Source organism: Lolium rigidum, chromosome 5, assembly GCF_022539505.1.
Source record: "Lolium rigidum isolate FL_2022 chromosome 5, APGP_CSIRO_Lrig_0.1, whole genome shotgun sequence".
In the NCBI taxonomy this organism is placed as follows: domain Eukaryota; kingdom Viridiplantae; phylum Streptophyta; class Magnoliopsida; order Poales; family Poaceae; genus Lolium; species Lolium rigidum.
The window spans coordinates 92,886,024-92,958,112 of NC_061512.1; the positions used below are offsets into that span (position 1 = coordinate 92,886,024).

The 72,089-nt window shown below is 47.0% G+C and overlaps 1 protein-coding gene across 1 annotated transcript; it reads left to right on the forward strand.

The window, feature by feature from the left end:
* Positions 1 to 8,864: 8,864 nt before the first annotated feature.
* On the forward strand, positions 8,865 to 21,509 carry LOC124655479 (the record flags this gene model as incomplete). The annotated part of the gene is given in 2 exon segments (XM_047194366.1): positions 8,865 to 9,178; positions 20,628 to 21,509. Coding segments are annotated over 2 exon segments (927 nt in total), but the record flags the coding sequence as incomplete, so codon positions are not given.
* Between the last annotated feature and the right edge of the window lie 50,580 nt (positions 21,510 to 72,089).

Consider the following 72,089-nt stretch of genomic DNA (forward strand, 5'->3'; position numbering starts at 1 on the left):
ATCTGATGTTATAGTGGTTGATCTACATCCCCTCCAATTTTCGTGGTCAAATTCCTTGTATATCTCCGTAATTCGACGGATTTGATCCAATTTCCGCTCAGTTCGTCCCTGTTCATCCTGTTCGTGCTCACCGGCACTGCCAGCCTGTTCACAGCGGCACTGCCGCTGCTGGCCTCCACCTTGCTCCACTAGGCCAAGCTCCCGACGCCACCACCACGCTGCAGGCCACCACCTCGCTCTCGTCCGTGCGCCCCTGGCCTCCACCACACGCAGCGGCCGCTCCTCCCCTGGCCCAAACAGTCCCACCGGCCCACGCCACTCCCGACCCAGCTCACCCAACCCGCCACGCGCTGCACCTCCCCCGCTCGCTGCTTAGCCGCGCCTCCGCTGCATCCCCTGCTCATCCCGCCCACAGCTGCCGCTAGCCGCCACGCCCTGGCCGCATGCACCCGCGCGATTCCACCCAGCAGCTCAGCCACCAGGCCACGCCCACGCCCCGCACGCTCGCGCTCAAGCCGCCCGCCACCAACAACTCCTTCCGCGCAGGTCTACCAACCGGCAATGCCGCATAGCACAGCCCGACAGTGCCGCCGAGCCCGGCAATGCCGACCGAAGCACTTCGGCAGTGCTGCCCGACGCAGTCCGGCAGTGCCGCCCGAAGCACCCCGGCAGTGTCGGCCAAGATTTCCGTTTTCGCCCAGTTTTGACACATCTTTTTGCCCTACATTTTGACAACTTTCCGGAGCCCGTTTAACTCCAAATTTTGACAGCAATCCCATACAATTTTGACTCTAATTTTGACACCTTTTCCGAAATTTTCCGACTCCAAAATTTTGAAAACCTCGATCGCTCGTCGTGACCCAAATTTTCGGGCATTGACTTATTTTGCCCGGTTTCCGATTTGGAGTGCATTGGTTGTCTCTTACGCTTCCGCGCCTACATAAACACCGCGGCGACACCTTTGGCACCCCGGTTTCCGGCACAACTTCGACACCATCGTCATCAATATCATCGCAAGTTCGTGTGCTTGCCACCGCCTAACGTCAATAGGTACAACTTGCCTCCTCAACCCTTGTAGCCCCGTTTCTTCCTTTGTGTACCTATCCTATTGAGAGTGGCTTTCCGAGTGTTGCGAAGCATTGCACAAGTGTCACGACCGTGAGAGGGTTGTTGTGTGTTGTGTTGAGCGAAGCTCCGAAGCAAGCTCGGTGAGAAAGATACACAAAAGAAGAAAAGTGTGACACATAGAGAAAAATAAAGCTTCTAAGCATAGAAAAAAAAGAGAAAAAGAAAAAGGAACAGAAAAAGAGTGTGTGTCAACCGATACAAAGGAGTGCAGAACTTGTAAGCACTAAGAGAGAAAAGAGAAGAGTGACATCTTGTGCAAATCTAGTTGCTTCTCTCATATGCAACCAAGCTACGGTCTCTCTTGTGTTGGCATGACAGCGAGCTAATAGTCTTTGTTAGGTCCATCTTGTTACTTGCTCACTTCCTTGGTCGCGCTAACCCCATTGTTCTTTCTTGTGTGTGTTTCCGTGTTTCCTTGACATAGATCACCACTTTTGACATTTGACTTTGGATCTTACCCACATTTGACAATAGACATTTTCTTTGGTTCTTTTCGTTTGCTATCCACTTCCGCACCTACCACCATATAGAGTTCTTAGCCTTTTGTGTGTGTTTTGAGTGTGTGTGTGCGTACCCGGTACAATTTTGACTTTGCTCTTGACTTGAACCATTGTCTCAATATTATCTTGAAAGGTGAGATACTTGTGTAGTTTTCCTTCCACCATATACATACACCTTGCCTTGTGACTAACATGTATAGTGAAGAGGAGCCTACGGAGGACTACATGGACTACTATGAGGATGATAACTCCGCAAGCACCGCAGATATGGAGACCCATGTGGAGCTCGACACCGACTATGGCTCCGCAAGTGTCGCCGACATGACCGACATCGAGGAGCTCTACACCGACAATGGCTCGCCAAGCATGGACGACATGGTGGAGCAACACCACGAGTACGACATCGACACCATGGAGGAACCTCACCTCGAATCCACCATGAACAACACCGGCGCTTCCAAGTACCCCATCTTGGCCAATGGAGCTACATATGAAGATCGAGGTCCATCAAGACGGCGCCACCACGAGAGTGCTTATGCACATGATCGTCTACATCGATCTCATCATATGGATCATCAAGAGCGCCCCCAACATGAGCGTCATCGACACTCTTCTCCAAGCTCAACAAGGCGCCACAAGCAACGTGCCAAAGCACATGAGCCATCATCTAGGCATGCCGAGGATCGTCATCGACACACACCATCTCATGATCGTCGTCGACCATCACCACCTCATGGACTTCATCGACATACGTCACCACATGATCATCGCCGACACAAGTCACCTCATGATCGCCATAGACCAACATCTCCCAAGGATCTTCGACGACACCTCTCAAGACATGGTGATGATGCAAGAAGACAACATCCACGACATGAAGGCGACAAACACCATCATAGGGTGTCGACCACTCCAAGGATGGCAAGTGCACATCAAGCGGACCTTCCTCATAAGGTGACTTCTACCTCTTGTGCCACCACCACAATTGCCCCTACCTCGCAATATGCCTATGGACTCCGATGCTACAAGTGCAAGCAACAAGGCCACCATCCACGGGAATGTCCCAATCTCCTATGTGATGTGTGCAAGGCCAAGGGCCACATGACGTGGCAATGCACAACTCCAAGCGCCAAGAAGCTCTACTTCGACAAGATGAATGCCAAAGCCGCCATGACGATCGAGTTGGGAGGCGATGGAGTTGAGAAGGTTGAGCATGGGAGTTTCCCTTCAACCAAGGAGGCGCATGGAGATGAGAAAACCGAGCCTACTCCTATATGCTTAAGTTATGAGAGAGTACCAATCCCATGTGAGCATGAGAGCCACTTAGCCCACTTGAGTGAGAGTGATAATGAGTTGAGTGACTCCCACCCCATATGTGAGATTGAGTGCTTCCATTTGGAGGACATGAGTGATACACCGAGTGAGTTGAGAGAGATAGTTGATAGGTCCATGGAGTCCATTTCATCTTCTAACACCTTAACCTCCCCCTCTATTGTGTTTTCTCGTGTTGCACTAGGTTCCATGGATGATGAAGCGCCGATCACGGAGATGAAGATCTACATGGTGGATGAACATAATACCACACCATGCTCACATGAAGATGAAGAAGTCGGCCACATGGAGCCTACCGCTTCCACAACACCAACCTCATATGAGCGGGACTACAAAGGTACGTATATGGGTGTTGATGATGCCATGATACCACTAATGGACATGATGAATTGTGAGTGCATGCATGATATTGATGAGCCCATTGCTATGTCATATGCTTCTTTCACTCTCCCTTGTGATACTTGTGATACCACCATTGTTGATCATGTGGAAGTAGTTGCTTGTGACAATTTTATCACGCCATGCTATGATAAAAACTGATGAGGTCTAAGACCTAGTTTGTGGCCCGATCTCGCGATTGACCCAAATCCAAAAGGGGAAAAGAGGGAGAGGAAGAAGAACGCGAGGAACACGAAGAACGAACACACACACGCCAACCCGATACAATCGAATTCTTACTCTCGTGGCTCGATGGACCACGCCAATAGAATCAACCGGAAGAGACACGAGGTAGAATTCCGGATGAGAGATCGGGGTTGGAGACGAAGACCGGTAAGAGAGAGAGTGGAGCACACTAGAATCTCACTCACAAGTATCCAAATCCTCAACAAGAGTAGCCTTGATTACAAAGGGGATCAAACCCTAGGGAGACAAAGCTCAAAAGTAGTTTTAAGCTCAGATTATGTCTAAAGAGTGAACGGGGGCGTCCTGGGTACTTATATAGGCCTACAGGGCAACACATGGCGCAAAGGTACAAAGTGAACGGATAAGGCAGTTTTGGTCAAGGCAATTCGACGAATCCGGTCAGGAGCCCGGTCAGACCGGCCCTGGGACCGGCGCGTCCGGTCCAAACCGGGTCCTGGACCGAAGGGCGACCGGGGAGGGTTCCGGCGTCTCAGTAGTGCGCCCGGTTGCAGTCAGCGGGGAAGCCGGTTTGGACCGGGCAGCCCGGTCAGGGGTCCGGTCGGACCGGGTCCTGGGCCGGCTGGCTCCCTGCCTTCCCTCGCGCGCTTCGGATGACGTCGGGTCCGGCTCCACGTCCATCTTCACGTCCAGCTGCTCCTCTCCTCCTCTTGACCATGGTGCGTCCTCCTCTCCGGGGTCTTGATGCACCTTGTACCTAATAACACAAAGCGTGTCGGCATGAGGTAGCAATCCATCCAATGGGGTACCGAGATCGAGGGTAGTGAGGAGCGAGTTCACCTTATCATGTAGCGCTTTAACTCGAGCCCGTGTCATTGGTCCACTTGGGGGACTTGTTGGTCTTGGTGAGGAGGTGTCCAAAGGCCACCCCGCATCAAAAACTTGAACATATTTTGCTCTATATGCTTGCAATACTCTCCAATTAGTGCAACCAAAATGTTGAATACTTGCTCTTTCCAATGCTTGGTTTGCAATGATGTTAATATGCTTGTGAACGAGATTTCCCCCATAGCTCTCTCAAATTTTGGAGACTTTGCATATATCCATGTTGAGCATGTTCCCATGTTTACTCCGCATATTCACCACATCTACTATGATAAATTGCTTAATGCTAATGGTGATGTGCAAAAGAAATGGACCATCATGATGGATGATGTGTTCATATACCATGCACACACGTTCCTTGCTTTGCCTATTGTGTGTGTAGGTACACGGAAGACAAGGTCAACCTCGATTGAGTTCGAGTTGACCAAACGAGCTCTTGAGAGCATAATACAAGTAAGTACAAGATCGAACCCGGCTCTAATACCTTTCCCATGCTTTGCATTGAACATGCCGAACAATTTCTCTTTCTTATGGTTCTTTTGCAAGCATGATGATGTGATTCTTATCGTTGGTGTTGCCACAAATATGAGGACCAATTTCTCTTTCCTATGGTTTGTGTGCACACATGTTGATGATATTTTGGACACTCTCCCTTATGTGTTTTTGCCAAATTCTCCTCTTATTGCTTAAAGGATGTTGAACAATTTCTCTTTCCGATGCCTTGAGTACAATAATGCACATGAGTTTCTACATGAGATGGACATCATAGTCGTCTCACAATTTGGAGTTTTTGTGTTTCCGCATTTGGAAGATGTTGAAATGAAGTTCTTACACATTAACCTTGCGTATGCATTATTCTTGATATATTTGTGTTGTGTTAACGATGTTGTGAACATGAATGAACATGTCGTTGATGATATGCTCCTCTATCACGCACACCCATACTTTGCTTGGTCTTTGTTGTGTGAACGAACAAACGACTTGTGTATGAGCGTCAATGAATGGGTTCAACCCCACACATCTACTACACAAGATCTTTCGATGAGAGCACACCGGTATCTTGCTAAGGTGACCTCCTTCTACTTGCGCTCTCTTGCTAAACACGTTGAACTTTGGCTACGCTTTGATTGCTCCTTTGCTTTTCTTGTGCTATTGATAGGGCTCTTGACAAGTGAGGGGACATTCAAGCGTTGGTGTCATCTACCTCCTCTACACGTTCACGAAGACTCATCGTCGAGGACGACTCTTTCTCAAGTGGGGGGAGATGATGCAGCCCGACCTTCGGTCTTCACCGCATCATGTGCTTCTTCGCCAAGACGACACACAAAGGTGAATCTTCTCCTTTATGCGTGCCTACAATCGCCTATGTGGAACGATATACTACTTCATACTCCGTCATATTTTGATGATAGGAACTCGATGACAAGTACGGAGGGAAGTGAGGATGCCATGGAGACCCGAGGAAGTAAGGCCGATGTCACGGAGGCATGGAAGAGAAGAAGGAAGAGGAAGGGCTGGGCGCTCCAGGCCGACACTGCCGCTGCACCATGGTCGGCACTGCCGCTCCCTCCGGCACTGCCGCTGACCAAGGCTGGCACTGCCACCCGACGCACCCCGGCACTGCCGGCCTCCCCACACCGGCACTGCCACCGAGGCCGCGGCCACCTACAATAGGAACCCTTAGTTGCCACATGTATGGCTGTGCTTGTATCTTTGTTTTCCCAAACTACCCCTCCTTAGTGGTTCCCTATAAATAGGCCCCCACCCCCACCTTCATTAGGTTAGACATAATTTGATTGAGAACTTGGCTTATGCCTCTACCATCCCTTTGGGATTAGGGAAACCCCCTCCTCTCTTAGACACAAATCTATGAGTTGTATCAAGGTACTCCTTATATGATTAGTCTCTCACACTTGTGATTCTACCACCGGTCTCTCACTCGTGTGATTCTACCGATCGTATACCGATCTTCCTCTCGGGGATTCTACCGCGTGTCTTTCTCTTGAGAGATTCTATCGGGATAGTGGTTCGGGCTATCGGGAGTAAACCGGAATTGTATCGGGTTGTGTTGCGTGCGTTCGCCGTGTTCTTCGTGTTCATCCCTCACCTCCTCTTGTTCTTGGTCAATTCGTGAGATCGGGCAACCCACGTGGCCTTAGGCCCCATCAGTTTGGTTCGGCCACCATACGTATGGCTGACCGAAACCCCACCTTTTCCTCCTTTAAATACCCCCATAGCCGTCACGTTTAGACTCAGACTTTTATTAGACTAAAAGTTAGCCATTGTTGCAACTCTCATGTATTTCTTTTGAGGCCAACCCCAGAACAAGACCGACTATTCGGAATCCCACCTTATTCAATAAAGCTTTCACCTATATCCGCAATATTCTGATTGCATCATTAGTTCTTACTTGTTCTCGATTTTAGGTAGGAATTAAGACCCTCGCTGGTCAGGCTGATCGTGCATCCACAGGATCAGTAACTCACGGAGATTTTCCTAGAGATTGCATTGGCGCACGAGCTTTGCACGTGTAGTCGGATTGTCAAGCACGAACTCCACCAACAAATCGACGCTATCATACTCTCATCGAAAGATCGGCCTCCTTTGCCCTATCACAAGGTCAAGTGTAGAGAGGATTGAGTTCACTTGTCATGTATAACTTTCACTCGGGCTCGATTCATCGGTCCACTTGGGGGACTAGTTGATCTTGGTGTAGTGTCGTCCTTTGGCGGGGCTACATCATAAGATGTTGGGAAAATATAATTTTTCTCACGCCTCATATGGCTTAGTCTGGTGTTTGTAATTCTCTCATATTATACCATCTTGGTCCCTTTTGTCTTCCTTTCTCCATGATTGTCTGTAACACCTACATACATGTCATAGAAAAGGAAAACATAACAAAACCTTACTGAAAACTACTAAATTTGCAAAGCTCGCTCGTATGAAAGTGAACAAGCACTCATAAGCATGCAAAATAGGTATAGGTGTAGGTAGCTGGAGCATGAAATGAGAAACAATATAAGTAATAGTATACTTAAAACCTCAGTAGAAGAGTGCAAAATTTTGAGCTACGAGTCACACTGCTGGGCGCGAATCAACGGACCGCGAGACGCATCCTACCTGCGAACCGATGCAAACGAACAAAAACAGACTGTTTGGATGGCTGATTTGGGTCGGACCGGTTGCGATGCCCGAAAATCCGGGGGATTATATTATTTGCCCATTTTACTTAGGTACTCTACAATTTGCCCTCTTTTACTTTGATCGTACTGCCACCTTTTACTTTGTCAATTAACTATTTGCTCTTTCAACTTATTTTCTTATCTTTTGAGGATTAAGGGAAAAGCTCCAAAGACATACTTGCCCCTGGCTCTAGCAGCACCTAGAATCAATCAGATCAGTATCCCCATTTCTCCATTGTTTAGCACGAAGAACCATAGCTAGCTGCTCACATAGCTGCCGCCAGCGCCGCCGCTCGCTGCTATACCTTGGCCGACCTGGCTGCCCTTCGCCACTAGCTGCTACCTCTCCACGGTACAGCCACACCGCTTGCTGCTGCCCCTGCGAGATACAAGTATTGGGAAAGCCTCACGATGGACACAGTGAAGGCGAGCTCCCATGGCTAGAATACGGGCGCCTCCCGGTGAGAAGCGGCCGCGAGCGGCACAACGCTCACGCTCACGAACTCCTCCAACAACATGGCGATGCCACCGTCGCAGGCGGCGGCGGCTGTGACCGGGGTCAGCTCCTCCTCCCGGGCGCGGTTGCGCCGCCCTATGCGACACAACGAGCTGATGCCGGACGCCCGCGTGCTCGACGTACAACGGCGGTGGCGGCGGCAGCGGCAGCCCCTCCGTCCGCCACACGACTAGTCTGAATGCGGCAAGACCGGATTAGACAGAGATTTTGCTCGATTTGTTTCGATAGATTCTAGAAAACTGAATGGAGGAGAGAGATGGTGGTCGATTGGGGAGCGAATAGCGTGCCAGTTCAACTGGATCAACCCAGGTCACACAGTTGCAGGGACATTTTGGTCTATAGGTGTAGCTCGGGGCAAATAATTGATTGGCAAAGTAAAGTGCGGCAAAAAAGTGAGGTCAATGTAAAAGAGGGTAAATTGTAGAGTACCCAAATAAAATGGGGCAAATAATAAAATTCCCCCGAAAACCCAGGCTAGCCCAAACGAGTCACTTCAGCACCTCCACGCGTCGAGCTCCCAAGGCGCTCTCGAAGTCCACAACTACCAGAACGCACACCATTTCCCCCAAATCTCACTCCCCGTCCTACTCCCATTCTTCAGCGACCGCCATGGAGGACGCCGCCAATCTCACTCAGACCTCCTCCGCCTCTGCGGCCGCTGCTGCGGCTGCTGCAGCCCAGCACCAACAGCTCCAGCGCCAGCTCTTCCTCATGCAGCAGGCGCATGCACAGACACATGCGCAGGCCCAGTCCCAGTCGCAGCCCCATCCGCAGGCGCAGCAGCTGTCGCAGCAAGCCATGTCCCGCTTCCCCTCCAACATTGACGCCCACCTCCGCCCACTTGGACCGCATCGCTTCCAGCAGCCGCCACCGTCGCTGCTCCAGACCCAGCCCCAGGCGCACTCGCAACCGCAGCCGTCCCCGCAGCAACAGCAGGCGGCGCAGGCTAGGGGCCGGAGCCCCGAGGTGGAAATGGCGCTTCAGGACGCCATGCGGGTCTGCAACCCGAACATCAAGACGCCGTTCCAGTCCCTCGAGGACGCCGTTAGCAGGTGCGCCTTTCCGCCCCATACACACCAAGCTGTCATTTTTTGTTTCCTTGCTTTCGTATGTGGTATCAATTTATTTATTTTCCTTCTACGGAGTTTGCGTCCTTGGAGTGTCGTTATATATTACTTAGAAATGGTTGGTCTTCTGTGTCGATATTGTTGATTGCTAATTATACAAGATATATGAAAGTTAGGGCATGCACAATGGTGTGAGGTCAGTCATCTCTTCACCTAGATTTGTATGACACTGAGGGAAAGAAGGGACAAATAACTGTAAAGGGGAATTGGTTTAATTGAAAACAACCACCGATGGGTTTATTTTTTATTTTTTACATGGAACACTCGTATTCCATTTAAGACATGGCTCGATCGCCGGTCACCAGACAGGTTACAGAATTAGGGTAGCCTGTCGTCCATAACACCCAAAGCTGCTAGTTCATGAGCAGGCTTATTACAACCCCGCGTGCATACAAAACACAAGCATCAATAAAACACTGATGGTTTCGACCTACTGGTGGAGGTCCGTAATCTTTGATAAACCATATTTTTCATTACGTGTGCCGCCTCTGGTCACTTGGGTGGCAAAGGCGTCGACATGGCTGTTGCGTGGCCTTGGGGCTGGCATGGAAGCCAGAGCGATGGCTCCGGAGATCGCTTGCGGTATGGGGTTTTCACTTTGGTCACTTGGGTGACAGGGTTGATGGCTCGGTTGGTACGCGGTCTCGGGCCGGTGAGGTGTGTTGTCGTGGTTTTGTATGTCGGAGCGGCGGCTCTGGAAACGCGGTTGTGTTATGGGGTGTTGCCTCTTGCTGCTAGGGCGGCAGAGTCCGTCGACTCATTGGGTTCGCAGCCCCGGGACTGGAGTGTGTGTGCGTTGCTGCTGTATCTGTTTTCAGCCAGTTTACCAATTTCCCTCTTCTTAATGAAAAGGCAGAGCTCCTGCTGGTTGCTCCATTTCTTTTTGGGGAATTGCTGATAATCTCTTAGGATTCAGGCACATTGTTTGGTCACCAGATGACATTTCTTGTGTGGAGTTAGCTTCCCTAGATGACTTGCAAGCTATCTGAAAGGATTTAGGAGTCTCATTTTTCAAAATCTCAATTAATGCAGATTTGATCTCTCTGAGCTTGACAAGTACTTTTAGTTTGCAGGCGTGTACGTTAGGAAGCATTTGAACGTTTGTAGGTTTTGCAATTGGATACTGATTTGATAAATAGCTTCTCTCCTTAGCCTTGAAGACCCCAACACATTTGGCAACAGTGCTCAATGCTGATACAAGAGCCTTTTCTTGCCATTATATCTCTTCTGTTTGTGAAACACTCCTTACTTTGTATGGCTATATTTTCTATTGGATTCTATCTTCCTGTGTCGTGAGTCGGAAATTTTCTGTAAGGCAAGCCTTGGTTATCCACGTGCTCTAAAGTTCAAACCGATCACCCCCATGTCTTGATCCTCTGTGCTGGCATTTGCTGGGATACTATCATACTATTTTCAGTTTGAGCACATTTTTGTACAAGGTTCTATCAAGTGCTTAGAGAGTGTTTTGCTTCATCCTTTCCCTTTCCGAAGGCTTAAAACGCTAAGCGCAATTAAGCACTAGGTGTTTTGCTTCCTCTGAGCGCTTAGGCGCGATTAAGCATGAACTTAGGAGCGCTTAATTTAAAACTGTTTTTGTAGTTGAGTGATTGCTGCGGCGTTACCCAATAAGTTGTTGAAGACTCATTTATTCCAGTTGCGACTAGTGGCATCACTTCATTTAAGCTACCGTACATGAGAGTCTACTTATTTTACGATGGTCCTTTTTTGCTGGAGAACTTTCTCCCTACAAAGCTATATTTCATACCCTGCTAGAAAAATGAATAATGTATCACAGTTCTTGATGTCTTATGAAAAATCTTTATAGATACCTTCTTAATCCTTGTTTGAGTTTGAAATGCTGAATTTATAATGCAAAATCTGTCCTATGTAAACAATGATATACCACAACGCCTAAAGGCCACATTTTTTTGGCTCCTTGGTTCGACCTGGCAGCTAGCTAGGGTGGGGCCCGTTATTCCAGGGGCCAGTGCAAGGTGGCTAAGAGGGGCCTCTTACACACAAACACACTATGAAAACAATGTTTTTTTCTCAATGCCACAATGTTTCAATGTCCATGCAACAATGATTTTGTGAGTGGTCAAGGGAGGCAGCCAGACCATGCCATAGTGGCCAGGGACGCTTGGAGGCACCCTTGTGTGTTGAGTCTGGTTGGATTTTCTGCTGATTGTGTGCAGTGTGTCAAAAGAACATCTAGGCTGCTACTTTGGTAGTCCATGACCACCAGAATCGATGGAGCGTCACTTATGAGAACTAGTAGCAGTTGGGATTTGCTCTGCAGGAAAGATTCTGGATGGGAACCACTAACTAAACGTGACACAGTCAAAGACGTTCTCTTCTTCGCTCTCACACATGTTGTGTCAAAAGAACATCTAGGCTGCTACTTTGGTAGTCCATGACCACCAGAATCGATGGAGCGTCACTTATGAGAACTAGTAGCAGTTGGGATTTGCTCTGCAGGAAAGATTCTGGATGGGAACCACTAACTAAACGTGACACAGTCAAAGACGTTCTCTTCTTCGCTCTCACACATGTTGCAGTACTGAGCTCCCCCCCCCCCCGAAATTTTTTGGGGCCCTGTGCAATGGCAACAGGCTGCACACATGCCTAGGTCCAGGCCTGCATGTTGCTAATGCACTTTTTAAGATTTGAGTTGTAGTTACTAGGGACGAAGACAAATATTATACATAAATGGGATTCGCTCTTGTGTTACCAGTAGACCGATTTAGGTTTGTGTTTCTACTTAGGCTTCAATTTTTTTACGTCGTTCCAAATTCAAATATTTTCTCAGAAAAATAGATCTTTATATGAAAGTGGTGCGAGAAACCTTGTTTTGCTAATCTTTTCCTCAGAGTGTCATTGCACAGGACATCTAGTGTAGTGTTGTGTAGTGTTATGTAGGCCGGTCTCTGGTTCTCTGCCACAATATGAGCCCTAGCATCAGCATCTTGTAAATACCATGTACTCATGTTTGGCCATAACGAAGTTGTCATGTGATTGACATATGAGGTATAAGGTTGTGAGGTATATGGCAGGAGTCCAAGTGATTAGCTGATGCCTGATGGTTTATCTACCAAGCTCTTTTAAGATGCTCCCAAAATTGTATGGGTCGTTAGTTAGATTTGATCAAGTAACTAATATTACTCTTACCACTTATGTGGTAATATGCTACTGATGATTCTGTAGGGCAAATATCAAGTTTCCATGAACGCCAAACTAGGAAGTAAATCATGTAGTTACCGAGTCACATATGTAAACAAGGAAAGCTCTACAAATCTAAATATTGTTATCCCTACCTTCCAATTTTTTTAGCTATGGACATGTATATACTAGGTGAGTATAGGTTATTACTAATCCCTTTAGACAAAAAGAATCCATTTAGTAGACTCACCCATCTAAGCTATCACGTATGTATGTTCTAATTAAGTAAAACAATAACTGGCTACTATTTACTTAAGAAATTTAGGAAACATTTTATATTTTCACCATTGTAATATATGCACACATAAGATATCACATACACATATGTTAAGTACAAAATTAAAATATATGTGAATGTTTCTTCAATATTTAGCTGGGTCTTTGTGTGATAGTGATATCCATGCACAAAATATCTCTGTACAACCGTGGTCATATTGCAAGAAGAAAAAAAGAGTCAAATTTCAACATGCTGTAAGGTATATATTTTACTTCAAATAGAATATATAGGGCCGACATTGAATCTGTCAAGATCCTTTCTATTTTACCATATTTAGTATTTTGTATAGCCAAGATTACCCTCAGTCAATTAATGGCTAGGATTAAATTGTCTTTGTACCTCTTAGGAGATAAGTGGAGCATCTTAAAACTCCTCACAGCATTGACATTGTAGTTGCACCAACAAGTTTCCAGTACGACACCCTAGTACCAGTCCTTTCTTTGCTGCTCCAAGCTCCACCAGAACTGCGCTATTAGTAAAATATATTGGTTTAATTTTGGAAATAGGTACATAGTTTGTTTTGAAGGAGGAGATTGTTAGAGGTCAAGTCTGTTGCCTGCAAATGACTAGCCTGTGAACTTTCGTGTATCTGTTTTGGCTCACAGGTCCAGATGGTCATATTATCTAGACCATCCATGCTCATCGTGATCCCTGCTCCCTTACGTATTCGCAAGTGTATTTCTGGTTACATATTCCTTATTGAACAGTGCAGGGCCCACGTTTGCAGAGCATTGAATACACACATGACTGTTAAGCAGAAACAGTCCACGACAAAGCCCATTCTGGACCATACTCTAATGAACATGGACATGGCCACGAGCCACCAGTCCTTTCTCCCTTCAAGCCTGTTCGAATTTTAAATTGTTGTCCAGTTTGAATTCAGTCATATTACATTAATCTAGCATTCAAATTCACCTTATCGACACCCTCCAGTGTTTTTTTTTTGTCTGGCCATTTCCTCTGCGACTCCTAGTCCACTAATCATTGATTCTTATTCTACTGTTTGTGTATGAAGCGCAATCTGCCATTGAAATTGTGTACGTACTCAAACACATGCCATAATGTTCTACATTTTCTGCTTTATTTTGGAATAAGAAAATTCCGGTTCGGAATTATTCAGTCTAACTGCTACAACACAGCGCCATAAATTTGATATATTACACATGTAACAAGTCATAAAATTCATAAAGCGGGCCTAAATATTAAAAACCCAAATACACTGAGGCAGCATTCATCAGGAGAATAGAGAGAATCAGGACATATTCCTTGCAGCTTGCCCTTTGCAAGTGTTCTTCCTTTTCATCTGCTGGCCCGTCAAAGGCACTGGCTGGTCGATCTGGAAGCTCAAGATCATCCCTCTTTTCATTATAGAACACCATTATCGCTAGATTTTCTCTAAACGGCTGCATCAGCTTCTTATACGCTTCAGCACTAGGGTGTCAAGTGGGATCCCATCTAAATCCCATTTGTAGTGCATTTTGCTTTTTCTAGTGTAAATTTGACACTAAAGTTTGAACTAGAAAAGACAGAATACACTATAAGTGAAACCGACTCGAGTGATGTACAAGTTAGAATGTCCATATGTAAATGACTTGGCTGAGGCATGGCCATTCTGGTACACTTGAAGAAGCACCGGCAAGATATCTCTAGCGCCACTCACCCATCTCTTTAGAATGTGCCATTTTGGTATCTCACTGATACCGAAGTAGTCCATCACCTGCGACGAAATTACTAATTTGAAGCTACAGTTGCATCCCCCGATTTAATAAAAAAATCCGACATGCTTACCTTAAGCACATGGCAACACACAAGCCCCATGTGCTCAAGCAACCACATTCGCACTCAAAGCAACCACACTCGCATTCAAAGAACTCTCCGCCATCCGACATCTTGATGCAGTAAGTTATTAGCTCACCGTGTTATTCATTAGAGCAACTCTAACAGAGCCCGTAAACCACGCCGGAACCGTATTTTTCCGGCCGATTTACGGGTTCGGGTCGAAAGTGGCGCAGAACAGAGACTGAACTCGCCGTCCGGCCCGAAAAACTTTTTCAGGTGCCCGAAAATTTTTAGACTCGACCCCTACTAATACAGACCAAAGGGTGGTTTACAGGCCCAAAACTGAACGGATTTGTCACCACTCCTCGAGCGCCGCCGTCCGTACAACCGCCTCCAGCCGCCGATTTCTAGCTGCTTTGCTAAAATTATGCATCGCCGATCAAACATTTTGTCAGCCCACTCTAATTCCAACCATGTCTATATCAATTTTCGACGAATCTTGTTAGCTAGGTGGTGTCCTTGAGGAGATCGACGGAGCGATTCGCTGGAACGGTGCGTGGCCACGAATTTCCGACGAATCCCGACGAATCAGTTCGCTGGACAAGGCCGAGCTAGCTCGCTGGAGGAATCTGGCTTTGCTGCTTGCGCGAGGCCGAGCTACGTGGACATGGCCGAGCTTGCTCGCTGGACGAATCTGGCTTTGTTGCTTGCGCGTGCCTGCTAAATGCGTTGCTGCGTAGGCGCTAGATGCTTTGCTGCTTAAGGCGCATGTACTAGCTGCTTGCCGTAGATGCTTTGCTGCTTGGCCGGCGGCGGCGCGGGAAGATCTTGGCAGCGCGCAGATAGTTCTTGTGAAGAAGATGAGTAATTTTCGAATATTCCGTTTTTCAGTTTTAGTTTACAGGGTCTGTTCTGCGCCAGCCATTTTGCGACCTGTAAACTCGTTTTCGGAAGACTGAACTCGAGTTTTTCGGTTTGCATTTTTACGGGCTCTGTTAGAGATGCTCTTATGACCAAGTGATGTTATAGCAAAAATAAGTACATTCATAACTGGAGGGTTGTAGTGCCAAGGCATAATTAATCATGAGCATATGCTGATCCTAAGAACTGAAAAGATATGTTCATTGAATTAGCTCCAGATCGCAGAAACCAAATTTACATGTTCAATAAATGTATGTAGCACTAATTGCTCCAAACCATACACGTGTGCTATGTATAAAGTTTTAAAAAAGAATAAGGTGACATAAATTTAGCGTGCTAATTTGCAGTAGAAAATGTTAACTGGCAGAAAGCACTAAATAAATTGTATGTGCTCTGAGGAGAGTAGCAACGACGACTGGTTCTAGCAAATTGACACTACTCCATGGTTTGTTTCATGTTTGTATAGTAAGACCTCTGGGTAAATTGCAACAACAACAACAAAGCCTTTATTCCTAAACAAGTTGGGGTAGGCTAGAGGTGAAACCCATAAGATCTCGTAACCAACTCATGGTTCTGGCACATGGATAGCAAGCTTCCATGCGGCTCTTTCCATGGCTAGTTCTTTGGTGATACTCCAGTCCTTCAGATCTCTCGTCTACCCCGTCCTCTCTTGACATTATCAGCACGCTTTAGCTGTCCACTATGCACTTCTGGAGGCCTGCGCTGAATATGCCAACTCTATCTGGTATATCATCATTCCAGACTCGGTCCTTCCTCGTGTGGCCACACATCCATCTCAACATGCGCATCTCCGCCACACCTAACGGTTGAACATGCCGCCTTTTAGTCGGCCAACACTCAACGTGATAAAACATTGCGGGTCGAACCGCTGTCCTATAGAACTTGCCTTTTAGCTTTTGTGGCACTCTCTTATCACAAAGAATGCCACAAGCTTGGCGCCACTTCATCCATCCGGCTTTGATCAACAGTTAGGTGTGGGCCACTTCATCCATGCCAGAACCTCAGATGAGCTTAAAACTCCAGACACTAACAATATTGAGCAAAACAGGAAATTATTTAAAAATAATTAAAGGTAACAACACATGTTATCATCCTAATCTTAATGCAGCTGATGCAAGTGAAATCATTAGAAACACAACAAAAATATCGAAAATCAAATGGTAAAAACTAAGTTAAATAGAACTTAGATATTCAAAAGGATTAAGAAAAGAATACCGAATACGTACCTTAGTGACATGGAGGACCGAGACATCATTGATAGACAATGGTTAGAGAACTGCATTTACTACATTAGTGCAACAATAGCCTTAACTGGAAGAAAAATTAAATCTAGCACTATAAGCTTTGATGTTTTAAGACAACACAAGTGGAAATTGCACAGCATGTAAGTCATGTCTCCTTTAAGAACCACACCTGCATTTCCATAGGTTTTGACAGTCGTCGCAGATCCAATCACATTTCTAACTACCAAACTCTGTACTTTTTAAAATGGGATGATCCAGTGAAAATTTTGAACAAAATAAAAATGTTATGGTAGAGAAATCAGACTTCATGTCAGCAAACAGATATCAGAGTAGATGAGCTCAGCAAAAGTTGATACGGAAGAATGCACGGACTAAGATTAATTAACCATACAAAGTTGCTAAATCTAATTTAATTATTGCCTAGTTAAGTGCTTTATAGACAGCAATCCACTGAATAAACATGAAAACTGTCTATTAATTGAGAAGCTTCATCTCAATCTGTCCAGCATGGCATGTGACTGAAATTTGATGGAACTAAAATATCTTGGTTCACTAAGCTGCGATATTTAAGACCCCAAAATATCTATATAACCTGCAAGGGGATTCAAATAGTTTCTCCTAGGTCTTTCTGAACATGCACCTTGTATTTGTTTCGAATCGAAGTGTGCTAAGCTTGATAAATGAACACCTAGAGGAAATGGAAGAAACGTGTAATAAAATGTCAAGGAAATTCTTCCATTAATAAATTGTCAAGGAAATATAATTAACCAAATTCACCAACTACGTAGCATAATTTTCTACGTACCGGTAAACCATTCACAAACATAAGTTTTACCTACTTTTGCAAAAGCACAAAAGTTTGCTGCACAAAAAAGTACTTCTATTGTTGCTAGATACAAAATTCTCTGTCTACCAATTAAATCTTGCACTAGTAACTGTAGAATGGTGACAACATATTAAATCTAGTTGGATGAAGAAGTTTACCCAAGAGTTATTCTGACATACCGCAATAGAAATTCCACCATGAGTCATAACAGATGGTTAAGATGCATCATCTTGTATATATATATTTTTTATTGTAGTTTCTACACTGAACTATATGTGTTACCTGAGATTTGTTACTATATTTCCACCTCCGATAAATCATTTGATAGGGATCATCACAGCATTTAACATGTATTTCTGGAATATTCCTTGAAATATATACTGCCACGAAGGGACCTCCATGAGCATACAACTCAAAGTTAGTTTATGCTTCACTCAACTAATTGGACGGAACCAACCTGAGCTAAATCTGCGTGCTCTAGCATTCCCAATTTGAGTTCCCCGGATAGGAGGGGTACAGGCGTATCAGTGAGAGGGAGGGGGCCAGATTTTGTACCTCGAAAGATGGTGCAGGGACGATGGCTCAAGGGCGAATGAGTGGTCGCTGTAGCTGGTTCGGCGAACACCTTCCTGGTGCTTGCGAAAGCCTCGATTCACTCTCGTACTGGCTTTGCTGGACCACGCGAGCGACTGCACTGGACCTGCTGGTCTTTGGGTGGCATCCCTGCCCTTACTCAGCCTGCTGCGACGCCTTGTACGGCGGGTGTAGCGAGCTAATGACGGGCTGCGGCTGTATCACCTTGGCGGTGGCATGTGTGGGGAGATAAGCTAGATCGGGTCAGAAGGAGGTGGAAGCGGATACCAGAGAAATTGGGGAGTAAGAGAACAGCGGAAATTGATGGTACAGACATGTCGCCTATTACCTGGACTGTCGCTACACGAAATGCGCGAATAGAAGCACCCCCAATACTGCAATTTCTGCGCGAAGGTACCTACGAGGCTACGACCCCAGCCTGACACACACATCCACATGGCTCTGACACCATGTCAAGCTTCATGCACTAGCCAACGCAACCAAAAGTCCGAACTGATGGAAAGGGCTAGGCAATCCACCTATACAGGACAACACGTGGAAAGAAGAATAGCACACGTATGAATGACCGTATATGCGGCTGACATAGGGGTGCGCATAAATTGCGAAAGCCAGGACTCGAACTCAAGACCCTAGGCTCTGATACCATGAAGGAGAATATAGAGAGAGAATGATTGCCCACAATCGTGGCTTTCCTGTTATCTCATATATATAGGCAGATGTACAAGATATACATGAAAATAATCAACGCTAATCCTCTACCATAATGGCCCGATTATAATCAATATCTCGAGCACTAAATATGGAAGAGGATAACAGAATATGCTAACCGAATATATGATTCGATTTGCCTAACACATCATAATATGACCATCTGGTCCTGAGAGCCAAAGCGCCGCCTCCGTGAACTTTTTATTATACAATGAAATAATCAAGTTCTGTAAGCCTTGGAGCCACACTTTCTAACAGGGATTGGCCCATTCTCCGGTTGTTGATGGTGACTGCCATATCCTTGCTCTTTGGACCCTTTGGCAAGTTATATCCCATTGTGCACCTTGTCTAAAGTTCTGTAAGCCTTGGAGCCACACTTCCTAACAGGGATGAGCCCATTCGCCGGATGTTGATGTTGACTTCCATGTTCTCGCTCTTTGGACCCTTTGGCAAGTCACCTCATTGTGCACCTTGTCTATATGGTCTCTCTTACACCAATAACCTGATTTGGGGCTTATTAATCTTTTGACTCAGCATTAACAAGCAAGAAACCAAGCTGCATTGTGCCAGGAGTTAATTTTTAGTGGTATTCTTTACAATGTAGGATGGTAACTTGTGAGTACCGACTTCAGGGAACAGCTGCTCGAGGGGGGTGGCTTGATCTTCACATCGTAGGATCAAAGGACGTAGAAGATAAGTAGCTGCGAACAGCTGGGTCAACCCAGGGGACAATGGCCCGATGATGAGGATGCCGACGTTGCTTGCTTGCAATCCAAGACCACACAACCACACTCAAGTCGTGGAGCAGAGAGGGTGAAATCCGCAAGGGTTTCACAAGATGCTAACTCACAAAACCACACTCAAGTCGTGGAGCATAGATTAGGTGTAAACCCATGAGGAATCACCAGAATAAGGGTAGCAAGAACTCTCCTATCTCAGGATGAGTCTATGTCTTATTCTATTAATCAAAAAAGTTAAAGAGTCCTCTACTAGTAAGAGCACTAACTTATTTATGCTAGGGACAAGCCCCTGTTATGAAAGCAAACAAGACAAATAACCAGCAGAAAACGACCAGGAAAAATTCCAGGTAAGTAGGTGGTTAGCTTAGGGAATTCGCCCGTAAGGTGTAATCAGTTACTCTAGTCACGAAACATTGTTTCGGTGGATTAGGTGCCCAATTTATGCAATTAGTGAGGTAGCAACAAACTTGTTTTATCAACTCTGGAAGTTTGTTGGCTTTCTTGTGCATTGTACCTGATTTTTTTTGCATCCAGATGAAAGCGTAGCGATGTTTTTGAGGTTATATGATAAACTCAAGTTAGCGTTCATCTCATCATGCATTTGTTTGGCACTGCTTATTGTGATTGGTCCATGGGTGATCGCCATTACGTTAATGGCTGTGATGTCCTCATCACTTACTAATCTTAAGATTGACATCAAAGTTAGAATCTTGCAGCAGTTCAGGGGTTACTTTTTTTTCATTTATAGAAGTGGATAAGATGTAAGGGGTTAATTTGCTTGTACAGTCCTTTTGCTTGTCGAAAAACATGATTCAGTGCATTGCATATTCTAATATATTGAAATTGCAACGCGGTGCCTAATTTTATCGGCCGACGCCACCAAAGGACAACACATTCCGCTCAGTCACACCTCCTTAACTTATACACTAACACATTAAAGTTAGGCCAGCAATTTCGATTAGATGCACTGGATTGTTTTGATCTCCGTGAGTTAACTTCGTATCCTGAAGGTACTCATATACTCTTACATTGCTGCCAAAATTAGGTTATTGCCTTACCATGTTGTTGCCGACTATGAGGCTGAAGAAGATGACAGGATCCTTGACAGCGATGCAACTGGCCAGATTCCTTCTCGCCTTCAGCAATGGGATCATAACATTCTGGTAAAGATTGCTGAGTTCACAACAACTTTTGAGAAGCAAGTGTTGGCATACAACATAATGACCAAGAAAAGGGCCATTGGCGAGTTCCGATCGGAGGAGCGTCTCATGCTCGAGCAGGCTTTGTTACAGGAGGAGAAGCAGGCTACCATGGAACTAAGAGCCGAGATAGAATTGAGGGAGAAAGCAGGCCGTGAGGCTGCTGAAGCTAAGATGCATATGGCAATGGCTGAGCATGCTCGAGTGGAGGCCCAAGCACACTCTGATATGATTGGTCAGGGCCCTTTGAGGGCCAATGCTGCTGCATCCCAAGGTGACGATGGCCCTAGTCATGACATGGCACAAGAACAGGGTGAAGATGGATGGGAAAACGCCCAAAGGGATGATGATGATCCCTCTGAGGATTTCCTCAACGATGACAATGATCCAGAGAATGAAAACTCTGATATGCAAGAGGACTGGCGTCAATCGGGGGAATTTGATCTAAATTCTAGGTAATACAGGTGAACTGAACTTGAGATAAGGCTTTGATGATGCAGCAGCTGGTGCCTGACAACTTATCTGTACCTCTCCGATTGTATGATTTGAAGATAGTATATCTCGTCTTCATGACTATTTAGCTACTCAAGTCTTCAGCAATGTCTATAATGTTGAGATGGCATCTGTATGTTGTAAAGCTAACTTGTAGATGTGCTTCCACGCAAATGAGCAAAGGCGGTCTAGATGCCAGAATCTGTTTTCCAATATATGCTGTTATTTTTCTTGAACTGTACCGCTCCCTTTGTTATTGAGTTTTGTTCTTCAATACAAGACCACTGTAATTTCTTTTATCTATACAAGGCCACTCTTTTGGAGAAGAATTGATTAGATTTTTCAATCGCTCAATGGTTCTCATTAATGTGAAGGTAAATAGAGACATCACCAAAGGAGTATTTATTCTTCTATAACACCCATTCTTGCGCGGGGTCTTAGGACGGGTCTTCGTTGAAAAACTAACTCCACCCGGCTTAGAGGGTGGTATATCGACTTAAAAAGTCTAAGAGGATAGGGTAGTATGGGATCCACCATATTAGGTAAGATAATTTGCCCTTTGATTTTGATTCAATATAGTCTTTTTCCGCCTTTACCACGCATTATTGTATGCGCTTCTATAGGAGTATATATACTAGAAGTAAATTCTAGCCGTTTTCTTTTGAATCCTAAAATTCGATTAGAAAGATAGAAAGGCCATGAGGGTGGGAAAATAAAAATCAAATCTTTTTAATTAGTTCTCCTTTTTTGCAATTTTATTATTTTATTCCTTTCGTTTTTTTAGAAAATATTTTTTATAGAATACTAAAGTATTCTATAAAAAATATTTTGTTTGCAAACTAAAAAATACAATAGTCAATATTCCTTATAATAGATATACTTAATTATATCATAAGAATCTTAAGATACTTTTTGAATAGATAGAAATAGTCAATTTGAATTGAGACACATACGGAAATTCAATTCGGCTCCCGGGTGCATATGCTCCCTCCACCCAAAAAATATATTTTTAATTGTCAAAAAATTCTAACAAAAAATTTCGCATGTACATCTCAACAATCTATGTGCGTTCGTACAGTTTCGCGAAAAACGGATATCTTTTGTGTTCGATGTAAAAAAGACAGAACAAGTCTCACAAAATGCCTTATTTTTAGCACTAAATTTTGCCTTTTTTACACAGCCTAAACGACAAGTTCATTTTTTATGCAAAGACTTCGTGCACACTTAGCATTTGAAGATGTAAACATGGATTTTTCTTTTGAAATTTTTTGACATTCCAAAATATATCAAAGTTACAGTTCAAACTAAAGGGAGCATACGCACCCGGGAGCCAAAACATCACTCTCTTTATTTCTTTATGTGCAGAAAAATAAGATTGTCTAGTATTTTTAGTGTAAGTAATATCATATGGTAGGGTATGTGGCTCTTTCTACCCACAAATGAAAAACCACTATGGAATGGATGCAGATATAGGCTACGAGCATAAATGCATGAATATGCAGAGCCGGGTATAGCGAGTTTTCTTTTAATTGAATCAACAAATATTTTTTGAATAGAAAGTCAATGTATCTAACCTATTATTTCACAGGAGTACTAGTTGCTGAAGACGATTTCAGAATCAAAAAAAGAAAGTCAAATTTAGCTTATTCTCTCAATTTCAATCGACCACTGCTGAATTTAGTATATCTAATATGAATTGGCGATCAGAACACGTATGGGTAGAACTTCTAAAAGGTTCTCGAAAAAGGGGTAATTTTTTCTGGGCCTGTATTCTTTTTCTAGGTTCACTAGGATTCTTATCGGTTGGGGCTTCCAGTTATCTTGGTAAGAATATTATATCTATACTTCCATCTCAACAAATTCTTTTTTTTCCACAGGGAGTCGTGATGTCTTTCTACGGAATCGCGGGCCTATTCATTAGCTCCTACTTGTGGTGTACTATTTTGTGGAATGTAGGTAGTGGTTATGACCGATTCGATAGAAAAGAGGGAATAGTGTGCATTTTTCGTTGGGGATTCCCTGGAATAAAACGTCGCGTCTTCCTTCAATTCCTTATGCGGGATATCCAATCAATTAGAATTCAGGTTAAAGAGGGTCTTTCTCCTCGTCGTATCCTTTATATGGAAATCCGGGGCCAGGGGGTCATTCCCTTGACTCGTACTGATGAGAAGTTTTTTACTCCACGAGAAATGGAACAAAAAGCTGCCGAATTGGCCTATTTCTTGCGCGTACCTATTGAAGTATTTTGAGTACCCATTTTTTTTTTGAACTGAATTGAATGAAGAATAATTGGAAGAAGAAAAGTTTTCTCAACATAGAGAGGAAGTCCCCTCGAAATTGGATTTGTTATTGTAAGGGTATTTGCTCGGCAACCTCCGCACAGTGGCAGTTGGGTGTCTCGTGTGTTATACGAAGTGGGCATGAGATTTTGCAAATATACCATGTTGGGGGCAACTATACCAAAGCTTTGCTATAATTTTATGTGAGGGCACCACTTATACAAAGGCTGTTGGAGCATCATTTTGAGACCAAATTGCTATATTTTCAAACTATAGCAATTCTAGCCAAATATACAAAGGCTCTTGGAGATGCTCTAAGGGGTGTTTTTTTTACTAGGGGCGGTTTTCTCACTCAGTGGACGTGCAGGTTTTTCAAGAGAGATTATTAAGTGGAGAGATAATTGCATTGGGAAGATAAAAATTAACATCTCTCTCCTCTTTAATTTTTGCACCTCCAATGAGCAAATTGCATGTAGAAAATAAAGATAACATGTGCTCAATATTACTTGTTTGGCTACTAGTACAACTTCTAGGTCATGGGCCGTTCTATTCTTAAGTTAATAGTTTTATTAGTTCAAATCACCGTAAGATTTGCTTTGTGGTTGTAGCTAGGTGTGGGCATACAAACCTATAACCGAAAACCGAAATAAAAAAGACTGAGATAGAACACGAATAGACTGAGAACGAAAAGACCAATGAACAAACTGGTTAGAAAAAAATCCAGACCGGATTTTGATCATTCAATTTGGTCATTAGTCCTAACAAACAAATAGATCAAATTATACGTGTGCCCCCCACACATGGATTTATTTTTGTTTGGTATTGGTGAACATTTCTTCAGACCGAACAGACCGAATTTCAGACCAAATTTAGATCAGTCAATTTGATCATTAATCCTAACAACCGAATAGAACGAATTGATCGAACTATCTTTTTCACAAAGGCACATAAATTGCACATAATATCGGGTGATAGAGAATTAGGTTAGTTCTATGTCGACCTAGAAGCAATGCCTTTTCCATTTTCCTAGATAGTGCATCTGTTGCATCTTGAACTGTTTCGAGGAAAGCGTGAGCAACATGACTGATGCAGCCCGACCTTTGGTCTTATCCAAATCATGGTCATCATCAAGAACTACGCTCAAGTTCGACGTCACAGAAGCATGGAAGAGAAGGAGGAAGAGGAGCTGTAAGCTCTAGGGCCGGCACTACCGCCGCACCCGGCGCTGCCGGCTGGAGCACCCCGGCACTGCCGGCCTCCCCACGCCGGCACTGCCGCCGAGGCCACGACCACTTACAATCTGAACCTTTGATGCCACGTGTATGGCTGTGATGTATCTTTACTTTTCCCTAAACTACCCCTCCTTAGTGGCTCCCTATATATAGGCTCCCACCTCCCCCTTCATTAGGTTAGAGTTGAATTGAGAATTAGGCTCATGCCTCCACCATCCCTTTGGGATTAGGGAAAGCCCCTCCTTAGATTACCAAATCTATTGTATCAAGGCACTCCTTATATGATTAGTCTCTCACACTTGTGATTCTACCACCGGTCTCTCACTCGTGTGATTCTACCGATCGTATACCGATCTTCTTTTCGGGGATTCTACCGCGTGTCTTTCTCTCGTGAGATTCTATCGGGATAGTGGTTCGGGCTATCGGGAGTAAACCGGAATTGTATCGGGTTGGTGTGCGTTTGCGTGTGTTCATCGTGTTCTTCGCCGTGTTCTTCGTGTTCTTCCTCTCCCCCGCCTTTCCCTCGGTCAATTCGTGAGATCGGGCAACCCACGTGGCCTTATGCCCCATCATATGGTATCAGAGCAAAAGTTGCCACAAATTTGACCCTTCAATTTCACCAATTTCTCCCCAATTTTTTTTCCAAAAAAATACCAAAAAATAGCTCAAAATTTGATCTTCGGATTTGTTGCGTTATTTGTGGTTTTGATTCACAGATCTGATGTTATTGGTTCTGGTCTACTACTTCCCATATTTTTCCTCTTTGAATTCGTTCAATTTCATGCAAATCTGGTGAGTTTTGGTGCTCCCGTGTTCAAGTTCATGAAGAACTAGGAAGAACATCACGAGCGTGCTGCCCTCCATCCGCTCCTTGGCCCACCGCGCCGTCACCTGGCCACCACCACGCACGCCCACCTACTCCACCTGCTAGCTCCCGCCGGCTGGCCCGCGCCACCCTGCATCCGCTCGTCACCCGTTCATAGCGGCACTACCGTCAGCCAACCGTCGCTGCGCCACCGCTGGCCTCACCTTCCGGCCAACCATCCGAGCCACGTCCACCGTGCGCGCCCCAGCCATCCCGCAGTAGCACCACGTCCGACAAGCTCCACTTCACCTAGCTCGATTCCCTAGAACCGCTCGCGCGCGCAGACCGCGCCCGTCCACGCCTTGGCTCCACCTCCCGGCCACCTGCAACCACCCGCGCCGCCCTTTGGCCCACCACACACCGCCCTTTGGCCCACCACGCGCTAGCCACCGGCCCTTTTTCCGCTCGGCCGCAGGCCAAGGCCTCCCACAGCGGACACCCTCCGCTCCCGCACGGGCTCCCGCCGGCCTCCACCTTGCCCTGCGCAGCACGCAATAGCCGGCCGCCTGCGCCAATTCCTCCACGCCAATCGTCGCCAGGCCATGCCCCGCCACTGCTAGGTCCACCTCACAGCGCCGCCCGCTGGCTCCCTGGCCTCAGGCACACAAGACACTTTCAATTCTTGCCCAGTTTCGACAAAGTTTTTCGCCCAGTTTTGACTCAACTTTTTGCTTCAAATCTTGACAATTTTTCACAGCTCTTTTGACTCCAAATTTTCACAGTCATCTCACAATATTGTGACTCCATTTTTGACAACTTTTCCGAGCTCATTTGACTCCAAAATTTTGACTACTTCGACCGCTCGTTTTGACCCAAATTTTCGAGCATTAACGTTTGTGTTCCGATTTCATCGTGGAGTGCATCGGTTGTCTATTCCACTTCCGCGCCTACATCAACACCGCGATGACACCGTTGGCACCCCGGATTTCGGCAAAACTTCGACACCACCTCATCATCGCAAGTTGTGTGTTTCGACACCGCCTAACATCAATAGGTATAACTTGCCTCCCCTCACCCCTTGTAGCCCCGTTTCTTCCTTTGTGTACCTATCCTGTTGAGATTGGCTTTCCGAGTGTTGCGAAGCATTGCACAAGTGTCACGACCGTGAGAGGGTTTGTGTGTGCGCGTTGAGTTGAGCAAAGCTCCGAAGCAAGCTCGGTGAGAAAGATACACAAAAGAAGAAAAAGTGTGACATATACATAGAGAACAATAAATCTTCTAATTATAGAAAAAAAGAGAAAAGAAAAAAAGAAATAGAAAAGAGTGTGTCCACCGATACAAAGGAGTGCAAAGCTTATAAGCACTAAGAGAGATAAGAGAAGAGTGACATCTTGTGCAAATCTAGTTGCTTCTCTCATATGCAACCAAGCTACGGTCTCTCTTGTGTTGGTGTGACACCGAGCTTATAGTCTTCGTTATGACCATCTTGTTACTTGCTCACTTCCTTGGTTGCACTAACCCCATTGTTCTCCTTTTGTGTGTTTCTGTGTTTCCTTGACGTAGATCACCACTCTTGACATTTGACAATAGACTATTCCGTTGGTCTTATTCGTTTTCTATCCACCCCTTACACACCACATATAGTGTTTCTTAGCCTTTTGTGTGTGCTTTGAGTGTGTGTGTGCGAGTAACCCTGGTACAATTTTGACTTTGCTCTTGACTTGAACCATTTTTCCGATACTTTCTTGAAAGGGAAGATACTTGTGTAGCTTTCCTTCCACCACATACATATACACCTTCCTAGTGAGATATATACATGATGACCCCACTAGAGCAAGCCGAGATGAGAGCATACTTCGTCGAGCTAGAAGCTCGAGAAGCCAAGATGACCACCCAAGACAAAGCTGAGTGCAAATCCTACTTCAAACACCTTGAGAGCAAGAGTGACACACCCCATGAGTTGAGTGAGGACACTTTGATTTCTAACAACTTAACCTCTACTCCTATTGTGTTGTCTTCCTCTTTGCTAGGTTGCTCGGACATCGACGACGCCATTGCCATGGAGATGAGGGACTCCAATATATGTGAGATGATTGTATCCACTATACATGAGCTTGAGTGCCTCCACCTTGAGGACATGAGTGATACAACGAGTGAGATGAGAGTGGTAGTTGATAGGTCATGTGAGGCCATTTCGATTTCTCACAACTTACCCTCTACCTCTAGTGTGTTCTCTTATGTTTCCTTAGGTTCCATGGATGACGATACGCCGATCATGGAGAAGATGTACATGGTGCATGAAGATGATGATATCACACCATACTTGCTTGAAGATGAACATGGAGGCCACATCGAGCCTACCTCTTCCACATCACCTACCTCACATGAGCGGGACTACAAAGGTACTTATATGGGTGTTGATGATGCCATGATCCCACTATGGACATGATGATTTGTGAGTGCTTGTATGAGTTGGATGATCCTATTACCATGTCATATGCTTCTTTCACTTTACCTTGTGATACTTGTGATACCACCATTGTTGATCATGTGGAATTAGTTTCTTATGATAATATGTCCATGCCATGCTATGAGAGTTTCACTTTCTCTCCTATTGCTTGCAATATGTCGAACAATTGCTCTTTCCCATGTATTGCTTGCAATGAAAATGATAATGCTTGTGTTGCAGGGGCGGGCCCACTTCAAGTCAAGGGTATTCAGTTGAATACCCAAATAATTTGAAAAATATGATGATATATATATATATATATAAATGTTCTAGAGAATATATAAAAAGCAAAACGGTCCTACTATGACATGAATGTTAAGTAGCGCAAATGGTTTGGTTGAACTATCTATTCAATTGGTGACATATGCATCCCCAATGGGCCTGCCGAAGATGGTACCCGGGGTTTACTGAAGGCCCATGAAGTCGAAGAATATGAAGATCGGAAGCCCAATTAGTTGTTAAGGAAAGATAGAGTTGTATTAGGAATAAAGAGATTTGTAACTTTACGGGTTGGACTCAGAGAGTCTCCCGGAATTTGTAAACTTGTGTAATACGAATCCCTCGGCTCCACCTCCTATATTCCATATAGACGTACAATCTCCTTGAAAAACAGGTTAGCAATATGCGACACATCGTTGCTCTTGTGGCAGGCAATAAAATGTGACATCTTAGAGAATCTATCCACTACCACAAATATAGAATCATGGCCTCTCTTAGTACGCGGCAAACCCAACGCAAAATCCATACTAATATCCTCCCAAGGTGTAGTAGGTGCCGGTAAAGGAGTATACAAACCGTGAGGCTTCAGCTTGGACTTGGACTTGTTGCAAGTAATGCATCTCTTCACATACCTGTCCACATCCCGCCTCATCTTTGGCCAATAAAAGTGATCAGCGAGCATGAGTAGTGTCTTCTCACGCCCAAAGTGACCCATCAATCCTCCAGCATGAGATTCCTGCAATAAGAGCAAACGCACAGACGATTCTGGAACACATAGTTTGTTAGCTCTAAACAAGAACCCATCATGTATGTGATATTTTTGCCATGCTTTACCAATAGCACACAAGCGATATGGTTCAGTGTAACGGCCCAGGGTTGCTCCCCTATTAGATTTGTTTTCTCCTTTCTTTTGTGCATCATCATCCATATGCAAAATCTCATCATCCATGTTTTACAAAATAAAATAAAATAAAATTTATTTTATAAACCCTATCTATTTTATTTTCCCTCTCATATGGTTCTAATTAAAGCCCCTCCCTTTAATCTCTTACTTTGCAAATAATCAACTTATAACTAAATTATTATGTTTTGAGTAATAAATATGGTTTTGTTTTGGTTTGATAAACTTGGTAGTGCTTAAAAACTACTTTTGTAAACTTCCGCTCTCATCTTGTTCAATTCAAAATTCGAATTCTTTCTAATTTAAATACAACCAGAAAAAGATTCTATGAAAAAGGAAATAGATTTAAACAAAAACCTAAACCTGGTCCTATTTCTAACCCAGCCACACTTAATCCTTTCTAAATCAGCCGGTGGGAATCAGCCCAAGACTCTTCCTTCCTGGACCAAGCCCAGCTGGTCCTGCTTCTTTTCTTTGATCAACAGAGTACTTCGCTCATGTTTCTTCCCCTTGGTTTTCCGTCAGCAAGGCAAACGGCGTGAGCCATTCTTCACATGTATCTGCTCCTGCACTTTCCCCTCCTGGAAATCGAGCCTCAACCGAACCCTACCCCTAATCCCTCTCGCTGCCGCCTCCTCCCAACCTCCTTTCTTTCTTCTTCACAACCTCAGGAGAGATTCAGTTCGTCCGCTGCCGGAGATCGCCATCCTTGCCGTCGTTGTTCGCCGCCGTTCGGTGCGCCGAGCGCGGGGATGGAACCGCCGTGGTGCCCTGCTTCCCCCTCCCCTTTTAATCCCCTTCTGCGTGTCCTCCAAAACCCTAGCGCCCTCCTCTTCTCCCTCCCTCGCGCCGCGAAGCCTCCCCCTTTTCTTCTCTGCAAAACCACCGTGAACCACCGCGCCATCGTTGCCGTCTCCTCGTCGATTTCGGCCACCCCTCGTCGCTCCAAGACCGCCATCAGAACCGTCTTGCTCTCTCTATCTTCACGTGCAAGGAATCGAGCCGGCATCCAGTAATTCGCCCACGTTTCACCGTTCCCTTCTCCGTCTCTGCCGCTGATCTTCCTCGATTCCGGCGAGTTCCTTCCTCCTCCGGTGCCGGCGTGTGCACGACGAGCTTCACGGTACTCACACGCATCTCCTGGACACCTTGTCCCCTTTCTTCCGTCTCGTTTTTCCTCCGTACCGTGGTGACCGCGTTTTCTTGCCGCAAATGCTCGCGGCCGGCCCCTTTCCGATGAACCCCGGCGACGGTTCCGCGTCCTCTTCGTCTGCGCCGACGAGGCGAGCACGACGAACCCACTCGCGCTTGCCGGGACGCCTCCAGTCGCCGGCGCGCACCATGCCGCCCCGCGGTGGTCACCACCCGTGCACGACGTCAAGCACCTGGCGTGCATCGCGCGCAAGGTTCGCCACGGTGGCGGCCACGTCACCGCCTGGACCCCATCTGTCATCGACCCTGGCTGGCGTTCTGTTGGGTGAGAAAAACACCCCAGATCCAGATCTGGCCCCTTTTGCAGTTAGACCCCTGCAAGTTCTGTTCCCTAACCCGAGGTCCCTCCTCTGCCTTATCAGCTTTCCAGTCAGCGCCGTCCGGACCCACGCGTCAGTGACCCAGGCTATCTTCCCCTTCGGTGAGAAACGTTCCAGCAGCCACGTCCAGTCAGCATCGCAACGGTTTCTCCAGGCACCGCATGTCAGTTGCTGTGGCTAGCTCTATCTTGGTGAGAAAAGTTTTTCCGTGTCTCTGTTTTTCCAGCAAATTCAGAAAATGTGTTTATCTTGCATAAATCACATCTTTCAAACCGTTCATCAAAATGCAAAGTGTTATATATGAAAATTGGTCAGAAAAATATAAGGAACATGAATATGCCATCCATGCTTGCTGTTGCATCATGCTTCATACCATTTCGTGATAGTTTGCATTATCACCTAATATGTAACATATGGAATTATGCGGGATTGTATATCTTGTCCCGGTTCCATTTAATTTTGCCGTAGCTCACCCATGCCATGTTTACGCCATGCTAATCCACCTTTAATATGCGGGGTAGATAAACAACTTGAACCTAATAATTGTGTGTTGGAATTCCGATTCCGCTTAATATGGATAAGTTGCATCGCATCATGTTTGCCATGCCATGCATATCATATCATGATCATGCCGATTCTTTTGCCGTAGTAGTAAGTTGTGCATCCGATGTTTGTTCCAGTGCTTTGCTTCTTCACGGATAGGCCGTTGAGTTGACGCGAGCTACGCCAAGTTCTCCGAATGTCCCTCGGCAAGCTTTAACAGGCAAGCATTTTCCCTTATACTTCTGCCTCTGCAGAAGTCGCTCACCTATTTTATTTTGCCTTCTCCCTCATGCTATCCTTGAGTTACGTTCTTGTCACGTGTCCCTTCCACTTGTTACCTCAAGCAGCCCATATTGCCACCACCAACCACCAACCTCCTACAGCTGTTGTTTGGTTATCGGGTCTGCCTTGCGAGTCGTAGTGCATGCTAGTGTTGTTTATATCTCGTTACCGTTACCGCTATCTTATCGGGTTATCGGTTGGGGAACATGACACATGGTTTATGGATATATCTGTTGAGGGTATCATGGTTACTTGTTCATAGTTGATAGCGGAGGCATCGGTGGGTCAGTTGCTCGTTTTATGACGGCTCACTTGTGTTTCTTTAAACCTAGGACCCCAAGTTCTTGTTATCTGTTCCGAGACTGAGCGCTCTAACCACACGTGGGTATGTGATACGTCTCCGACGTATCGATAATTTCTTATGTTCCATGCCACATTATTGATGATATCTACATGTTTTATACACATTATATGTCGTATTTATGCATTTTCCGGCACTAACCTATTAACGAGATGCCGAAGAGCCAGTTGCTGTTTTCTGCTGTTTTTGGTTTCAGAAATCCTAGTAAAGAAATATTCTCCGAATTGGACGAAATCAACGCCCAGGGTCCTATTTTTGCACGAAGCTTCCAGAAGACCGAAGGGGAAAGGAAGTGGGGCCACGAGGCGCCGCCACAACAGGGCGGCGCGGCCCAGCCCTAGGCCGCGCGGCCCGGGCGTGTGGGGCCCTCGTGTGGCCCCCCGCGTTGCCCTTCCGCCTACTTAAAGCCTCCGTCGCGAAACCCCCGCACCGAGAGCCACGATACGGAAAACCTTACCGAGACGCCGCCGCCGCCAATCCATCTCGGGGGATTCGGAGATCACCTCCGGCACCTCGCCGGAGAGGGGAATCATCTCCCGGAGGACTCTTCACCGCCATGGTCGCCTCCGGAGTGATGAGTGAGTAGTTCACCCCTGGACTATGGGTCCATAGCAGTAGCTAGATGGTCGTCTTCTCCTTATGTGCTTCATTGTTGGATCTTGTGAGCTGCCTAACATGATCAAGATCATCTATCCGTAATGCTATATGTTGTGTTTGTCGGGATCCGATGGATAGAGAATACTATGTTATGTTAATTATCAATCTATTACCTATGTGTTGTTTATGATCTTGCATGCTCTCCGTTATTAGTAGAGGCTCGGCCAAGTTTTTACTCTTAACTCCAAGAGGGAGTATTTATGCTCGATAGTGGGTTCATGCCTCCATTAAATCCGGGACAGTGACAGAAAGTTCTAAGGTTGTGGATGTGCTGTTGCCACTAGGGATAAAACATTGATGCTATGTCCAAGGATGTAGTTGTTGATTACATTATGCACCATACTTAATGCAATTGTCTGTTGTTTGCAACTTAATACCAGAAGGGGTTCGGATGATAACCTGAAGGTGGACTTTTTAGGCATAGATGCATGCTGGATAGCGGTCTATGTACTTTGTCGTAATGCCCAATTAAATCTCACAATACTTATCATATCGTGTATGTGCATTGTTATGCCCTCTCTATTTGTCAATTGCCCGACTGTAATTTGTTCACCCAACATGCTATTTATCTTATGGGAGAGACACCTCTAGTGAACTGTGGACCCCGGTCCTATTCTTTACATCGCATACAATCTATCGCAATTGTTCTTTACTCGTTTTTGGCAAACAATCATCTTCCACACAATACGGTTAATCCTTTGTTACAGCAAGCCGGTGAGATTGACAACCTCACCTGTTTCGTTGGGGCAAAGTACTTTGGTTGTGTTGTGCAGGTTCCACGTTGGCGCCGGAATCCCTGGTGTTGCGCCGCACTACATCCCTCCGCCATCAACCTTCAACGTGCTTCTTGGATCCTCCTGGTTCGATAAACCTTGGTTTCTTTCTGAGGGAAAACTTACTGCTGTGCACATCACACCTTCCTCTTGGGGTTCCCAACGGACGTGTGTTTCACGCGCATCAAGACTGTTTTCTGGCGCCGTTGTCGGGGAGATCAAGACACGCTGCAAGGGGAGTCTCCACAATCCAATCTCTTTACTTTGTTTTTGTCTTGCTTTATTTTATTTACTACTTTGTTTGCTGCACTTAAACAAAACACAAAAAAATTAGTTGCTAGCTTTACTTTATTTACTGTCTTGCTCTCTATATCAAAAACACAAAAAAATTAGTTACTTGCATTTACTTTATCTAGTTTGTTTTATTTACTACCGCTAAAATGAGTAATCCTGAAGTTGAAGTTCGTTCGTTTAAACAACAAGGTGGAGAAAGTTTTAAAGATGCTTGGTATAGAATTAGTGATGCTCATCATAGGTGCACTAAGAAACACTCCACTATTATTCTACTTAGGAATTTTTATGTTGGTATATCTAGTTGGAATAGGTATGTTCTTGATACTCTTTCGGGGGGTAATTTCCTAGGTACTCCTGCTTTAGAAGCTAGTTGCATCATTGAGAGTCTAGTTGGAATACCACCTGTTAATGAAACTAAGAGTGAAATCTCTCTTGAGGACATCATGAAAAAGTTGGAAGCCATAGAGAAAATTTTTCCAAGTATTGAAACTAAATTGGAAATGTTACTTGATAAAACTGATGAACTTGATAAATCCTTAGGAGGAATTGATGAAAGAATTAGTGTCTTAGGAACTTGTGTTGACAATGATAATCAAATCAATAGGATTGGCGAACTTGAAAAAGCTATGGGAACCTTGGGTTCAACTTTTTCTTCTCTTAAATATAAGGAGAAAGCTTATGTGGGTAAAGAGCAAAGATTCATGCATGTTTCTAAAGTGCCTAAACCAAAGAAGTATTATAGACCTAAAATTGATAAAACTCCCAACACCCCTGGTAATAATGCCGATGCTTCATCTCTTGATAATACTTGATATACACTTTCTGCGTCTAGCTGAAAGACGTTAAAGAAAAGCGCTTATGGGAGACAACCCATGTTTTTACTACAGTACTTTGTTTTATATTTGAGTCTTGGAAGTTGTTTACTACTGTAGCAACCTCTCCTTATCATGTTTTTGTGCCAAGTAAAGTCTCTATGGTAAAGTTGATGCTAGATTTGGATTGCTGCGCAGAAACAGCATTGCTGTCTGTCACGAATTCGCGCAGAAGTCTCTGTAAAAAAATCGAAAAAATCTGCAAATTTACGTGCGTGATCCTCAGATATGTACGCAACTTTCATTAGTTTTGAGTTTTTTCGTTTGAGCAAGTCTAGTGCCCCTTCCAGGTTCGTCTTTACGGACTGTTCTGTTTTTGACAGATTCTGCCTTTTATTTCGCATTGCCTCTTTTGCTATGTTGGATGAATTTCTTTGATCCATTAATGTCCAGTAGCTTTGTGCAATGTCCAGAAGTATTAATAATGATTGTGTCACCTCTGAACATGTGAATTTTTGATTGTGCACTAACCCTCTAATGAGTTTGCTTGAAGTTTGGTGTGAAGGAAGTTTTCAAGGGCCAAGAGAGGAGTATGATATACTAAGATCAAGAGGAGTGAAAGCTCTAAGCTTGGGGATGCCCCCGTGGTTCACCTCTGCATATTTTAAGAAGACTCAAGCGTCTAAGCTTGGGGATGCCCAAGGCATCCCCTTCTTCATCGACAACATCATCAGGTTCCTCCCCTAAAACTATATTTTTATTCAGTCACATCTTATGTGCTTTGCTTGGAGCGTCGGTTTGTTTTTGTTTTTTTTGTTTTGTTTGAATAAAATGGATCCTAGCATTCATTGTGTGGGAGAGAGACACGCTCCGCTGTTGCATATGGACAAATATGTCCTTAGGCTTTACTCATAGTATTCATGGCGAATGTTGAATCTTCTTCGTTAAATTGTTATATGGTTGGAATTGGGGAATGCTACATGTAGTAATTCTAAAATGTCTTGGATAATTTGATACTTGGCAATTGTTGTGCTCATGTTTAAGCTCTTGCATCATATACTTTGCACCCATTAATGAAGAAACATATAGAGCTTGCTAAAATTTGGTTTGCATATTTGGTCTCTCTAAAGTCTAGATAATTTCTAGTATTGAGTTTTGAACAATAAGGAAGACGGTGTAGAGTCTTATAATGTTAACAATATGTCTTTTATGTGAGTTTTGCTGCACCGGTTCATCCTTGTGTTTGTTTCAAATAACCTTGCTAGCCTAAACCTTGTATCGAGAGGGAATACTTCTCATGCATCCAAAATCCTTGAGCCAACCACTATGCCATTTGTGTCCACCATACCTACCTACTACATGGTATTTCTCCACCATTCCAAAGTAAATTGCTTGAGTGCTACCTTTAAATTTCCATCATTCGCCTTGAAATATATAGCTCATGGGACAAAATAGCCTTAAAAACTATTGTGGTATTGAATATGTACTTATGCACTTTATCTCTTATTAAGTTGCTTGTTGTGCGATAACCATGTTCCTGGGGACGCCATCAACTCTTTGTTGAATATCATGTGAGTTGCTATGCATGTCCGTCTTGTCTGAAGTAAGGGAGATCTACCACTTAATGGTTAGAGCATGCATATTGTTAGAGAAGAACATTGGGCCGCTAACTTAAGCCATGAATCATGGTGGAAGTTTCAGTTTTGGACATATATCCTCAATCTCATATGAGAACACTAATTGTTGCTACATGCTTATGCATTAAAGAGGAGTCCATTATCCGTTGTCCATGTTGTCCCGGTATGGATGTCTAAGTTGAGAATAATCAAAAGCGAGAAATCCAAAATGCGAGCTTTCTCCTTAGACCTTTGTACAGGCGGCATGGAGGTACCCCTTTGTGACACTTGGTTAAAACATGTGTATTGCGATGATCCGGTAGTCCAAGCTAATTAGGACAAGGTGCGGGCACTATTAGTATACTATGCATGAGGCTTGCAACTTGTAAGATATAATTTACATAACTCATATGCTTTATTACTACCGTTGACAAAATTGTTTCATGTTTTCAAAACCAAAGCTCTAGCACAAATATAGCAATCGATGCTTTCCTCTTTGAAGGACCTTTCTTTTACTTTTATGTTGAGTCAGTTCACCTATTTCTCTCCACCTCAAGAAGCAAACACTTGTGTGAACTGTGCATTGATTCCTACATACTTGCATATTGCACTTGTTATATTACTTTGCATTGACAACTATCCATGAGATATACATGTTATAAGTTGAAAGCAACCGCTGAAACTTAATCTTCCTTTGTGTTGCTTCAATACCTTTACTTTAATTTATTGCTTTATGAGTTAACTCTTATGCAAGACTTATTGATGCTTGTCTTGAAGTACTATTCATGAAAAGTCTTTGCTTTATGATTCATTTGTTTACTCATGTCATTACCATTGTTTTGATCGCTGCATTCATTACATATGCTTACAATAGTATGATCAAGGTTATGATGGCATGTCACTCCGGAAATTATCTTTGTTATCGTTTACCTGCTCGGGACGAGCAGGAACTAAGCTTGGGGATGCTGATACGTCTCCGACGTATCGATAATTTCTTATGTTCCATGCCACATTATTGATGATATCTACATGTTTTATACACATTATATGTCGTATTTATGCATTTTCCGGCACTAACCTATTAACGAGATGCCGAAGAGCCGGTTGCTATTTTCTGCTGTTTTTGGTTTCAGAAATCCTAGTAAAGAAATATTCTCGGAATTGGACGAAATCAACGCCCAGGGTCCTATTTTTGCACGAAGCTTCCAGAAGACCGAAGGGGAAAGGAAGTGGGGCCACGAGGCGCCGCCACAACAGGGCGGCGCGGCCCAGCCCTAGGCCGCGCGGCCCAGGCGTGTGGGGCCCTCGTGTGGCCCCCCGCGTTGCCCTTCCGCCTACTTAAAGCCTCCGTCGCGAAACCCCCAGTACCGAGAGCCACGATACGGAAAACCTTACTGAGACGCCGCCGCCGCCAATCCCATCTCGGGGGATTCTGGAGATCACCTCCGGCACCCTGCCGGAGAGGGGAATCATCTCCCGGAGGACTCTTCACCGCCATGGTCGCCTCCGGAGTGATGAGTGAGTAGTTCACCCCTGGACTATGGGTCCATAGCAGTAGCTAGATGTTCGTCTTCTCCTTATGTGCTTCATTGTTGGATCTTGTGAGCTGCCTAACATGATCAAGATCATCTATCTGTAATGCTATATGTTGTGTTTGTCGGGATCCGATGGATAGAGAATACTATGTTATGTTAATTATCAATCTATTACCTATGTGTTGTTTATGATCTTGCATGCTCTCCGTTATTAGTAGAGGCTCCGGCCAAGTTTTTACTCTTAACTCCAAGAGGGAGTATTTATGCTCGATAGTGGGTTCATGCCTCCATTAAATGCGGGACGGTGACGGAAAGTTCTAAGGTTGTGGATGTGCTCGTTGCCACTAGGGATAAAACGTTGATGCTATGCTCCAAGGATGTAGTTGTTGATTACATTACGCACCATACTTAATGCAATTGTCTCGTTGTTTGCAACTTAATACCGGAAGGGGTTCGGATGATAACCTGAAGGTGGACTTTTTAGGCATAGATGCATGCTGGATAGCGGTCTATGTACTTTGTCGTAATGCCCAATTAAATCTCACAATACTTATCATATCGCGTATGTGCATTGTTATGCCCTCTCTATTTGTCAATTGCCCGACTGTAATTTGTTCACCCAACATGCTATTTATCTTATGGGAGAGACACCTCTAGTGAACTGTGGACCCCGGTCCTATTCTTTACATCGCATACAATCTACTGCAATTGTTCTTTACTGTTTTCTGCAAATAATCATCTTCCACACAATACGGTTAATCCTTTGTTACAGCAAGCCGGTGAGATTGACAACCTCACTGTTTTGTTGGGGCAAAGTACTTTGGTTGTGTTGTGCAGGTTCCACGTTTGGCGCCGGAATCCCTGGTGTTGCGCCGCACTACATCCCTCCGCCATCAACCTTCAACGTGCTTCTTGGCTCCTCCTGGTTCGATAAACCTTGGTTTCTTTCTGAGGGAAAACTTACTGCTGTGCACATCACACCTTCCTCTTGGGGTTCCCAACGGACGTGTGTTTCACGCGCATCAGTATGCTTATGGGTCTCCCCTTGACCACTGCCGGAATCTACAGCTTTGTCCAGTGGCCACAACTAGTTTGCAATGTTTTACCATTTGTTGTTTGCGTGCATGCCAGCCTGTTGCTTCTTTATTTTGGGAAGCCCCTGGGTGCCTTGTATCCCTTGTTTCTGGTATGGACGTATAGGTCGCGGAGCCGCTGCGAAGTGGTTTATCGCCCCAGTGTGTGTTTAAACCACCTAGTACGCTGGCGCAACAGCTAGGTCCGCTTCGGAGATTCGGCCGGACTTCGATACGGGTTCAACTTGGTTAGGTGGCTTCCTGGACATTGTGTTGTCGTGAAGGAGAGTGCGAGCCGTGATATCCACCTGTCGTAAGTGGGCCGAGCGGTGCGTGTGGGTACATTTGGGCAACCCCTGCAGGGTGTACATCTTATCGATAAGCCGTGTCCGCGGTTATGGATGACTTGGAGCTGTATGACTCGACCATGTACAACTTACACATGTTGTTTCAATCATAATAACTTTCGTAGTAAGTTAGCACAACTTTAATAATAAATGGTTAAAACTTGACAACCGTGTGAGTGCCTTTGTAAGTACTTCTTGGCGAAGGGGGAACACATCGGCTGTGTTATGTTTGCAGAGTATAGAACTGTTAGTTTATGCGCTCTCTCACCTTCTCTGATAGACAAATGTTGTAGAGTGTCTCTATAGGTTTTTAGTGCTTGCGCGCTGCTGCTTAACCCCACCATATTGCCTATGACGTTCCTCTTGCATCCTCTAAGTCCCCTGCGTGCCTCATGTACAAAGGATGACTGGTTGACGAATGCTTATACGTCTTGAAGTCTTGTTAAGTACGAACCCGTACTTATTGCTGCTTCTACGGGATATAACCGGGCAGGTATGAAGGTATGTTCGAAGAAGACAACGCTAGCAAGGTTACCCTTCCGGCTTGGCCTGGGCAGGGTTATGGACGCCATCGTTTATCTTCAGGACTCTTAGTCCAATTTGTATCTTGTCCGTACTCGGATATATTTGATCTTCTGTATGATTTGGATCTTATGTTGTACATTTGTATCTTGACTCGTTGGAGTCGTTGTTGTAATATATGTTTCTTGTGGGCTCTATTGTAAACTTGTTGTAATGTTACCGCTCGTGATTGATTCCACCCGCATCGCGTGCATGCTTCGGCGTGTACGAGGCGCTTGGTGGTGCGTCTCCTAGAATCGATATCGTGCGGATTTCGGCGGGTTCGCTGGGATCCTCATGGTACCGGTTTTGGGGCGTCACAAGTTGGTATCAGAGCATCAGGTTGTCGATACCCCACTAGTCCAGCCTTTAGGATAACCTTGCCAACAGTCGTTGAGTTTAGAGAGTCCAAACTATTTTCTAAAATTTGTTGGATAAATCTGATAGCTCTGATTTTTCTCCTTACCACTATTCTTTCTCCCTTATCTTAGCGAGTTTTGGGTCTTCTCTCTTATCCGAGTTCTCTGGATCTTAGGTTCTGACGCGGGTTGGACGATCTTTGCCTTAACCTAGTAGGTTCGATCTTCGAAGAATTCTGCCGCAACTACATCATCATCAACAGAGCAACAACCCTTGTTAGTGGTGTCAACGTGAACAACATGGAGCAAGAACTCTTGTTAGTGGTGTCGCGACGACCTACACGGTGTATGAAGACTCGATAGTTTAACCAACTCCCCCTTAGGTTGACGTGGAATCTCGGGGCGAGATTCCTTGTTAGTGGTGTCGATTGTAACGGCCCAGGGTTGCTCCCCTATTAGATTTGTTTGCTCCTTTTCTTTTGTGCATCATCATCCATATGCAAAATCTCATCATCCATGTTTTACAACATAAAATAAAATAAAATTTATTTTATAAACCCTATCTATTTTATTTTCCCTCTCATATGGTTCTAATTAAAGCCCCTCCCTTTAATCTCTTACTTTGCAAATAATCAACTTATAACTAAATTATTATGTTTTGAGTAATAAATATGGTTTTGTTTTGGTTTGATAAACTTGGTAGTGCTTAAAAACTACTTTTGTAAACTTCCGTTCTCATCTTGTTCAATTCAAAATTCGAATTCTTTCTAATTTAAATACAACCAGAAAAAGATTCTATGAAAAAGGAAATAGATTTAAACAAAAACCTAAACCTGGTCCTATTTCTAACCCAGCCACACTTAATCCTTTCTAAATCAGCCGGTGGGAATCAGCCCAAGACTCTTCCTTCCTGGACCAAGCCCGACTGGTCCTCGCTTCTTTCTTTGATCAACAGAGTACTTCGCTCATGTTTCTTCCCCTTGGTTTTCCGTCAGCAAGGCAAACGGCGTGAGCCATTCTTCACATGTATCTTCTCCTGCACTTTCCCCTCCTGGAAATCGAGCCTCAACTGAACCCTACCCCTAATCCCTCTCGCTGCCGCCTCCTCCCAACCTCCTTTCTTTCTTCTTCACAACCTCAGGAGAGATTCAGTTCGTCCGCTGCCGGAGATTGCCATCCTTGCCGTCGTTGTTCGCCGCCGTTCGGTGCGCCGAGCGCGGGGATGGAACCGCCGTGGTGCGCTGCTTCCTCCCCTTTTAATCCCCTTCTGCGCGTCCTCCAAAACCCTAGCGCCCTCCTCTTCTCCCTCCCTCGCGCCGCCGAGCCTCCCCCTTTTCTTCTCTGCAAAACCACCGTGAACCACCGCGCCATCGTTGCCGTCTCCTCGTCGATTTCGGCCACCCCTCGCCGCTCCAAGACCACCATCAGAACCGTCTTGCTCTCCTCTATCTTCACGTGCAAGGAATCGAGCCGGCATCCAGTAATTCGCCCACGTTTCGCCGTTCCCTTCTCCGTCTCTGCCGCTGATCTTCCTCGATTCCGGCGAGTTCCTTCCTCCTGCGGTGCCGGCGTGTGCACGACGAGCTTCATGGTACTCACGCGCATCTCCTGGACACCTTGTCCCCTTTCTTCCGTCTCGTTTTGCCTCCGTACCGTGGTGACCGCGTTTTCTTGCCGCAGATGCTCGCCGCCGGCCCCATTCCGATGAACCCCGGCGACGGTGCCGCCTCCTCTTCGTCTGCGCCGACGAGGCGAGCACGACGAACCTACTCGCGCTTGCCGGGACGCCTCCAGTCGCCGGCGCGCACCATGCCGCCCCGCGGTGGTCACCACCCGTGCACGACGTCAAGCACCTGGCGTGCATCGCGCGCAAGGTTCGCCACGGTGGCGGCCACGTCACCGCCCTGGACCCCATCTCGTCATCGACCCCGGCCGGCGTTCTATTGGGTGAGAAAAACACCCCGGATCCAGATCTCGGCCCCTTTTGCGCTAGACCCCGCAAGTCTCGTTCCCTAACCCGAGGTCCCTCCTCTGCATTGTCAGCTTTCCAGTCAGCGCCGTCCGGACCCACGCGTCAGTGACCCAGGCTATCTTCCCCTTCGGTGAGAAACGTTCCAGCAGCCACGTCCAGTCAGCATCGCAGCGGTTTCTCCAGGCCCCGCATGTCAGTTGCTGTGGCTAGCTCTATCTTGGTGAGAAAAGTTTTTCCGTGTCTCTGTTTTTCCAGAAAATTCAGAAAATGTGTTTATCTTGCATAAATCACATCTTTCAAACCGTTCATCGAAATGCAAAGTGTTATATATGAAAATTGATCAGAAAAATATAAGGAACATGAATAAGCCATCCATGCTTGCTGTTGCATCATGCTTCATACCATTTAGTGATAGTTTGCATTATCACCTAATATGTAACATATGGAATTATGCGGGATTGTATATCTTGTCCCGGTTCCATTTAATTTTGCCGTAGCTCACCCATGCCATGTTTACGCCATGCTAATCCACCTTTAATATGCGGGGTAGATAAACAACTTGAACCTAATAATTGTGTGTCGGAATTCCGATTCCGCTTAATATGGATAAGTTGCATCGCATCATGTTTTCCATGCCATGCATATCATATCATGATCATGCCGATTCTTTTGCCGTAGTAGTAAGTTGTGCATCCGATGTTTGTTCCAGTGCTTTGCTTCTTCACGGATAGGCCGTTGAGTTGATGCGAGCTACGCCAAGTTCTCCGGATGTCCCTCGGCAAGCTTTAACAGGCAAGCATTTTCCCTTATACTTCTGCCTCTGCAGAAGTCGCTCACCTATTTTATTTTGCCTTCTCCCTCATGCTATCCTTGAGTTACGTTCTTGTCACATGTCCCTTCCACTTGTTACCTCAAGCAGCCCATATTGCCACCACCAACCACCAACCTCCTACAACTGTTGTTTGGTTATCGGGTCTGCCTTGCGAGTCGTAGTGCATGCTAGTGCTGTTTATATCTCGTTACCGTTACCGCTATCTTATCGGGTTATCGGTTGGGGAACATGACACATGGTTTATGGATATATCTGTTGAGGGTATCATGGTTACTTGTTCATAGTTGATAGCGGAGGCATCGGTGGGTCAGTTGCTCGTTTTATGACGGCTCACTTGTGTTTCTTTAAACCTAGGACCCCGAGTTCTTGTTATCTGTCCCGAGACTGAGCGCTCTAACCACACGTGGGTATGCTTATGGGTCTCCCCTTGACCACTGCCGGACTCTACATGCTTTGTCCAAAGGGCCACAACTAGTTTGCAATGTTTTACCATTTGTTGTTTGCGTGCATGCCACCTCGTTACTTCTTTATTTTGGGAAGCCCTCGGGTGCCTTGTATCCCTTTGTTTCCGGTATGCACGTATAGGTCGCTGAGCCGCTCGCGAAGTGGTTTATCGCCCCAAATGTGTGTTTAAACCACCTAGTACGCCGGCGCTGCTAGGTCCGCTTCGGAGATTCGGCCGGACTTCGATACGGGTTCAACTTGGTTAGGTGGCTTCCCGGACATTGTTGTCGTGAAGGAGAGTGCGAGCCGTGATATCCACCTGTCGTAAGTGGGCCGAGCGTGCGTGTGGGTACATTTGGGCAACCCCGCAGGGTGTACATCTTATCGATAAGCCGTGTCCGCGGTTATGGACGACTTGAGCTGTATGACTCGACCATATACAACTTACACATGTCTATCGATATAAGTGACTAGGAACTTCCCCACAAGAGACTACCTCTCCGCCCGTCGGAGGAACGCACCAGGGGTCTGCGGCAGGAGATCAACTACCCGGTGGCTCACTCGCTACACCGCCACTCGAGAACTTGGTCAACGTGCCGGAGCGTGTCGCTCCGCGCGTGATCCGAGAGATCATGAGCCACCGCACTCGCCGTCGGACCAGCTCTCGGGACGCATCAAGGAGAGTTGCCATTCCAGTCCCGTCCACCGCTGCCATTTGCGTTGGCAGCACTCCGCTGAAGTGCCGACTACACCGGCATTCCTCGTCTACTGCACTGGTGGCGACCCCGGTGACTACCAGCTCTTAATGGAGGCGCCTAAGGAGATCCCTCATGGGTACGCGTGCATGTATGTGCCGGATTGTGGTGACCGGGCACTCACAAACCAGGCCACAACATCGGGGACTCCGGCGAAGACAGGAGGAACGTCGGCGACAGCAGCGTACGTGGCTAACTAAATACGCCACACCGACGAAACTCCCGAGCCCAGCTCCCGCAGCTCGGCTCGTAGCTGGAAAAGCAAACGTGGCAGGCCAAGTACGCCACCCCGGCGAATCTTCGTAGTGCAACTCCTACGGCCAAGCACAGCGGATCGATCAGCACCATATCGAGAGACCAGTTCGGCATGATGCCGAAAAGAAGGGCAGATCGGCTATTCCAAGCCGTACTCCGACGATTACGAGATGATCCCGCTGCCACCAAAATATCGGCTCCCCGACTTCTCCAAATTCAGTGGATCGGATGGCTCCAGCTCCATCGAGCACGTCAGCCCGATATTTGGCTCAACTAGGACCGGCTTCGTGTCGGATCAGCTACGCGTGAGGCTCTTTTCACAGTCCCTCACGGGATCGGCTTTTGGATGGTACACCTCTCTACCAGCGAACTCCATCCAGTCTTGGAAGCAATTGGAAGAACAGTCCCATATGCAATACCATTCAGAAGCTTCCGAGTCTGGCATTGCCGATCTAGCACAACTACGTCAGAAGCGCGGGGAACCGGTGACAGAATACATCCAGCGCTTCAGGAATCTTAGGAACCGATGTTATTCGGTTCGTATAACTGAAAAGGAAGCGATCGAGTTGGCGTAGCAGGCCTTGCAACACAGCTCAAGGACATGGCCTCCCAAGCAGATTATCCTCGCCGGCGCACATGGTTCGAAACTATCGCATATGAACAGCGCCACCCCGACCTCGTACCAAGACAAGTTCAAGCGTGCAGTAGTCATGGTCGATACGGAGGAGGATGAAGTGCCCGCGGGAGGCCAAGAGATAGCAAGTGGCTGAGTGGACTCGGGGGAACCCCGTGGCCCGCAAATGGGTAAAGCCACCAGGGCCGCCTAGTGGATTTGATTTTGACATAACCAAGACCGAACAAATCTTCGACCTCCTGCTCAAGGAGAAACAGCTTGACGATTCCCGAAGGTCTCAAGTTCCCCACTGGCGAAAGAGCTAAACGGAAAGCCGTACCGCAAATTCCACAACTCGCTTTCCCATGCCACCAACGACCGCCGGGTGTGGCGTCAGCACATCCAAGCGGCGATAGAGAAGGGGCGGCTAATTTTCAACCAAGCACGCCATGAAGGTCGACACCCAACCCTTCCCCGCCGTTAACATGGTAGAAATCACCTACCCCGAAGGTTGCCGCCCAGGTCCCTCGTTCAGCATCAACATGGTAGGACCTGGAAACCACTCTGGCAAAGATGGAGATGAGGGCAGCCGCTCTCATAGCAAGGACACAGAGGAGGCCGCTCCACGCGATCGGCTCCATCATGATGGCAAGCGCTATGTCACAGAGGGAGAGGTGAAGAATATAAGATATCAGCGACCCCTCTCTCGATCACCTCCTCAACAAATATGTTAGCCAGTATGATCAACGCCGGCGACCCAATTACGATGATAGAGAAGATCGTTTGGCTAGAGAAGCCGTAAGACATCGTCGGCGGAATCGCGATGAGGAGGAGCACGAGCGCCGTGCCACGGAAGCATCCAGTGGAGCAAGATGACAACACCGGACATCGGGACTGCCCCTTCTTCGTACACTCGCTGGGATTCAGGAATGAGCCGATTGCCCACAATCGGCAATTGCCCGAATGCAATCGAAAAGAAGGAGGCAGCCAACGTGTCCGTGTTCGAGCGCTTAGGGCCTCTCCCGCCACAAAGCAAACGCGCCGAGTCACCTCGTTGGGCAGATCTTGAAGATTCGAAGACGAGGGAGAAGTGGAAGAAGACAGGTACCACCGGCCAAGGTGGTGCCCCGACGGACTCAGCCCGTTCCCGTAAGCGCAGGGTTCAGCCGATTGCGCGGCCCGGAGGAAGCCGAAAGGTTGTACCCGCATACGCTAAGAAAGGCACGGCCTCGATCTCGGTCGCAAAGGTTCAGCGAACCCTCGGATGAAGAGGGTCGTCCACGGAAAATGGAGTGGCGCCCTAAACAGAGGAAAGCCGATGATGAGACATCGGCTGGCACAAACATGGTACTCGCCTTGCCGACGGAGCGTAGCGCCTCCACGACTCTACGGAGCACACAAGGTGGACGACAAGCAGGCGCATCAAGTCGGAGGTTGGGTTGGTTTCATCCAGCCTCGACCAAGTAGCAAGATCAAACCAATGGGCAAACCGGAGAGGCTGATCCTTGTGATCGGCCCCAAAAAATTTACGAAGGGAACTTACAAAACCTTCAACGAGCAAGCAACGCGGAGGCCGATTCCAGCAATCGGCCAAAATTATCCTCACCTACCTTTCTACCTGGGTTCAACATGTTATCCAACAGAGCCGATACCATCAATTTTCTTGACAGAATCGGCTCGGGGGGGCACCCAGGTATATGAAAATACGAGGATATGCAACAGAAGCATCTCATCTTTTGTTGATGGGTATTGGAATATGGGGGCCGATGCACAGGTCGGCCGTAAAAAAAAAAATGAAAATTCGAAAATTTTCGAACACAGCCGATGCAGCAGGCATCGACTTAAGGACATGAAAGCCGATGCATGGCCATCGACTCAAGGGAGATTTCTTCAAGGACAATGTCAGGAGCAGCATGGGCGCGCGGATCAATCAATGATCGGATCAATGTCGGAGAACCTATCTCGGCCGGCAGAACCGAAGAAACTCTGGGGGCAGCTCACCTTGAGGGCTCTCCGTTTTTGGGAAGCCGATGTATATTTAAATCGGCTAGCTCGGCATAAGGAGCTCCTCGCACATGATCGAGCCTAGGTCCATACAGCTCTGCTTTACCTTGGCCGAGACTCGGGGGCAACAAGCCCGGAAGATGCCCCGTTTTTGAGAGCCGATTAGGGTCACCTCGGCCGCGGCCGCATCATGGTCGTCTCGAGGCGAGAACCGGGAAGGAAAAGCCGACGCCTAGTACAGGGCTTGGACCGTGCCGTTGCCGCAAGAAAGGAAAGAAGTCCGACGCGTTGCTATCGGTCTTAGCATGGCAAACGGAGGGAATGAAATTGGAGCGATTAAAGGATAAATGGAAAGAACAATTTCATTAATTCCAAGGAGCGGCTTTACAAGAAAGAGCCGATGGCTCTCAAAAGAGGGATCTCGGTGCCTAGTGCACTCGCTACTACTAGTCCTATACTACTAGTCGTCGCTGTCCTCGTCATCGCCGCCGTCGACGTCGTCGGCGCCGCTCCCAGTGGAGCTCTTCGTCGCCGCTGCCCCAGCCCTTGGCCGGAGCCTCTTCCTCCTCGTCATCATCATCATCCTCGCTGTCCGCCCAGGAGCGGAAGCGCTTGGTCGGCGGGTACCCGATGGAGGAGGAGGAGTCATCTTCCTCCTCTTCCTCTTCGTCATCATCCTCGTCCTCGCTGTCCGCCCACATGCAGGGGCGCTTCTTCGGCGGGAGCTGGGCGGAAGGAGAGGCTTTGGCCTTCGCTGCTTCTCCTTCTTTTTCCTCTTTGTCGGAGGAGAAGGGATTCACTGCGGGGTGGAGGCTGTCCTCGGTCTTCTTCTTCGGCGAAGATTGGGGGAAGAGTTTTGAGAAGGAAGAGGAAGAGGAAGACATCGCTACAGGAGGAGAGGGTTTTTTGGTGCCGATAGCCGGGATGGAATAGAGGATATGAGAGAGAGCTAACCAGTCGGCGCGGTTAAATAATGATAAATCTGGTGAAGGATTAATGCCATTACAACTTCCAAGGGATCGATGCTAAAGTTGTCAGGATTTTTAGAGAAGCTGAGAAGACAGGGCATAATGATGACGGATGTCGTAACGGCTTGCTCTGCTACGACATGACCCTTCGAAGGGAAAGCATGATGATTTTGGAAATGTTATTTCCAAAACCAGGGGGGCATGTGTTATCACCAGATTTTAGACGAATCCAGAGGTGGGCCGGGCTTGGAAGATTACCTGTGGAAGAATTCTAAGGCGGCTCGGCACGAAGGGTCTTGGGCTGAATTGCCCGTGTATCTTTATTTAGTAGTTTATTATTTTAGATAAGAGATAGAATCTTAGTCGTGCACGGTTTAGTGCACGCCCTCATTAGAAAGTCCCCTGGACTATAAATATGTACCTAGGGTTTATGGAATAAACAACAACTCACGTTCAACCCCAAAAACAAACCAATCTCGGCGCATCGCCAACTCCTTCATCTCGAGGGTTTCTATCGTAGCGACATGTCGCCTAGATCGCATCTTGCGATCTAGGCAAGACAAGCCCCACGTTGTTCATGCGTTGCTCGTATCGAAGCGTTTTTGATGGCGAGCAACGTAGTTATCATTAGATGTGTTAGGGTTAGCATTGTTCTTCGTTTAAGCATGCTTACGTAGTGCAACCCTCGCATATCTAGCCGTCCTCACGCCTGTCTCAAGTGTGGGGGCGGCACCCCGCTTGATCATTATTTAGTAGATCTGATCCGTTACGATTGCTCCTTGTTCTACAAGGATTAGTTTAATATCTGCAATAGTTTGGCCTTACAATGGGGGGAGGATCCAGTGGCACGTAGGGTGGCGTTCGCAAGTCCTAAACGGGATGTTCCTAGGATCAACTTCATGTTGGTTTTTTGGCCTTGTTTAGGATCGGCTGACGAGCACCGTGCGTGGCCGCAAGGCCCAACCTGGAGTAGGATGATCCGGTTATGCGGTGAAAACCCTAAATCGTCGTAGATCTCATTAGCTTCATCTTGATCAAGCAGGACCACCAAGTATTCGTGCACCCCGTACGGATCATGGGTGGATCGGCTCTTTGAGCCGATTCACAGGATAACCCGAGAGCCGATCGAGGCTCGTATTTAACGTTTACATGTATGCCCCGCAGAAACTAAGCGAGGCAACCTCATCACCTTCCCGACCAGGTATAGGTCGGTGGCACGCCCTTGCACTTCGCAACGCCGCGTGTGACCAGAAGAGCATTGCGGGCCGTCGCTCGGAGGGGTCTCAGCCAGCCGCAGCTCTAGGCTCCCCCCGGCTCTACAGTGTTGACAAGGCCGCTGCCCGCCGGTGGGTTTTGGCAGTCAACAATATGTAACATATGGAATTATGCGGGATTGTATATCTTGTCCCGGTTCCATTTAATTTTGCCGTAGCTCACCCATGCCATGTTTACGCCATGCTAATCCACCTTTAATATGCGGGGTAGATAAACAACTTGAACCTAATAATTGTGTGTCGGAATTCCGATTCCGCTTAATATGGATAAGTTGCATCGCATCATGTTTGCCATGCCATGCATATCATATCATGATCATGCCGATTCTTTTGCCGTAGTAGTAAGTTGTGCATCCGATGTTTGTTCCGAGTGCTTTGCTTCTTCACGGATAGGCCGTTGAGTTGATGCGAGCTACGCCAAGTTCTCCGGATGTCCCTCGGCAAGCTTTAACGGGCAAGCATTTTCCCTTATACTTCGCCTCGCGTAAGTCGCTCACCTATTTTATTTTGCCTTCTCCCTCATGCTATCCTTGAGTTACGTTCTTGTCACGTGTCCCTTCCACTTGTTACCTCAAGCAGCCCATATTGCCACCACCAACCACCAACCTCCTACAACTGTTGTTTGGTTTTCGGGTCTGCCTTGCGAGTCGTAGTGCATGCTAGTGTTGTTTATATCTCGTTACCGTTACCGCTATCTTATCGGGTTATCGGTTGGGGAACATGACACATGGTTTATGGATATATCTGTTGAGGGTATCATGGTTACTTGTTCATAGTTGATAGCGGAGGCATCGGTGGGTCAGTTGCTCGTTTTATGACGGCTCACTTGTGTTTCTTTAAACCTAGGATCCCGAGTTCTTGTTATCTGTTCCGAGACTGAGCGCTCTAACCACACGTGGGTATGCTTATGGGTCTCCCCTTGACCACTGCCGGAATCTACAGCTTTGTCCAGTAGCCACAACTAGTTTGCAATGTTTTACCATTTGTTGTTTGCGTGCATGCCGACTGTTACTTCTTTATTTTGGGAAGCCCCTGGGTGCCTTGTATCCCTTGTTTCTGGTATGCACGTATAGGTCGCGGAGCCGCTGCGAAGTGGTTTATCGCCCCAGTGTGTGTTTAAACCACCTAGTACGCTGGGCAACAGCTAGGTCCGCTTCGGAGATTCGGCCGGACTTCGATACGGGTTCAACTTGGTTAGGTGGCTTCCTGGACATTGTTGTCGTGAAGGAGAGTGCGAGCCGTGATATCCACCTGTTGTAAGTGGGCCGAGCGGTGCGTGTGGGTACATTTGGGCAACCCCTGCAGGGTGTACATCTTATCGATAAGCCGTGTCCGCGGTTATGGACGACTTGGAGCTGTATGACTCGACCATATACAACTTACACATGTCTATCGATATAAGTGACTAGGAACTTCCCCACAAGAGACTATGATGAGATCTGAGATCTAGGGATTGGCCCGATCTCGCGATTTGACCCAAGATCCAAGGGGAAGAGGTGGGAGAGCGCGAGGAACACGAGGAACACGAAGAACACCGGTACTCACGCACGCACACCAACCCGATACACCCGATACTTACCCCCGTGGCTCGATGGACCACGCCAATAGAATCACCCGAAAGAGGCACGCGACTGAATTCCCGGTGAGAGATTGGTGTTGGAGAAGAAGAGATTGGTGAGGGAGAGAGAGTAGCTTGTACTAGAATCTCACTCAACAATATCCAAATCAACAACAAGGATGTCCTTGATTACAGAGGGATGCTTGTCCAAGATGGATGCTAACCCTAGGGAGACTAAGCTCAAAGTTGGTTTAAGCTCAAAATTATGTCTAAGAGGTAAAGGAGGGGTCTAGGGTCCTTATATAGGCATACACGGCCAGCAAGGCGAAAAGGTACGCAAATGGATAACTTAGGTAGTTTGGTGAGTCATTCCCGTCGGATCCGGTTTGGGGCCGGTCAGACCGGGCCTGTGACCGGGTGGTCCGGTCCTGGGTCCGGTCGACCGGTCGCCAACCGGAAACCTCGCAAGTTTCTGCCCGATTGCTTCCCGGTACGATGCGGGGAAATCCGGTTGGGCGCCCGGTTGACCGGGCCTGTGACCGGATGGTCCGGTTGTGGGGCCGGTCCGACCGGGTCCTGGGCCGGCCAGCATTCTTCTCTTCCTTTGAGTGCTTCGATTGACGTCGGGTCCAGCCTCGTGATCATCTCCATGTCCCGCTGCTCCTCTCCTTCCCTTGACCATGGCTTGTCCTCTTCTCCGGTGTCTTGATGCGCCTTGTACCTAATGACACATAGCACATCGGCATGAGGTAGCATTCCATCCAAAGGGGTACCGAGGTCAAGGGTGGTGAGGAGCGAGTTCACCTTATCATGTAGCGCTTTGACTCGAGCCCGAGTGATCGGTCCACTTGGGGGACTTGTTGGTCTTGGTGTGGAGGTGTCCGAAGGCCACCCCGCATCATCCCCCCCCTTGGGAAATTTTCGTCCTCGACTCTTGTTCTTCTTCATCTTCATGATATGGCGATAAGTCCGACACGTTGAACGTGTTGCTCACCAAGTACTTGGAGGTCGGGATGTCGATGACGTACGCATTGTTGTTGATGCGCTTGAGGACCTTGAATGGGCCATCGCCCCTAGGCTTGAGCTTGGAGTTGCGTTCATGAGGGAATCTTTCCTTCCGGAGGTGGATCCAAACGAGGTCGCCTTCCTCAAAGATGCGTTCCTTCTTCTTGGCGTTGAGGCGTGTAGCTTGACGAAGCACATGTTCTTGAATAGTTGCTCTTGTTTCTTCATGTAGTTTCTTCATGGCGGTGGTGCGCTTGTCGAAGTCCATGTTCGTTCACTCATGAAGGGGGAGTGGTAGTATGTCGAGTGCCGTGGGAGGGTCGAAGCCGTAGACGACCATGAAGGGACTCTTTAATGTTGTAGAGTGTTTGGCGCGGTTGTAGGCGAATTCCGCGTGTGGGAGGCACTCTTCCCATGAATTCAAGTTTTTCTTCACAAGGATGCGTAGGAGAGTAGAGAGGCTTATATTGACCACCTCCGTTTGGCCGTCGGTTTGAGGGTGCGAGGATGATGAGAATAAGAGCTTCACTCCAAACTTTGCCATGAGCGATTTCCATAGATAGCTCATGAATTTGACGTCTCGGTCCGACACAATGCTTGCCGGTACTCCGTGTAGGCGGACAATTTCCCTGAAAAACAATGAAGCAATGTGTGAAGCATCATCGCTCTTATGGCAAGGTATGAAATGTGCCATCTTAGAGAACCTATCCACTACCACAAAGATTGAATCATGACCATGTTTGGTGCGAGGCAACCCTAGTACAAAATCCATGCTAATATCGGTCCATGGTGCATAAGGTATAGGCAAAGGCGTATAAAGGCCATAAGGATTGGAGGTAGACTTAGCTTGTAAGCAAGTGGTGCACCGGCGGCAAAGGCGTTCCACGTCGCGGTACATTCTTGGCCAATAGTAGTGGGACGAGAGCATGGCGTATGTCTTCTCTCTTCCGAAGTGACCCATGAGACCACCTCCGTGTGATTCTTGTAAGAGAAAAAGGCGAAGCGAGGACATAGGGATACAAAGTTTGTTCCCTTTGAACAAGAATCCTTGGTGCAAATAGAAATCATCAACTCCTCTTTCAACGGAGCACTTCTCAAATATCGGTGCAAAGAAAGAATCGGAAGAATAGAGTTCTTTGATCTCATCAAGTCCCAAGACATGAAAATCCAAGCGAGTAAGCAAAAGGGTGTTTTTGCGGGAAAGAGCATCCGCCACTACATTGTCCTTGCCCTTCTTGTTTTTGATTACATACGGGAAGGAATCAATGAACTCAACCCATTTTGCATGAAGTTTGTTCAAATTGTGTTGGCTTTTCAAGTACTTCAAAGACTCATGGTCGGAATGAATGATAAACTCTTTTGGCCAAAGATAGTGTTGCCAAACATCAAGAACACGAACCAAAGCATAGAGCTCCTTGTCATATATAGGATAGTTGAGGCGTGCGCCATCCAACTTCTCACTATAATATGCCACGGGTTTTCCATCTTGCATAAGAACGCCACCAATACCAAGTCCACTCGCATCACACTCAATCTCAAAAGTTTTTGCAAAGTTTGGAAGGACGAGAAGAGGGGCTTCGGTAAGGCATTTCTTCAACTCATCAAAAGCATCTTGTTGGGCCTTGCCCCACACAAACGGAACATTCTTTTTGGTAAGCTCGTTCAAAGGGCAAGCAATGGTGCTAAAATCTTTCACAAAGCGGCGGTAGAAACCGGCAAGTCCATGAAAACTTCGGACTTGACCAACATTTGTAGGGGTAGGCCAATTGTGGATGGCCTCCACCTTGGAAGAATCAACTTCAATCCCATTAGCGGAAACCACGAAACCAAGGAAAACCAATTTGTTTTGGGCAAAAGTGCATTTGGGAAGATTTGCATAAAGCTTCTCATGACGCAAGATGCATAAGACTTCTCTCACATGTTGCACATGGTCCTCGAGATTTTGGCTATAAATGAGAATATCATCGAAATAGACAACCACACTCTTGCCAATGAGAGGACGCAAGATGTGATTCATGAGGCGCATGAAAGTTGATGGAGCATTTGAAAGACCAAATGGCATGACAAGCCATTCATAGAGACCAAGTTTGGTCTTGAATGCCGTCTTCCATTCATCACCGATTGCCATGCGGATTTGGTGGTATCCGCTACGCAAATCGACTTTAGAGAAAATGGTGGCACCGCTCAACTCATCAAGCATATCATCTAAGCGCGGAATGGGATGGCGGCAACGAACGGTAATGGCATTGATGGGGCGGCAATCCATACACATTCGTTGCGTCTCATCCGGCTTAGGAACAAGAATCACGGGAACGGCACAAGGGCTAAGACTTTCGCGAACGTACCCTTTGGCGAGGAGATCTTGTATTTGGCGTTGAATCTCCTTGGTGTCCTCGGGGTTGGTGCGGTAGGCGGCACGGTTTGGAAGGGGAGCGCCGGGTATGAGGTCGATGCGGTGCTCGATGCCTCGAAGCGGTGGAAGTCCATGAGGTAGCTCGTCGGGGAAGACGTCTTGGAACTCCTTCAAAAGAGACAACAAAGACGAAGGAATGTTGGTTAAGTCGTTAGTCTCCGATGACGGTCCCTTGCAAATTAGCACGTAGTGCAATATGGTGGATGGGTTTGCTTGCACTTCTCTCCACTCGCTTTTGGTGGCTAGGAGGACGCTCTTTCGCTCACTCACATATGGCTTGTGGCGCTCACTCTCTATTTGGTGGGTCGCTCCCTCACCTCTCAACTCACTATGGTGGATGTGATGTTGAGCCCTCGCTAAAGCCTTCGCATTGTCGGCGATGATTTGGCTAGGAGTCATTGGGCGAAGCTCGAACTTCTTATCCTTGACCTTGAAGGTGTATGCATTGGTGTGTCCATCATGTATAGCCTTCTTGTCAAATTGCCATGGGCGGCCAAGCAACATGTGGCACACCGTCATGGGCACCACGTCACACTCAATGGTGTCTTCATAGGGGCCGATCTTGAAGTTGACGGTGACGGTATGTTGTATCTTGACATTGCCCTTGTCGCTCAACCATTGGATATGGTAAGGATGAGGGTGCTTGCGAAGTGTAAGGTTGAGCTTCTCACACAATTTGGTGCTTGCGAGGTTGTGGCAACTTCCCCGTCGATGATGACCTTGATTGACTTGCCACCAATACCGGCACGGGTTTGGAAGATGTTACACCGTTGGTCTTCCATAGCTTGAGGTTGAGTTGTGAGTACCCTTGTGACCACAAGTGAAGGGTTAGGGTCATGCACGCATAAGAGAGGGTCTTCTCCACTATCTTCATCATAAGCTTCTTCATTTGCAACGGCGGCTTGTACCATAGCTTCATACTCATCTTCATCGAGCGTCGCTATGTCCCCATTCTCCATGGTGATCATGACCTTGGTATTCTTGCACTCAAAGGATTTGTGGCCTTGGGTGCCACACTTGAAACAAGTGACATTAGAGGGTCCGGTAGAGGCCTTAGAGGAGGCGGTAGAGGAAACCGTTTGCTTCATGCGACTTTGGATGGTCGGTTGCTTGGATGGTGTAGAGGATGCGGTAGGCTTGACACTTGTTGTAGGTGGTGTTGTCGCGAACTTGGAGGCGAAGTATGACTTGGACTTGGAGTACTTGATGTCCTCACTCACTTGGCGCTCGGCCTTGGAGGCTTGGTGAACCAACTCAACCATGTTGGAATAAGGTTGGAACTCCACAATTCGCTTGATGGGATAGTTGAGGCCATTGAAGAAACGAGCGATGGTTTGTTGCTCGGATTCTTGTATGTTAGCTCGCATCATAGTCAACTCCATCTCCTTGAAGAACTCCTCAACGGTCTTGGTACCTTGCTTCAACTTTTGGAGCTTGTTGAAGAGGTCGGTCTCATAGTGGGTTGGTACAAAGCGAGCTTGCATCTCTTCTTTCATCTCTTCCCAAGTGTCAATTGGAGGTTCACCCTTTTCTTCTCTTAGAGTTAGGACTTGCTCCCACCAAGTGTTGGCATAATCCTCAAACTCAAGGGACGCCATGGCCACTTTCTTGGCACCGGAGTAGTTGTGGATGCGGAATATCTTGTCAACCTTGAGTGCCCATGAGAGGTAGGCCTCGGCATCTTCTTCACCCTTGAACTTTGGCATGGTGAACTTGAGCCTTCCAAACATGTTCTCTTCATCCTCCAAATTTCTTCGGCGATGACGGATGCCTTCATCTCTTGCGGCTTGAGGTGGTATAGGAGGTCTTCCGCGGTCAACCATAGCATTGGGTTGGCGTTGAAGTTGAACACTAGCCTCACTTGGTTCACGATGATGATGTTGTTGAAGATCTTGACGAAGTTGTTGAGGTTGTTGACGGCGTCCAAAGATGGCCCTCTCGTCTTGATCATGTTGCGGGTCTCCTCTCCCACGTTGGTCATGGCGAGGATGATTCCGGAGATCACGCCTCGGTTGGTCTTGACGTCCTTGGCCTTGAGCATCACCATGTGGCTCCATGTTGTGGAAGACATTGTCGTGGGGATGGTCGTCACGCCCATGGTGGGCATGGCGATCCGGTTGAGGACGATCTTGTGGAGGACGTTCATGTGGACGAGCATGGCGATGGATTTCTCCTCGCCTAGAGTTGGAGCGAGAGTCTTCATGACGAGCATGTGGGCGATGAGGTCGATGATGGTCTTCATGCCTTGAAGAGGAGCTTGAGGACGAACGGTGACCATGAGAGTAGTAATCTTGTGATGAGCTTGATGATGAGTAAGTAGAGCGGTGTCGGTGATGACGACCCAAGTTGGTGATGGCGCGCTCGAGGCTATCCATGCGCCGCTCCATGTTCGCATCATTGGCCGCCATTTGGCCATTCAAGTTGTCCGTAGCTTCACGGAGTAGCGCCAAGTCTTGGTTCACCACGGAGAAGTTGTGTGCCACTTCATCGTATTGCTCATCGATGCGAGTCTCGAACAAGGTGAGTTGCTCCTTGAACTCTTGTCGTTGCGTCCATAGGTTGTGTTGGGTAGCCAACCTCTCGGTGTTGCGGAGGACTTCTCCATCCCTTGGTTCATCTCCGTTCCTATCCATGATGGAAAGACAAGAACTATGTTGTGTATGTTAGTGGAAGGAGACTACCTCGCACTCTTACCAAGGTAAGATAGTATTGAGGCAATCAACCAAGCCAAAAGCAAGATCAAGTGTATCGGGGACACACGCAAAACCACACGCAAAAGCTAGCAAATATGGTGTTAGGAGAGTATGGTGGAAAACCAAAAGACAAAATCCGAGATCAAGTATGTTGTTAAAAGTGGGTGAGGTCCAAAATCCAAATGTCAAAGTGGCGATCACTATAAACACGGAAAAGTTGTGGAACACACACACGAGATAAGCGGGGTTAGTGTAACTAAAAGTGAGCGGAAAAGTGTATGTAAGGGTGCTCGATGTCACACTAACACAAGGAGAGCCAAAGCTTTGGTTGCAAATGGAGAGACAACTAGATTCGCACGCGACCTCTCTTCTCCTCTCTCTTTTGCTTAAAAGCTTATGACTCTTTTGTATACGGTGGCACTTGCACTCTTTTGTATCTATGGTGGCACTTGTACTCTTTTGTATGTATGGTGCTACTTGCACTCTTTTTGTGTTTTTGCGGCTTTTTCTCACACTATGTTAGCGTTAGCTCGCTTTTGCTATCTTGCCACACGAGTGTTTGCTTGGATGCTTTACTCCACACTACACACACACCTCACAATCGGGGCCACGTGCAATGTCTCGCAACACTAAACAAGCAATGCTCGATAGGATAGATCGCAAAAGGAAGAGGGTTACAAGGGAAAGCTGCAAGTTATACCTGCGATGATGGTGGTGGTGGTGGTGGTGGTAGCCGAAATCGAGCTCGGAGGAAGGGCGGATCGTCGCCCGGTCGGGGATCCGGTTGGACCGGGCGCTGGACCGGGTTGTCCGGTTGGCGACCGGTCGGCTGGGTTCTGCGCCGGCTGGTCCGGTGTGGGGGCCGGTTGACCGGGTTCTCAACCGGATTTTGCGTTTCTCTCTCCTGTTCTTCTCCAAACCAAAACCAAAAGAGGAAATCGACGGGAAACGATGGAATTGGAGGCTAAAAGTTGGGAAATAGTAGATCAAGCACAGCAACACCGAATCCACGGACCAAAACCACTCAAAACGCAATCAAATCACAGATCCGTCCAAAGGCAATTTGGGGCTATTTTTGGGGATTTTTTTGGAAAATTTTCTAGAAACGAAATCGGGTGGGTGGAGGGTCAAAATCGCGGTAACCAAGAGCTGCTGATACCATATGATGAGATCTGAGATCTAGGGATTGGCCCGATCTCGCGATTTGACCCAAGATCCAAGGGGAAGAGGTGGGAGAGCGCGAGGAACACGAGGAACACGAAGAACACCGGTACTCACGCACGCACACCAACCCGATACACCCGATACTTACCCCCGTGGCTCGATGGACCACGCCAATAGAATCACCCGAAGAGGCACGCGGCAGAATTCCCGTGAGAGATTGGTGTTGGAGAAGAAGAGATTGGTGAGGGAGAGAGAGTAGCTTGTACTAGAATCTCACTCAACAATATCCAAATCAACAACAAGGATGGCCTTGATTACAGAGGGATGCTTGTCCAAGATGGATGCTAACCCTAGGGAGACTAAGCTCAAAGTTGGTTTAAGCTCAAAATTATGTCTAAGAGGTAAAGGAGGGGTCTAGTGTCCTTATATAGGCATACACGGCCAGCAAGGCGAAAAGGTACGCAAATGGATAACTTAGGCAGTTAGGTGAGTCATTCCCGTCGGATCCGGTTTGCGGCCGGTCAGACCGGGCCTGTGACCGGGTGGTCCGGTCCTGGGTCCGGTCGACCGGTCGCCAACCAAAAACCTCGCAAGTTTCTGCCCGGTTGCTTCCCGGTACGATGCGGGGAAATCCGGTTGGGCGCCCGGTTGACCGGGCCTGTGACCGGATGGTCCGGTTGTGGGGCCGGTCCGACCGGGTCCTGGGCCGGCCAGCATTCTTCTCTTCCTTTGAGTGCTTCGATTGACGTCGGGTCCAGCCTCGTGATCATCTCCATGTCCCGCTGCTCCTCTCCTTCCCTTGACCATGGCTTGTCCTCTTCTCCGGTGTCTTGATGCGCCTTGTACCTAATGACACATAGCACATCGGCATGAGGTAGCATTCCATCCAAAGGGGTACCGAGGTCAAGGGTGGTGAGGAGCGAGTTCACCTTATCATGTAGCGCTTTGACTCGAGCCCGAGTCATCGGTCCACTTGGGGGACTTGTTGGTCTTGGTGTGGAGGTGTCCGAAGGCCACCCCGCATCAGGTATGTTCGAAGAAGACGACGCTAGCAAGGTTACCCTTCCGGCTTGGCCTGGGCAGGGTTATGGACGCCATCGTTTATCTTCAGGACTCTTAGTCCAATTTGTATCTTGTCCGTACTCGGATATATTTGATCTTCTGTATGATTTGGATCTTATGTTGTACATTTGTATCTTGACTCGTTGGAGTCGTTGTTGTAATATATGTTTCTTGTGGGCTCTATTGTAAACCTGTTGTAATGTTACCGCTCGTGATTGATTCCACCCGCATCGCGTGCATGCTTCGGCGTGTACGAGGCGCTTGGTGGTGCGTCTCCTAGAATTTATATCGTGCGGATTTCGGCGGGTTCGCTGGGATCCTCATGGTACCGGTTTTGGGGCGTCACATTCAACAAAATCTTGATCAGTGGCATACAAATCACATAGTATTTCTAATCCAGGAATTTTAACATCAAGTTGAGTTAATAACATATTCTTCCTAGATAGAGCATTAGCAACAATATTATCTTTTCCTTTCTTATGCTTAATAATGTATGGAAAAGACTCAATGAACTCAACCCACTTAGCAAGACGCTTATGCAAAGTAGATTTAGCTTTTAGATATTTTAAAGCTTCATGATCAGAATGTATGATAAATTCTTTTGGCCACAAGTAATGTTGCCAAACCTCAAGAACTCTAATTAAAGCATACAATTCTTTATCATATATAGGATAGTTCAACTTAGCACCGTAAAGATTCTCAGAAAAATATGCAATTGGGCGACCCTCTTGCATCAACACACCACCAATTCCAATACCACTAGCATCACATTCAATCTCAAATTGCTTATTGAAATCAGGAAGTGCTAGCAACGGTGCAGAAGTTAGCAATCGTTTAAGTTCATCAAAAGCATGATCTTGGGCAACGCCCCACTGAAAGACAACACCCTTTTTAGTCAAATCATTCAAAGGGCAGCAATAGTACTAAAGTTGGGCACAAATCTTCTATAGGACCCAGCAAGACCATGAAAACTTCTTACTTGACTCACATTCTGATGAGGACATCCCATCTATTGATACAACCGATGTACCTACAGCCACACAAATACAAGGACTGATAAGGGGTGGCCCGATCTTCTCAGTAAGCGACGGGTGGTGATGAACACACGATGGTAGCAGAGGATGAAATCGATGATGATGAGGAGGATAACTTGTATGACGCCGACGAAGTCTCTCGATTGATTCCTGATGCCAATGCAACAGCTCTCAACCCTGCAAGATATTCACAACTCCACACACTTGCGCACGTAGCCGCCGACCACGAAGCGGTAGATTGCAATCTTCTAATCCCCAATGGAACATCAGATCACACAAACTTTCAGTAGCATAAAACTCCAGATCGCAACGAATTGGAGAGTTGGGGAACAATAGTTTTCCTTAGCAAACAACTATGAACTAGGGTTTATCTTAAACGTGGTCTAAAGCAGCTAGGGGGTCGTCCAAGGCACTTATATAGGCGTCCGGGACGAGTTCTGGTCGAAAAGATACAAGAATAACCGGCCCAGAATAGATCTGGTCGAGACAGACTCGGACTGGTCCGGTCTGGAATCCGGTCAACCGGGCTGTGGACCGGGCGGGCCGGTCTGTGGTCCGGTCAACCGGGCGGCAACCGGAACTTCGCAACTTTTCCGGTTTTTGCCCGGTACGATAAATCTCATCCGGTTGGCGGCCGGTTGTCGCCCGGTCGACCGGGCCAGGGACCGGGCTGGCCGGTCTGGGGGCCGGTCTGACCGGGTTCTGGACCGGCCTGGACGTCGTCTTCTCCTCTCGCGCATGCCTCCCGCTCCTCCCTCGCGCGTCCATGAGATATCTTCATGTCCAGCCTCCATGTCCAGCTTCACGGCCATCTTGACGTCCGTCTTCATGTCCAGCTGCTCCGCTCCTCGTGCGATGCTTGTCTCCTCTTGATACCTGATGATACATAAGTAATAGGACTTAGGAAGTATAAAGTTCTCATCAATCAAAGTATCGTTTAGAAACAAGTTCACATGTTGTTTAAGTAGCTTCGCACGAGCTCTTGTAATTGGTCCAATCCGAACTTCATTGGACTTGAGCTTCACAGCAGGTTCATCTTCATTTGTTAATGACGGAGGTAGTGGTGAAGTAGGGATGTCCTCATCATCTCCCCCCCTTCAAAAGGCATCGACCTCGACGCTCCAAGGTCTTCTCCGTCATATGGTGTCAAATCAGCAACATTGAAAGAATTACTGACACCAAACTCATCAACTGGAAGATCTATCGAGTATGCATTATCATTGATCTTGGCAAGCACTTTGTAAGGACCAGCACCACGAGGCTTCAACTTAGACTTCCGCAGCTTCGGTAACCTATCTTTGCGAAAATGTACCCAGACCATATCACCAGGCTTGAACAACATCTCTTTGCGCTTCTTGTTCATCCTTGCAGCATTGCTCTTGCCTTTCATCTCGATCAACTCTTTAGTCTTCACATGGATCTTACGCACAAAATCTGCCCTCTTGGATGCCTCCATATTAACTCTCTCATGTATGGGCAAAGGCAACAAGTCAAGTGGAGTAATAGGTTTGAAACCATACACCACCTCAAAAGGACACAGCTCCGTGGTACAATGTACCGCCCTGTTGTAAGCAAACTCCACATGCGGCAAACACTCTTCCCACTCCTTCAGGTTCTTCTTGATCATGGATCTCAACAGTTGTGACAAGGTTCGATTCACCACTTCGGTTTGACCATCAGTTTGGGGATGACAAGTAGTACCGAATAGTAGCTTTGTCCCCAGCTTTCCCCAAAGTGTCTTCCGAAGTAGCTCATGAACTTCACATCACGATCGAAACAATAGTCTTCGGGACTCCATGTAGTCGAACAATCTCCCCGAAAAACGAGGTTAGCAATATGCGACGCATCGTCGCTTTTGTGGCAGGCAATAAAGTGTGACATTTTAGAAAATCTGTCTACTACCACAAATATAGAATCATGGCCTCTCTTAGTACGCGGCAAACCCAACACAAAATCCATACTAATATCCTCCCAAGGTGTAGTAGGTGCCGGTAACGGAGTATACAAACCGTGAGGCTTCAACTTGGACTTGGACTTGTTGCAAGTAATGCACCTCTTCACATACCTGTCCACGTCCCGCCTCATCTTTGGCCAATAAAAATGATCAGCGAGCATGAGTAGCGTCTTCTCACGCCCAAAGTGACCCATCAAACCTCCAAGCATGTGATTCCCGCAATAAGAGCAAACGCACAGACGATTCTGGAACACATAGTTTGTTAGCTCTAAACAAGAACCCATCGTGTATGTGATACTTTTCCCATGCTTTACCAATAACACACAAGCGGTATGGTTCAGCAAAATCATGATCAGTCGCATACAAATCACATAGCACCTCTAATCCAGGAATTTTAACATCAAGATGAGTTAACAGCATAGTCTTCCTAGATAGAGCATCAGCAACAATATTATCTTTTCCCTTCTTATGCTTAACAATGTACGGAAAAGACTCAATGAACTCAACCCACTTAGCAAGACGCCTATGCAAAGTTGATTGGGCTTTCAGATATTTCAAAGCTTCATGATCAGAATGTATGATAAATTCTTTTGGCCACAAGTAATGTTGCCAAACCTCAAGAACTCTAATTAAAGCATACAATTCTTTATCATATATAGGATAGTTCAACTTAGCACCAGTATAATTTCTCGAAAAATATGCAATTGGGCGACCCTCTTGCATCAACACACCACCAATTCCAATACCACTAGCATCACATTCAATCTCAAATTGCTTATGGAAATCAGGAAGTGCAAGCAACGGTGCAGAAGTTAACAATCGTTTTAGTTCATCAAAAGCATGATCTTGGGTAATGCCCCACTCAAAAGTAACACCCTTTTTAGTCAATTCATTCAAAGGTGCAGCAATAGTAGAAAAATTGGGCACAAAACGGCGATAAAACCCAGCTAGACCATGAAAACTTCTAACTTGACTCACATTCATGGGAGTAGGCCAATTTTGAATAGCTTCAATTTTAGACACATCTACTTCTACCCCATGCTTAGAGACAACATAACCCAGAAATATGACCTTATCTTTGCAAAATGTGCACTTCTCAAGATTACCATAGAGTTTACTATCACGCAACACTTGCAAAACATGTCGAATATGTATAATATGATCAGATTCATTGCGGCTGTAAATTAATATGTCATCAAAATACACAACCACAAACTTGCCAATAAAATCACGCAAAACATGGTTCATCAGCCTCATGAAAGTGCTAGGTGCATTAGTTAAACCAAAAGGCATTACTAACCACTCATATAAACCAAATTTTGTTTTAAAGGCGGTTTTCCACTCATCCCCTTCTTTCATCCTAATTTGATGATAACCACTACGCAAATCAATTTTAGTGAAAACAGCAGCACCACTCAATTCATCTAGCATATCCTCTAAACGGGGAATAGGATGACAATATCAAATAGTAATGTTGTTTATCGCTCTACAATCTACGCACATACGCCATGTACCATCTTTCTTAGGAACAAGAATAACAGGAACATCACAAGGACTAAGGCTTATGCGGATATAACCTTTGTCGAGTAGCGCTTGTACTTGCTTCTGTATCTCCTTCGTCTCTTCGGGATTCGTTCTATATGGCGCCCTATTGGGCAGCGATGCTCCGGGGATCAAGTCAATTTGATGCTCAATACCTCGCAATGGTGGAAGTCCTGCGGGTACCTCTTCCGGAAACACGTCGCTGAATTCCTGCAAAACATTAGAAACACCAAGAGGAAGAGGGGTCATATCGTTAGAAACCAAAACCGTACCCTTGTACATGAGCACAATAGGCATGGCTGTAGGATCCTCACAAAATTCTCTCATGTCTTGTTTGGTGGCTAATGAGACTAAGGAATTCACTCTCTCACTTTTCGTTATATCACTCACGGCATTACAATTCTCTCGCCTATCTATGGATGCATCCTCCAAGTTTACTTCAATCTTCTGACGAGACTCATTGACAATTTGCTGTGGTGACATAGGCTGTAAGTTAATTTTCTTGCCCTTGAACTCCAAGTGATATGTATTGGCGCGGCCATTGTGTTGCACGGAACGGTCATAGAGCCATGGCCGGCCCAACAGCGAGGTGACAAACCGTCATAGGAACCACATCAAAATCAATGGAATCCTTATACGGTCCAATCTCAAAATCAACTCGCACCATGTGGCTCACCTTCATCTCACCATTATTGCTCAACCACTGAATATAATATGGATGCGGGTGCGGTAGATATTTCAGTTTCATCTTGGCACATAACTCTTTGCTTTCTAGATTGCGACAACTCCCGCCATCAATAATGACCTTGCAAGCCTTATCAGGACCAACTAGTGCCTTTGTTTGGAACAAATTACAGCGCTGTGTAGATGCACTTGACTCGCACATTAAGAACACGCTGCGAGACAACAATAGTTTGAGCTTCGAAGGGAAAGCATCAAACCCATCACCGTCATAATCATCCTCATCCGGAGCATTTGGATCAACATCATCTCCAGCTTCATATTCATTGTCCTCATTAATGATCATAACTTTGCGATTAGGACAATCCTTCTTGAAGTGACCCTTGCCACCACATGTATGACAAACCATATCACGGTTGCGCGCTGTCGACATATTAGAACTAGTTCCACTTGCTGCAGGGACGGGCTTCTTTGTGTTAGACACCGTAGAGACCAGGTTGCTAGACGAAATAGGAACATCCGCAGGGCGCGAAGATGGCGCCATGGAGGGCGGCGCGCGGGGTGTGTAGCGCCCAGCGCCTTTAGCACGGCCCTTCATTTGCAGTTCTTCAGCCAACTGTGATGAGGTCTAAGACCCCGTGTGTGGCCCGATCTCGCGGATTGACTTCGAAACCAAGGGGAGAGATGGGGGAACGCGAGGAACACGAAGAACACGACGGGCACGAGGAACTCCGAGACTCACGCACGCACACCAACCCGATACACCCGACGCTTACCTCCGTGGCTCGATGGACCACGCCAATAGAATCTCCGAGGAAGAGGCACGGGGCTGAATTCCCGGAGAGAGATTGGGGTTGGAGAGGAAGAGCTTGGTGAAAGAGAGAGAGTAACTAGTACTAGAATCTCCTTCAACAAGATCAAAGTCAACAACCAAGGTGCCTTGATTACAGAGGGATGATACCCAAGGGAGACTAAGCTCAAAGGTAGGTTTGAGTTCAAAACAAGTCTAAAGAGTAAAGGAGGGGTTCCAGCTACTTATATAGGCACACATGGCCAGCAAGGGCGAACAGGTACGCGAAGGGATAAGTTAAGGCAGTTTGGTGGGGCATTCCCGTCAGATCCGGTTGGCGTCCGGTCTGACCGGGCCTGTGACCGGGCTGTCCGGTCATGGGTCCGGTCTGACCGGGCCTGTGACCGGGCTGTCCGGTCATGGGTCCGGTCGACCGGGCGCAAACCGGAAATCTGCGAAGCTTCCGGTCCTGGGTCCGGTCGTCGCCCGGTACGAGGGAGCAGGCCCGGTTTGCGCCCGGTCGACCGGGCCTCTGACCGGGGCGTCCGGTTGTAGGTCCGGTCTGACCGGGTCCTGGACCGGCCAGCGTCCGTCTCTTCCTTGGAGCGCTTCGAGCGACGTCGGCTTCGGCTTCATGATCATCTCCATGTCCAGCCTGCTTCTCTCCTTCCCTTGACCTTGGCTTGTCCTCCTCTCCGGGTCTTGATGCGCCTTGTACCTAATGACACATAGCACGTCGGCATGAGGTAGCAATCCATCCAAAGGGGTACCAAGATCAAGGGTGGTGAGGAGCGAGTTCACCTCATCATGTAGAGCCTTGACTCGGGCTCGTGTCATCGGTCCACTTGGGGGACTTGTTGGTCTTGGTGTGGAGGTGACCGAAGGACACCCCGCATCATCTCCCCCCCTTGGGAAAGAGTCGTCCTCGACTCTTGTGCCTCCTCATCTTCATGATATGGCGACAAGTCCGCCACGTTGAATGTGTTGCTCACCAAGTACTTGGAGGTGGGGATGTCGATGACGTAAGCGTTGTTGTTGATGCGTTTGAGGACCTTGAAGGGACCATCTCCTCTTGGCTTGAGCTTCGAGTTGCGTTCATGAGGGAATCTTTCCTTCCGGAGGTGGATCCAAACGAGGTCGCCTTCTTGAAATATGCGTTCCTTCTTCTTGGCGTTGAGGCGGGTAGCTTGACGAAGCACATGTTCATGAATGGTAGCTCTTGTTTCTTCATGAAGTTTCTTGACGGCGGCGGTGCGCTTGTCGAAGTCCATGTTGATCCGCTCATGAAGGGGGAGTGGGAGTATGTCGAGTGCCGTGAGCGGCTCAAACCCGTAGACGACCATGAACGGACTCCTTGATGTAGTCGAGTGCTTGGCGCGGTTGTAGGCGAACTCCGCGTGTGGAAGGCATTCCTCCCATGACTTCAAGTTTTTCTTCACGAGGATGCGTAGAAGGGTGGAGAGGCTTCGATTGACCACTTCCGTTTGGCCGTCCGTTTGCGGGTGCGAGGATGATGAGAATAAGAGCTTCACTCCAAACTTTGCCATGAGCGATTTCCAAAGATAACTCATGAACTTGACGTCTCGATCCGACACAATGCTTTGCGGTACTCCATGTAGGCGAACAATTTCCCTGAAAAACAATGAAGCAATGTGTGAAGCATCATCGCTCTTATGGCAAGGTATGAAATGAGCCATCTTAGAGAATCTATCCACTACCACGAATATAGAATCATGTCCATATTTGGTGCGAGGCAATCCTAGAACAAAATCCATGCTAATATCCGTCCATGGTGCATGTGGAATAGGCAATGGTGTGTAAAGACCATAAGGGTTGGAGGTAGACTTAGCTTGTAAGCATGTAGTGCACCGGCGGCAAAGGCGTTCCACGTCGCGGTACATTATTGGCCAATAGTAGTGGGTTGAGAGCATGGCATATGTCTTCTCTCGAGCAAAGTGTCCCATAAGACCACCTCCATGTGACTCTTGCAAAAGCAATTTTCGAAGCGAAGACTCGGGAATGCAAATCTTGTTAGCTTTAAACAAGTAGCCATCATGCAAATAGAAATCATCCACTCCTCGTTGAATGGAGCACTTCTCAAAAATTGGAGCAAAGAAAGAATCGGAAGGATAGAGTTCTTTGATCTCTTCAAGTCCCAAAACATGAAAATCCAAACGAGTTAGCAAAAGGGTGTTTTTGCGGGAAAGAGCATCCGCCACAACATTGTCCTTGCCCTTCTTGTATTTGATCACATATGGGAAGGACTCAATGAACTCGACCCATTTTGCATGTCGTTTGTTCAAGTTGTGTTGGCTTTTCAAATATTTTAATGACTCATGGTCGGAATGAATGATAAACTCTTTTGGCCAAAGATAGTGTTGCCAAACTTCAAGAACACGAACCAAAGCGTAGAGCTCCTTGTCATATATAGAATAGTTGAGGCGTGCGCCATCTAACTTCTCACTATAGTATGCCACGGGTTTGCCCTCTTGCATAAGAACACCACCAATACCAAGCCCACTTGCATCACACTCAATCTCAAAAGTTTTGGCAAAATTTGGAAGAACAAGAAGGGGAGCTTCGGTAAGGCGTTTCTTCAACTCATCAAAAGCATTTTGTTGGGCCTTGCCCCAAACAAACGGAACATTCTTCTTGGTAAGCTCATTCAAAGGGCAAGCAATGGTGCTAAAATCTTTCACAAAGCGGTGGTAAAACCCGGCAAGTCCATGGAAGCTTCGGACTTGACCAACATTCGTAGGAGTAGGCCAATTGTGGATGGCCTCCACCTTGGAAGAATCAACTTCAATCCCATTAGCGGAAACCACAAAGCCAAGGAAAACCAATTTGTTTTGAGCAAAGGTGCACTTGGGGAGGTTAGCATAAAGCTTTTCATGGCGCAAGATGCACAAGACTTCTCTCACATGTTGCACATGGTCCTCGAGATTTTTGCTATAAATGAGAATGTCATCGAAATAGACAACCACACTCTTGCCAATGAGAGGACGCAAGATGTGATTCATGAGGCGCATGAAAGTTGATGGAGCATTGGAAAGACCAAATGGCATAACAAGCCATTCATATAGACCGAGTTTGGTCTTGAATGCCGTTTTCCATTCATCACCAATTGCCATGCGGATTTGGTGGTAGCCACTATGCAAATCGATTTTAGAGAAAATCGTGGCACCACTAAGCTCATCGAGCATATCATCTAAACGCGGAATGGGATGGCGGTAACGGACGGTAATGGAATTGATGGGGCGACAATCCATACACATCCGTTGCGTCTCATCCGGTTTAGGCACAAGAATCACGGGAACCGCACAAGGGCTAAGGCTTTCGCGAACGTACCCTTTAGCGAGGAGATCTTGTATTTGGCGTTGGATCTCCTTTGTGTCTTCGGGGTTGGTGCGGTAGGCGGCACGGTTTGGGAGCGCCGGGTATGAGGTCGATGCGGTGTTCGATGCCTCGAAGTGGTGGTAGTCCATGAGGGAGCTCCTCGGGGAAGACGTCTTGAAACTCCTTCAAAAGAGACAACAAAGACGAAGGAATGTTGGTTAAGTCGTTAGTCGCCGATGATGGTCCCTTGCATATGAGCACATAGTGCAATATGGTGGATGGGTTCTCTTGGAGCTCTCTCCACTCACTCTTGGTGGCTAGAAGGACACTCTTGGACTCACTCATATATGGCTTGTGGCGCTCACTATCTTTGTGGTGGGTCGCTCCTCTCCTCTCATCTCACTATGGTGGAAGTGATGTTGTGCCCTCGCTAGAGCCTTCGCATTGTCGGCGATGATTTGGCTAGGAGTCATGGGGCGTAGCTCGAACTTCTTGTCGTTGACCTTGAAGGTGTATGTGTTGGAGAGTCCATCATGTATAGCCTTCTTGTCATATTGCCAAGGGTGGCCAAGCAACATGTGGCACACCGTCATGGGTACCACGTCACACCCAATAGTATCCTCATAAGGTCCAATCTTGAAAGTGACGGTGACGGTATGTTGTATCTTGACGTTGCCCTTGTCACTCAACCATTGGATATGGTAAGGGTGAGGATGTTTGCGGAGAGTGAGGTTGAGCTTCTCACACAACTCGGTGCTTGCAAGGTTATGGCAACTTCCACCATCTATGATGACCTTGATCGACTTGCCACCAATTCCGGCACGGGTTTGGAAGATGTTGCACCGTTGTTCTTCCATATCATGAGGTTGCGTTGTTAGCACCCTTGTGACCACAAGTGAGGGACTTGGGTCATGCTCACATAAGAGAGGATCTTCTCCACTTTCTTGCTCATAAGCTTCTTCACTTTCCACGGCGGCTTGCACAAGGGCTTCATATTCATCCTCATCAAGCGTCTCGATATCACCATTCTCCATAGTGATCATGACCTTGGTGTTCTTGCACTCAAACGATTTGTGACCTTGGGTGCCACACTTGAAGCAAGTGACACTAGAGGGTCCCGTGGATGCCTTAGAGGAGGCGGTGGAGGAGACCGTTTGCTTCATGCGACTTTGGATAGTCGGTTTCTTGGATGTTGTAGAGGACACGTCGGCCTTGGCACTTGTAGCATGAGGAGTTGATGTAGTAAGAGGAGTCGATGTAGCGAGCTTGGAGGAGAAATAGGTCTTGGCCTTGGAGTACTTGATGTCCTCAATCACTTGGCGCTCGGCCTTCGACGCTTGATGGACCAACTCAACCATGTTGGAGTATGGTTGGAACTCGACGATCCTCTTGATGGGGTAATTGAGGCCATTGAAGAAACGAGCAATGGTTTGGTCCTCGGACTCTTGGATGTTGGCTCGCATCATAGTGAGCTCCATCTCCTTGTAGAACTCCTCAATGGTCTTGGTGCCTTGCTTCAACTTTTGGAGCTTGTTGAAGAGGTCGGTCTTGTAGTGCGTGGGGACAAAGCGAGCATGCATCTCTTTCTTCATTTCTTCCCAAGTGTCAATTGGAGGTTCACCCTTCTCTTCTCGAAGAGTGAGGACTTGCTCCCACCAAGTATTGGCGTAGTCCTCGAACTCAAGAGACGCCATAGCCACCTTCTTAGCACCGGAGTAGTTGTGGATGCGGAATATCTTGTCAACCTTGAGTGCCCATGAGAGGTAGGCCTCGGCATCTTCTTCTCCCTTGAACTTTGGCATGGTGAACTTGAGTCTTCCAAACATATTCTCTTCATCCTCCAAGTTTCTTCGACGAGGAGGGGCACCTTCATCTCTTGCGGCTTGAGGAGGAAAAGGAGGTCTTCTACGGCCAACCATAGCACTGGGTTGGCGTTGGAGGTGCACACTTGCTTCACTTGGTTCACGGTGAGGATGTGGTTGAAGATCTTGATGAGGTGGTTGACGACGCCCAAAGATGGCCCTATCATCTTGCTCATGTTGTGGGTCTCCTCTTCCACGTTGGTCATGGCGAGGATGATTGCGGAGATCACGCCTCGGTTGGTCTTGATGTCCATGGCCTTGAGCATCACTATGTGGCTCCATGTTGTGGAAGACGTTGTCATGTTGGTGGCCGTCACGCCCATGGTGGGCATGGCGATCCGGTTGAGGACGATCTTGTGGAGGACGTTCTTGTGGACGAGCATGGCGATGGATTTCTCCTCGCCTAGAGTTGGAGCGAGAGTCTTCATGACGAGCATGTGAGCGATGAGGTCGATGATGGTCTTCATGCCTTGAGGAGGAACTTGAGGACGAACGGTGACCGTGAGAGTAGTAATCTTGTGACGAGCTTGATGATGAAGAAGTAGAGCGGTGTCGGTGATGACGACCCAAATTGGTGATGGTGTTATCACCAGAATTTGACCGGATCAGAGGTGGGCCGCGATTGAAGATGGGCTTGGAGAATATACATAGAAGAAATACATGAATCGGCCTTATATGCAAAGTTTGGGCTAGTTTTGCCCGTGTATCTGTAATATAGTAGGATACATGTCGGTTAGACAGAGTTTGGGCTCGTGCCCGGTTGGGATTATTCCCACACTAGAAAGTCTACGGACTATAAATATGTATCTAGGGTTTATGAAATAAACAACAATCACGTTCACCACAAACCAATCTAGGCGCATCGCCAACTCCCCCGTCTCGAGGGTTTCTTCCGGGTAAGCATCATGCTGCCTAGATCGCATCTTGCGATCTAGGCAACACACGTTTATTCGTCGCTCATGCGTTGCTCGTACTGAAGCCTTTTTGATGGCGAGCAACGTAGTTATCATAGATGTCTTAGGGTTAGCATTGTTCATCGTATCATATGCTATCGTCGTGCGACCTTTAGACATCTAGCCGCCCTTACACCTATCTTGGGTGTAGGGGCGGCACCCCGCTTGATCATTGTTTAGTAGATCCGATCCGTTATGATTGCTCCTTGTTCTTCAAGGATTAGTTTAATATCTGCATAGTTAGGCCTTACAAACGGGTTGAAGGATCCAAGTGGCGCGTAGGGTGTAGTTTGCTAGCCCTAGACAGGATGTTCCGAGGATCAACTTCGTGTTGGTTTTTAGGCCTTGTCTAGGGTCGGTTTACGAACACCGTGCGTGGCCGCCGGGCTCAATCACGAGTAGGATGTTCCGATTATGCGGTGAAAACCCCAAATCGTAGTAGGTCGTTTTAGCTTTGTTTTGATCAAGCAGGACCACCATCCGATCGTACACCTCGTACGCATCATGGGTGGATCGGCTCCTTGAGCCGATTCACAGGACAACCTCGAGAGCCGATCGAGGCTCGTATTTAATGTTTACGTGTATGCCATGCAGGAAATTAAGCGAGGCATCATCCAACACCTTCCCGACCAGGTATAGGTCAGGTGGCACGCCCTTGCATCAGCATCGGACGTGCGTGCCGAAGGCTTTGCGGGCCGTCGCTCGGAGGGACCAGGGCCAGCCGCAGTCCTAGGAGATTCCCGGCTGTACTGTGTTGCCCGTCGCTGCCCGCCGGTGGGTTTCTGACCGCAACACATTCTGGCACGCCCGGTGGGACCATCTTCGACATCAACCGCATCGCCATCTACATCTGAGATGGCGGAAGGCACTCCAGTCAAGTACGAGGATCTGACTGAGGAGCTCAAGAAGAAGCATGACGAGATCAAAGCAGTCCTCGAAGCCGACCTCATCGGCTCTTTTCA